The 62,687-nt window shown below is 41.6% G+C and overlaps 1 protein-coding gene across 5 annotated transcripts; it reads left to right on the forward strand.

Annotated features, from left to right (window-relative positions):
• The first annotated feature begins 30,605 nt into the window (after nucleotides 1-30,605).
• Mab21l3 (mab-21-like 3 (C. elegans)) lies at nucleotides 30,606-51,200 on the forward strand. 5 transcript variants are annotated; one of them, XM_005389038.2, is made up of 7 exons: nucleotides 30,606-30,686; nucleotides 31,551-31,797; nucleotides 39,900-40,040; nucleotides 43,881-44,172; nucleotides 46,556-46,734; nucleotides 47,163-47,357; nucleotides 50,042-51,200. In XM_005389038.2, exons 2-7 carry the CDS (start codon nucleotides 31,558-31,560, stop codon nucleotides 50,273-50,275), a joined length of 1,281 nt encoding a protein of 426 aa, XP_005389095.1. In that variant the 5' UTR covers nucleotides 30,606-30,686; nucleotides 31,551-31,557; the 3' UTR covers nucleotides 50,276-51,200. The 5 variants fall into 5 exon arrangements, with proteins under 5 accessions (XP_005389095.1, XP_005389094.1, XP_005389096.1 ...); XM_005389037.2 differs by lacking the exon at nucleotides 30,606-30,686 and adding an exon at nucleotides 30,693-31,014; XM_005389039.2 differs by lacking the exon at nucleotides 30,606-30,686 and adding an exon at nucleotides 31,306-31,327.
• The last annotated feature ends 11,487 nt before the right edge of the window (nucleotides 51,201-62,687 follow it).

Raw genomic sequence — 62,687 nt, forward strand, 5'->3', positions numbered from 1 at the left:
AACTCATGACGATCCTCCCGCCTCAGCCTCCTGAGTCCTGGGATTACAGGTTTGTGCCACCACACGTGGCTAGAAAGGAAATTATTTTACATGTTATAGACAAGACCCTCAGGGTGATGGACAGATCTCTTCGGTTTAGACTAAAAAATGGGAACAGACTCCCTTACATCCCATTAGTTGTCCATCTATGCATTCTATCCTTTGCCGTCTTTCTTTCCACTTTATATATTTTGCCTGAGCAAGCTTGACACCATTGACTTGAAATACTGTTTTGTTGTTTGTATATTATTTCTTTGTTATTGTAAAAGTGATATATTGGCTATAGAAAGCAAAGCTGCACAATGTAAGAAAGGCCACCAAGGAAATGAAAATTTAAATGCAATACTGTCACCCGGACATAGCCACTCCTAACCTTTCTCTGTGCATGGTTGATATTTCGGAACTTTGCCCCCCTATGTCAGTACATCAGGAAGTTTTCTGATATTAAATTATATATTTGGGGGGGTCGGTACTGGACTTGAACCCAAGGCCTTCACACAGAGTTCCATCTCCAGCACTGTTTGTTTCTTATTTGAAACACAGTCTGGCTAAATTGCCCATGTTGGACTCAAATTTGCTATCCTCCTGCCTCAGCCTCCTAGAATGCCAGCATTACAAGTGTGTGCCACCAAGCCTGATTATTATTTTTTTTGGAATTTTTAAAGGCTCAAAGCCTTGTGTTACATAGCTACATTATAATTATCCAGCCAATACCTAATTGTTACATATTTAGTGTATGTTTTCCTTGTTGTAAATAAGGCATACAAAGAGTTGGCATCCCTTCCACATTTTCGGTAGATAAAAATATTAAATACAGACCCATTGGGTCAATGGGCATAATTTTTTAAAATTTTGGTTAAAATCTTTATATCAGATTACAGTGTCATTATGAGTATATAAGGGCCTAATACCCAACAGTCTTTGAACACTGGGACCTTTTTCTGATCTTTGACAAAACTATGGGGGGGGTCGGTTGGATAGATGAGAGTAATTCTCAGTGTTAGGTCTTAATTTGCATAATGTTGGTAACTAGGGATGTGATCATTTTTTGTTATTTATTAACCATTTGCAAGCCAGGCTTGGTGGAGCACTCCTGTAATCCCAGCACTAGAAGGCTGAGGCAGCAGGATCACTTCCAGTTCAAGGCCAGCCTGGGCTACATAGTGAACTCAAGGTCAGCCTGAACTACACAGTGGGACCTTGTTTCAAAAACAAACAAGCAATTTGCATTTTGGGTGACTTGCAATTTGATTTCTCTACTCATTCTATATTTTGAAATTATATTTTCTAATTTTGAAGTTTGACGTTTTCAGTACCTTCAGCGTAAATTTGTCCTGCACACAAGTTCAGATAAATGTTCATTTCCTTTTCCTTCAAGTTCCTTCTGAGATTTGTTTTAATATTTAACTCCTTAATTTACTTGGAATTTATGTTAGTGTATGGTGTGATATAGAAACCTGACTTTACTTTTTTCTGAGCATTTTCCTTTCTTCCATTTGCTCATCACTCGCCTTGTCTCCACACATTAAACATGTACCCAATTTCATAGTCCTAAGGATCTAGAGCTCTTGGCTGGTTATTATTGTTTAGGTATAAGAAGAGCTGGGGTGGAAGGCAATAGACCAGTGGGTAAGGAGACTTCAGCTTTATAGGTGGCATTTTGTCTGTTATACTTTTTAAATAAAAAGATCAGCAACAAAAATGGCAAATGTTCTTATTTATAAAGTCTGGATGTATGCCCGTATTTTCTGTGCTTCTCTTGTGTGCTATAAAAACATTATAGGAATTGTATATTTCCAGGAAATTTAGAAGAATCATCAGTCTACTGACCCCAGCATCTTCTTTTTTTGTTTGTTTGGTTTTTTTGTACAGGGGATCAAACTCGGGACCTTGAGCTTGCCAGGCAGGTGCTTGTGCTGCTGAGCTATATTCCTGGCCAGCATCTTCTAAAGTGACATAACTTTAATAATTTTTAAATTTTCTGTATAGTATTTTCCCTTAAAATACTGTGACTTGACTTGAGTCAATTTTCCTAATTATCTTGTAGGATATCACCAATCTTATTAATATTTTAAATTGATTGGCATAAGTTTTACCTGGGTAACTGCTTCATAACTGAGGCTTTATCTTCCTGATTTTTATTTGTATGTTCTTTTATTCTTCTTACTTGATTACATTAGCTAAAGTATCTTTGAATGTCTCTGTTGTTTGTAAAATTTTTTAAATGCCCCACTAGTTGGAATTATATATATTTCTTTCTTTTTTCCTCTGTGATCAAAGAATACGGCCAGCAGTTTCTTTTTATAATATTTAAGGCTGCCTTTGCCATGATTTCCCCACATTTTTTATGAGCACTTAATGAGATTTTCTGTGTCTCCATTGTAATAATTTTTTGTCTACTTGGTCTGTCAGCAACTGAAAGAATTGTGTCAAAACCTCCAAAGCCACTTGTGTCTTGCCAACTTCTTTTTGTACTTCTGATAGTTTTTTTTTTTTGTCTTTTTGAGGCAGGGTCTCGCTGTACAGTTCAAGCTGGCTTGAGCTCACTTTGTAGCCCAGGCTGGTCTTGAACTCGCAATGATCCTCCTGCCTCAGCCTCCCGAGTGCTAGGATTACAAGCATGAGCCACCATGCCCAGCAGTTACTTCTGATAGTTTATATCATTATTCATAATGTCAGCAACGGCATATCAAAATTCTTGTTTGACTACTACATCTTTATCCTCTAGAGGGCAAAAAGTCAAAATCATTGTATTTCATCTGAGCTTTTACAAGGAAGTTTAATCCATTGACATTTATTGTCATGATTGATATTTTGGTTTTCTGTCGTCCTGGGTTTTCTGGCTTGTATGTTTCTTTGCTATAGTCTATGTTATCTTTTTCTATTTAGGTTTTATTGTAAGTATGTTATTGTAATAAAGTATACATAGTATAAAATTTATCATTTTATTCATTTTAAGTGTAAAATTCTGTGGCATTCATACACTTCCACAACAATCACCACCATCCATCTCCGGAAAAATTTACATTTTCCAAAACTGCAACTGTGTACCCCTCTTAACTACTGGATCCCAACTTCCCCAACACAGCCCTTAGAAACCCCATCCTAATTTTTAACTCTGAATTCCACTACTGTAAATAGGTCATATAGGTAAAGACATACCATGTTTGTTCTTTGATGACTGGCTTATTTCATTTGTTATAATGTCTGAGGTTCACTCATGATGTAGCAGGTTATTGGGATTTCCATCCTTTTGGACTGAATATTTTTCACTGTAAGTATACATCATATTTTGTTTAATCTTCTGTTGGTGGACAAGGTTGTTTCCACATTTTGACTATTATGCTGTTATAAATATGGCTGTGCAAATATCTATTTGAGTACCTTTTTTGAATTCTTTTGGATATACACCCAGAAGTGGAATTGTTGGATCATACAATGATTATTTTTAATTTTTTGGAAGAATTGTCATACCAGCTTCCACAATGGTTGCCAGTGTACATTCTCACCAGCAGTGTACAAGTGTTCCACTTCTTCCAGATCCTTACTAGCAATCATCAATTTCTCATCTTTTTAATTATAGCCATTCATATAGATGTAAAGTAGTAACTTATTGTGGTTTTGACTTGCGTTTACCTAATGATCATTTCAGCATCTTCTCATGTACTTATTATTGGCCATTTGTAAATCTTTTTTGGAGAAATTCCAGTAGTCCTTTGCCTATTTTTAAACTGGGTTTGGTTGTTATTGTTGCGTTGTAAGTTTTTTATACTGTATATCCTGTGTTAATCCTCCATCAGATACTATATGATTTGCAAATATTTTCCCTCATTCTTTAGTGAATTGTCATTTCATTTTTTTACAATATCATTTCATGTACAAGATTTTAATTTTGATGTAGTCCAATTCATCTATTTGGGCTTTTTTTTCCCCTTGTGCTTTTGGTGCCATATCCAAGATGTCATTTCCAAATCCAATGCCTTTAAGTTTTCCCTTATGTTCTCTGCTAAGTGTTTTACGCTTTTAGCACTAATGTTCAGGTCCTTCATCCATTTGGAATTAATTTATATATATGGCATATATAAATATCCAATTTTCACAGCATGAATTTGAACATTTTCAAGACAGATATATGAATTCTTATATATCAGAGTATTTCACACACTATGAAACCACTTCCCTCCCAAATTTTGAAATTTTGTCAGTGTGCTTGATTATAGTTCATCATGCATTACTGTAGAGAAGTCTGAAGCTAGCCCAGTTTTTGCTTGTTTGTTTGGTTTTTTCAGTAATGGGATTCAAACCCAGGGCACATGCTGGACACATGCTGGACAAGTGCTCTACCATTGAGCTACATCCCTGCCCTTTTAAAATTTTATTTTGAGATATTTCACTAAGTTGCACAGGCTGGCCTCAAACTTGTGATCCTGTCTCACCTTCCCAAGTAGCTGAGATCACTGGCTGGCACCACCACACTTGGTTTTGTTCCTCTGTATTTATTTAGTTTTTCTGCATGTTTAGAAACTCTTTGATTATTCTTTGAGTGTGTGTCTTTTTTTTTTGAGACAAGGTCTCCCTGTGCAATTCAGGCCGGCCTTGAGCTCACTTCGTAGCCCAGGCTGGTCTTGAACTCACAACGATCCTCCTGCCTCAGCCTCCCAGGTGCTGGGATTACAGGTGTGCGCTACCACGCCCGGCTTGATTATTCTTTGAATTTTAAAGAATTAGATGGACAGTAGATCCTATTGACTCTTCATTTATTTCAGATGGAAGTTAGAGTCCTTCATTCTATGCATTCTGGTCTCCTTTCATCTTTCATCTGAGGAAAGCTTTTTTCTATTATTTATTTTATTACTAATTCTGTCATATTGTTGCATCAGTTTCCTATACATTAGGTCTCCATTTTTTTATTCTTCACAGCAATTGTTTCTCAAAATTTTAATATTTTTGTCCTCTCCTTTTATTAAAGGAATCTTCTCAATATCTTCTACATGATTTCATAATGCAGATTCTTCTCCATTTTCAATTTTAAGTTCATTTTTTATTATTGCTAATTTTCTCTTAGTTTTTCTTCAACTCACTTCAGCCAAGCTCTCTCTTTATCTTTTGCTTCAGAGAGTCTTCATTCACCTTTCACCAGCTCCATGTTGTTTTGAAGTTTATATACTCCATCAAGCAGGAGATGCCTAATACTCTTTTTTAGAGCGAACCTTTTAAAAGTATCCACATATCCCACCTCTTGAATGATGCTTTTCTCTTCTTTTTAAATTATAAATATTTCACTATACCTGTTAACTGTCCACTGATTTGTGAACTAAAAGGATATGCCCAGCTCTAATGATTGCCAGAAAATTTGTTAGATTCTCGTTGATTATTTTGCAATACTAGGGATCAAACTCAGTGCCTTGCACATAGTAGGTTAGTGCTCTACCACTGAGCTACATCCCTAGCCTGGATTCTTGTCTGATGCCCTCACTTGGACGTTTAGAATTTTATTTCTTGTATTTTAACTTGGGTAGGTGATTAATAAAGGCTCATCTGGCCACCTCAATGTTCCAGGACCTGAAAGGAGATATACTGAGCCAGAGTTGCTGGCCATATCACCTTGGAAACACTGTCTCCTCTATGATTGAATCAGGGTTTGCTCTGCTGAATTTCTGTTGGCCTTGCTGCCATCCCAGGTGTTCATGTGGCTGTATCTGGATTCTTTATAGTTTATTCTCTGCAACTCTAGAACGATCACTGGTTGGTGAGGCTTTCTTCCATGTAGGCCTTTCCAGTGTGGCAGCTTCTGATTTGGTTGATGCCCCCAACATGAACTATTAATCAAGAGATGTAAGGTGCTTCTCCTCTGGCTGGATCCTACCCTTTCTTTCCAAATTCAGGAATAGTAGGTCTAGGGGTGTTGCTCAGCGGTAGAACACTGACCTCAAATGCTTAAGGCCCTGGGTTTAATCCCCAGCATTGAAAAAAAAACATAAAACTGTGTTAACCACAAATTAAGGAATACTAACAGATTTCAGAACTCATACTTAACCTACTGTAACACATATCCAATCCTCACTTTTTCATTACAGCAAGTTGCCTGTCTTCAATTTGCATATATCTGTGTGTTGTGACATCTCTATGGTATCACTTTGTTTTTTCTTTAAGTACATGTTTGCAGTACATACTGTTTACATTCCTTGTGAAGGGGTTGATATGCACACAACATAAATCTTTTTTTATCTCCTCCCCCTCTGCTCACCCCTTCTTCCATCTCTTGATCCCCTCCCCATTTGAGAAAGCTCTGTCTCCTTACTTCCTATGATCTAACTTTTATTTTGTTCTTTTTTTTACATATATATTGAGTTTCTCGTATCAGACAAACCATGTGATACTTAAGCTGTGTGTGAAAAAATTGCTCATTTCCATTGACTGGAGGGTGGGAATGGAAGAGACTTTGATGCCTAGACTTACTTTGTTATTTAAAGTCTGCTGTCATTCAATGAAGTCCCACCTTAATATAGCTATTCTTTTAACATCTTTTTTTGTTCTGCCATCGGAAGGGTTTGTTTTGAGGTGTAAATATTATTTTATTCTCCAGCTTTAAATCTCTCAGTGGGTCCCCTTACTCAAATCTTTCCACTTTCCACTGTTCACCAGCAGCAACAAACTCCTTCCAGTCTCTGGTTTTTGTTTTTTTTTGGTCTTTTGTGAGACAGGGTCTCACTATGCAGTTCAGGCTGGCCTTGAGCTCACTTTGAAGCCCAGGCTGGTCTCGAACTTGCAACAATCCTCCTGCCTCAGCCTCCTGAATGCTGGGATTTTCAGGCATGCGTCACCATGCCCGGCCCTCCTTCCAGTTTCTGAACTATCTCATGTTGTCTGCATTATTTTCTTTTCCACCACTGCATGGTGGACGTCATGCTGAGCTCAAAGAGAACAAGTCTTTCTGCTAAGTTTTAACTTCATAGATCTAATACTTGAAGAGATAGGCAACTATATCAGCAATTACAACACAGTTTTGGTAAGACTCTAGTATAGGTAATCTTTAAAACTGAGACAATTTTCATGCCATGAAATTCACTCTTTTAAAGTATATGATTCCATGATTTTTAGTTTATTCACAAAGTTGAGCTTCTATCACCACTGTCTAATTCCAGAATATTTTAATGGCCACCATGAAAACAAAAACAAAACAAAACAAAAAATTCCATACCTGCTAGCTGTCACTCTCTATTCCCACGTTTCTCCAGGCTATGGCAATTACTGATTTATTTTCTGTATGTACTAATTTGCTTAGTATATACATTTCACATAAGCAGAATCATATAATATGTACCTTTTGTGTCTGGTTTCTCTCACGTCACATAATGTTCTCAGGTTTCATCCATATTGTAGATTGTATCAGCACTTCATTCTTTCTTATTGCCAAATGATATTCCATTTGATGCATATACCACATTTTATGTATTTATTCAAAATCAAAGTATATTTGGGTTGTTTCCACTTTGGACTATTATGAATAATGTTGCTATGAACATTTATACGCAGATTTTTGCATGAACATATGCATGAGGATGGGAATGGTCTGAAAGTTTATGTATCCCTCAAATTCAATTGTTGAAATCTATTTTAAGATAAGATGATGGGATCAGGAGGTGGGACATCGAAGAGCAACTAGGTCAGAGAGCAGAACCTTCGTGAAGGAGACCCATGCCCTTATTTTATTTTATTTTATTTTATTTTATTTTTTTGGTTTTTTTCCGGTACCGGGAACCGAACTCACGACCTTGCGCTTGCCAGGCAGGCGCTTTGCGGCTGAGCTAAATCTCCAGCCCCCCATGCCCTTATTTTAAAAAGGTCGGAAAGAGTGCCCTTGTCTCTGCCACCATGTGAGGACACAGTGGCAAGATACCCTTCTGTGAACGAGGAAGTCGACCCTACCAGAAATCACGTCTTCCAGGCCCCTCATCTTGGGTTTTCCCTCCTTTGAAACTGTGAGAAATAAGTGTCTGCTATTTGCAAACATACCCAGTCTGTGGTGTTTGTTTCAGCAGCTCAGACTGACTGAGACAAGTATGTTTTCATTTCTTTTGAGTATGTGTCTAAGAGTGTTGTTGCTAAGTCATATGAGAACCCTTTAACTTTCAGTGATACAGAGTTCTACTTTTTCTGCAGGCTCTCCCACCTTTGTTAGTGACCGTCTTAGATTACAGCCAGCTTGGTGAATGGGAAGTGGTATCTCATTGTGGTTCAGATGCGCATTTCCCAAATGACTAATACTGTTTTGTTTCTTTTCAGGTGTTTCTTGACACATGTGTGTGTCTTCTCTGTTGAGATGAATATTCAGTTTTATGCTTTTTGAGATACTTGTGTTTTTCATTGTCGACTGTTAAGAATTCTTTACACATTCTGGATATCAGACCCTGTAAAAAATATAATTTGCAAATATTTTTGCCTACTATGCCAGTTTTTTATATATTGCTAATTATTTGCATCACAATAGTTTGTTACTTTTTGAAGCCTACTTTATTTTTCTTTGGTTTCTTATCCTTTAAGTGTCATATCTAAGAAGTCATTGCTATTCCAAGGTCATGAAGTTTTATACCTATATTTTCTTCAAAGAGCTGTATAATTTTAGTTCTTAGATGTTCATCTTTGCTATACTTCTAATTTTCTATATATTGTATGAGATAAGGACCCAAGTTCATTCTTTCAATATGTGGAAATTCATTGTTCAGAAACCATTTTTAAGAGGACTATTATTTCACACTAAATTATCTCGATAATCTTTGTTGAAAATCTGTTGGTTGTAGAATAGGGGCTTTTTCCTGAACTTCAATTCTGTTCCATTGTTCCATGTCTGTAATTATGCCAGTACCAACTAGTCATGATTACATTTGCTTTGTTAAGTTTTACTCAGGAAGTAGGAGTCCTTCAACTTTTTTACTTTTCCAAGGTTACTTTGGTTATTCTTTGCTCCTTGTATTTCCTGTGAATTTTAGAATAAGCTTGTCAAATTCTACACTAATAAAGTAAAAAGATATTTTCACAGAGACTTTTTTACCAGTAGACTAATTTGAGGAATATTGCCACCTTCATAATAATAAGTCAATCTTCCTTTCCATAAACATAGAATAGATTTATTCTTACTTGCCTCCCAATTTCTCTCAGTTGTTTTATCATTTTCATTATGCAAGTCTTGCAATTCTTTTGTAAAGTTATTTCCAAATATTTATTCTTTTCAATGCCACCATAAATGGAATTGTTTCCTTAACCTCGTTTTCAAATTGTTCATTGCTAGTGTGTGGTAATCAAACTGATTTTACTGACTTTTATATATTGACTTTGTGTTTATATCCACCAACTTTGCTAACCTCATTTGTTAGTACAATAGAGATTTTTGTGTATGGATTTCTTACGATTTTCAATCTATAAGGTCATGTAAATAGAGATAATGTTACTTCTTCCTTTTCAATCCAGGTCGCTTTTATTTATTTTCTTAACTACTCTGAGTATAATCTGTAGAAAAATTTTGAATAGAAATATTAGAATGACCACTCTTATCTTGTTCCTGAAAACACAGAGAAAGCTTTGAGTTTTTCACTATCAAGTATGTATTAGCTGAGGTGTTTTCAAAGTTGGCCTAAAAAAAAAGTTGGCCTAACACAGACGCTGTTCATTTGCTGATTATTCTTTTAGCCATAAAAAGGTGTTGTCAAGTGCTTTTTCTGCATTTTCTGAGATGCTTATGTGGGTGTTGTTTTTTACCAGTATAATGTGTTACATTTACTGATTTTCATGTATTGAAGCAAACCTATATTCCTGGGATAAGTTCTATTTGATGACAGTATATGATTCTCATGTCTTACTAAATTTGTTTGGCTATTATTTATTTTGTTTTGTTTTTTTTTTGTTGTTTTTCTCCGGTACCAGGAACCGAACTCACGACCTTGCGCTTGCCAGGCAGGCGCTTTGCTGCTGAGCTAAATCCCCAGCCCTGTTTGGCTATTATTTAAAGGATTTTTTTATTTTTATTTTTTGCAGTGCTACTAGTCAAATCTAGAACCTTGCATGTGCTAGTCAAGAACTTACCACTGAACTACATTCCCAGCCCTATTTTAAGGAAGTTATAATAATAAAGGATATTACTTTGTAGTTTGCTTGTAACAATTTTGTCTGACATTGGTATTATGTTAATACTGACCTCACAAAATATATTGGGAAATGTTCCCTCTTTTACTTTTTTGGAAAGGGTTTAATGTTTTGTGTTTTTTAAATCACTTCATAGAATTAATCTGAGAAGTCATCTGACCTTGCAAGAACTTGTCTTTTTAGGAAGATTTTTTATTATTACTAATTTAATTTTGTTATATTCTTGTTTCTTTGTAAGTCACTTTTGACAGTTTGTATCTTTCTGAAATTTACCCACATAATTTAGGCTATCTAATTTGTTGGCATATATTTGTTCACAGTATTCCTTTAATATTTTGAGTCTTTTCTCTTTTTTTGTTTGGGAATTCTAGCTAAAGATTTGTCAATTTTGCTGTTGTTTTCAATGAGGTTTTCTTTTCTTTCAGGTATATATCTAGATTGATATATATATCTAGATACAGATCTAGATCTATCTATCTATCTGTCTATCTATCTATCTATTTATCTATCATCTATATCTACCTACCTACCTACTTATCTGTCATCCTGCTATCTCTTTCCTCCATAGCTGCTGAAAACTGTTGTTAAGTTTATTAAAAACTACTTGTTCACAATGAGTTAGGTCTTTCTTGAGGTTATCAAGCTTACCTTTGTATTTCAACAGTTTTATTTGTGTCTAGGTGTGAATTTTTTTTTTTTTTTTGAGTTTTTCCTACTTGGAGTACCCCAAATTTATTGGATGTCTAGATTAATGTTTTTCATCAAATTTAGGAATTTTTTCAATATTTTTGCTCCACTTTTTCCTCCCTCCCCTCCTTTGGAGATTCCCGGTATGTGTTTTTGAAATGCTAGACTGTGTCCCATAGATCTCTAAAGTTCTGTTAATTTTAAAAATTCTTTTCTTCATTCCATTTGTCAGACTAGATAAACCCAGTTGCCCTATCATAAAGTCTGTTGTTTCTTCCTGCTCAGTTCCGATGTTGACCCCCCAGTGAGTTTTGCATTTTAACTATTATACATTTAACTCCAGAATTTTTATTTAGCTCATTTACTTAAATTCTATTTACTGATTATTTGATGAATCATTGTTTTTATTTTTTCCTTGGTTCTTTAAACACGGTTTCTTTAGTTCTTTGAATATATTTAAAATAGCAGATTTAGTTTAATATAGTCTTGAGCTAAGAAATTCAATCTTTGGGGTTCTTGAAGAGGAATTTATACTGATTACTTTTTCTTGTATATGGGTCATCATTTTGTTGGTTTTTTTTGTATGTCTCATATTTTTTTTTTATTTTAAAGAGAAAAAACAATAAAAATAATACAGAATTTTCAAAACAACATAATAGGAGATTAACAATGGTTACTATAATGCATATTGTTATCTTCAAAGTAGCTGCTTAGATTACAAAATATAGGTATGAAAAATTGATCAAACAATATAACCACAAACTGTTCTTTTCAATGAACTAATATAAATTAGTAGTATAATTATCCGAGCTATTTTGTGTGTGTGTGTGTGTGTGTGTGTGTGTATTCTTTTCCCTTCTTTTCTCATAAGTTTTGGTTGAGAACTGGACACTTAAAATACTGTTACATGGCAACTCTAGAAATCAAATTCCTCCCTCTCCACTGTTATGGCTATTTAGTATGGTTCTTGTTGATTGTTTAGTTACTTTCTGAACTAATTCTGTAAAATTGAGCATTGCTGTGTGTGACCAATTAGGTCCTTGCTCACTTAGCTTAGTTGTCGGCTAATATTGGAGATTTTCTTAGCTATCTAGAATTAGTTAATTTCCTAGCCTTTGTCAAGGGATTCTGTTGTGTATTGGGGCATGTTATAACAAACAGCCAAGCAGGTGGCACTTTTGTTTAGCCTTCACTTCCCATTTGTGTGGACCTTTGGGCAGCAGAAGTGAGAACCTGGGGCCTTCTCAGGTCTTTTCCATATAGGCATGGTCTCCTGTATTTGGGTCTTCTATGCTTGTCAAAAAGTCCCTGTGGACATCCTCCCTAACTTCCTTTCCGGCTCTTTGGTTAATGTATTATTTGCCCTATTGTCCATTTGTTCAGGCATCCATGAAGTTAAATAATTGCTTATAATTGTCCAGAAAATGCCCTTGTGGGGAGGCTGTTTGCTCAGGAAATGAGTCAGGTGAAACATGAACCAGTGAGGTCTCCCGGGATCCACTGGACAAGTCAACAATGGTGACTCCGAGCAGGAAGCTTTCAAGGGACTCAGACTCTGTTTTACTTTCCTAGTGGCTGCCAAGGGGCTGGTTTTCACCCTATGTGTGGGCTATTAATTTTCAAGGCTGCTCCAGAGCTGGAGTGTAAAATATGGGACAAGTTAAAATGCCACAGCTCATTCTTCTTACCATGATTAAACTGTTTTTATTGGATAAATTATTCCCAGATTTCTTTAAGTCTCTAATTTCCTGATTCCTGAAAAAAATTGATCCTGTTCATTTTTGTCAGTGTTTGTGTTATTTTTATGCATTGGGGAAATTCTGAAGGTTTTTACTCTGCCATTATCATCAACATCACTGCTCCCCCACCTTGCTTTTGAACCTAAGATTCTCTTCCTGGAGCATTCTTCCCTTCTGAAATTCTCTCACAAATTCACTTGTGTTTCACTACTCAGCCTAAATGTCCCTTCTTTGGCGAAGTTTAAGTTCATACCCTAGGTGATACTTTATTATAATTACTATCATTGTATATTACAATTTAGTGTCTGTGTCTTTCTTATCACTTGTCCCTGTTTCGTGAGTTTGCAACTTCTGTGTGATGTCAAGCTGAACTTAAGGATTTTATCAGAGTTCCACAGCCTCACTTAAATGCACACAGCCATCTTGAAAGACTTGACCTAAGGTTTAAAGGGGAAATGTAAAATCCACTTACAAGGAGAATAAAACCATGCTACTGTGTTGTTAAGCCCCCAAAGGGCAGAGAGCTATGTCAGTTGTGTAGTCTTCTGTTTTCCTTGCCTACCAGTCTTTCTGGGAGTAGTTGACTCTTACCCAACTCCATGTTATTAACTATATGATGAAAAATTACTGTGTCTCTAGCTTGAGGAGAAAAGCTATTAAATTTCCATAGTAATTTTAGCCATTCTAAAATTGGTATATCATTAACTTGGTCATCTCTATTGAAGGGTAGTAGTTACAAGATAGTTGGTTTGTGGGAACTTCTATAAGTAATTATTCAAAAGGACTTATGTGAACTGTGCTGAGCACCCAAGCTAAGGCACAAAGAATTGCAGATGTGGTTGACCTGTATGCTATTTCTCTCATCTCCTTTTTGATAGGGTCTTTATATGATTAATTTCCTGTCCACTGTCATTCAACATTGGTTTTCATCTTAGGTCATTTTAATCCCATTTAATGATTGAGTCAGGAACTGAGCTGGGAAGCTGAGGATTTATGTAATTTTTTGGATTTATGCAATCTTGCTCTTAATTGGATGTTAGAGAGGAAACCAGACACTAAGCAGTCCTGGCGCCCTTTATCCCTCCAGTGCTAATGATCAGCTATCAAGTGTTATAATATAGCAAGAACTCACCAAGACACAGGATCCTTATTTCAAATGAAGCCACATGAGCTAGGGATAAAGATTTTCTTTTTACTTCTGATTGATAGTACCCAGCTGCTTGTGATTCCTGGAGGTCGTTATAGTGATAGGGGAGAATTAATTCAGGGTGGCTGTGGTAGGTAGTGCATTATGGCAGAAGAGAATTCACCCTACACACATTTGCTAGTAAGTCTTTGTTAATGGCTTTTCTTTAAATAGGGCTTGAGATTATGTTGTCCTTTCTGATGCTAGAGCATTGGGAACCACAAATTCACAATGGCTAGTTTTACTTCCTTTCCTAATAGATGAACAGAGCCTGGAGATTTTTGTATCACGCACTTGAGATTTCCCATTGTCCCGTTAGGGGTGGGCCATCCTCTCCCACCTACTAAGATTAAAACTGAGGATGTGCCAAGGCAAGTTTCTTCTCAGTGTAAGACCACTGCCACACCATCCAGTAATCCCCTCCTCAAATTCCCTCCTCAGTCCATACATGCCAGGTTCTGGCTGCGTCCTGTTTTTTTTCCGTGAACAACTGGTCATCCCAGAACCCTGCTGTGCTCCCATTTTGTCTCTTGCTCTCTCTCTCTTTCTTCCTCTCTTGCCGTGCACTTTAGCGCCTCACAAGAGATTGGAGGCTCACTGCATACGTCCCCAATAACTGGCACCAAACATGGGCTGAACCCAGGGCATCCTTGCCTGCCTGGTGGATTTACTAGGAGTGTTTCCACGGTGTTGGGATCTCACGAGGATTTGGAGGTCAGTTGTTATAGTGATAAGGGAGAATGGAGTGAATGAGAACCTCCACTCTAAGGTTTGTGCTTTAGAGGAGAGTAAGATATTCACTGGGATTAAAATATGGGGCAGTTTCACTCTTTAAAGTCTCTCTTTAAAATCTCTTTTTGTTGAAGAAAAGCAATATATTCAATGGCTAAAATCTCCTTTAAAAAGGGCAAAATGCCCCTGGGAGGGAGAGGGTCAGAATCTCCACACTGCCCAGCATTGGGGTGACTTCATCTCCTGACATGTTTACAATGCGGAGACTTCTGTGCTCTTGTCTCTGCAATCCGCATATAAGACCGCACACTCAAACTTCACAGAAAAGCCTCATTTGGCAAAAAGAATAGTTTCATTTTCACAGTGTCCACCCAAGAATTCAGAAGATGATAAAAACAAGACTTCCAACACTCTCACGGTGCCTACTGCACTTGCTGTAGGATGAGGAAATCTTGTCTCCTCCTGAAGAGCACTCACCACTGTTCGCATTCCTCTACCCCATTCTGTCATAAAATAATAATTCAGGCAGCCACTGTTGGTGAGGATTTAGGCAGTGCCATGTGCTTCCCTGTGGAGAGTATAGAAGAACCAGACCATCTGGTCAAAGGGTAGAGACTCACCATTCTGTTCAAAACAAGGTGCTAAAAGAAATTTGTAGTTAATAATAGTGTCCAACGTCCATCTAAGGTAGGACTATTAGAAAAATTTTTGCAGTCTGCCTGCCTTGTTGATTCCATCTGATCTTCACCATCTTGCTAAAACGTGTCTTTCAGCTGCTCAATATTTACATTTTGATGTTCAGTTGAGATCACTTATTAGAGAACAGGCTGAGAAAAATGAAAATGAGGCTGAAGACAATGACCCACAGATTACTATGTTGATGAACACCAGCAAATACCTGGTTTAGGTGAACAGGCTCACTGCCCTGTGGACTATTTTGGCAAACTGCTAGTTTGCTGCACAGGGCCTGGGTTTCTATCCCAGAAGAGGGAGCCTGGGTACAGGCCTTCACTCAGGTGCCTCAGGGCCCAACCAAGCCTCGTACTCAATTTGCGCCTCATTTATAGGGAGCTGTGAAATGTCAGATTGCCAATCCTAAAGAGGCTAATATTCTGATTCTTAAGTTGGTTTTGGAAAATTCTGATCATGATTGTAAATAAGGCCTTTTGTCTGTTAGTGGATACAGTGAGCTTGGAGCTTATATAAGAGCCTACCAAAATATAGGCTCCCTTTTTATAATTCAGCCCTAATGACCCAAGCCATATCCAACAATTTAAAGTGGGCAAAAACTGAGATCAGCTGTTTTAGATGTGGAAAAGTGGGTGTTATGGTTTGTGTCTAGATGTCCCCCCAAAGCCTCATGCAATCGTGGAGTGGGCTTCTAGAGTTTTTGAGTGATTCATGGTCCAATGCTGGGATTATGACAAGGAGAGAAAGAGCCTTCCTCTTTCCGCTCCTCCGTTTTTGTTCTTGCTGCTTTTGCTGTTTTCTCCTGCCCTGAACTGTTGCCCTCTGCCACATGTGCCACTCTGCCCTGGAGCCAGCTGAGTATGGAATGAAACCTTCACAAACTGTGAGCTAAATAAACCTTTCTTTCCTTAAAATTCTGGGCATTGGGTATTTTGTCTTAGAAAAGAAAGAAAAGTAACTAAGACAGTGGGACACCTTAGGAGAAATTATAAATGGTCCAAGGACAAAAAAGTTGATGCCACTGCTCCTACCACCACTAAAAAAAAATCGAGTTTCAGCTATCTTGTGCCCTTGATGTAATAAAGACTATCATTGGACTAAGGATTGCAATTTCAAATATAAGAAAGATGGATCCCTCTTGCAGGGAAACAAGAAGTGGGCCTGATCCTTTTGGGCCCTTCAAACAATGAGGGGGACTTTGGGGGCCCCCAGCCAGCCCTAAGCCAAGTACACCCTGTTCATACACAGGCCCAAGTATAAAATGAGATGTTCTCAACTTGGGTGCCAGGAAGAACATATCCTCCAGCAGACAAGAGCACAGGGTTAGATCTGCCTGCAGCCAGCAAAATATACCTTTTAGGAGGCAGAATACCCACCTTAATACTAACAGGTATATTTGGGCCTCCACCTCCTGGCACTATTGAACTGTTAATAGGAAATCTCAAAAGAGTGATACCAAAAATCTCAAGCTTCCATTTCTCCCTTGGAGAAATATATAAAACTAGCCATTGTGAATTTGTGGTCCCCAACACTAGGGTGAAGACAGTAACAGTATGCCCTGATTGTTATGAGTCAGAGTTGTTCCTTTCTCTACTTCATTTTCCCATGACCCAAAGAAGACTTAGGTACTAGGCAGAGACTTGACAGCAAGAAAAAACTTCTAGTGTTTTTATGATAAGTTTAGAAATGAAAGCCAAATGTAAAACAGCTATTTTAATTGGTACTGGTTTTTACCCACTATGTTCCACCAGTTTTTTTTATGAAATATTGAATGATTAAGACTATTTAGTGTTTAGGTATGAAACATTATTCATTTCTTGTCTACCCTTTCCTGTCATTATTATTTTGGCTGGATAAGTTGACCATGATCGTTTTTATTGAAGAAATATTTGCTCAAAAGGGATATTTGCCAAATTTTAGTTTCACAACATTGATTGTAGATTGTAAACTCCCATAAGTTTATGGTAAAAAGCCATGCCTTCCTTGGAATTTTATTTCCTCAGTCATGTTTTAAGAACAAACATTGTGGTTTCTGAGTGGTAAAATCAAAACTAGTGTCTGAGTGTTCCTTTTGGTGCTGATGCTTCTGATTTTCCCTTTTAGAGGTTTTGCTTTTCTCAGGAAGGGAAGTATTTCCTTGTAGGCTATGGGCTTTCTTGGTTCTCAAAGTCCAAGAAAGCTTGGAAGAAAGCTTTCACTTTAGTAGATTCTTAACTTGGACACTGCATTAGTTCAATTTTAATTAATAGAACAAAATATCTGAGATTGGGCAATTTGTACAGAAAGGGGTTCATGTATTTAGCTCATAATTCTGGAGGTCTAAGACCATAGCATTTTCAATTCTGTTAAGAGTCTCATGGCAGATGACATCATGACAAGAATGCAATAAGAGGGATAACTCATACGGTGAGACAGAAAGTCAAAACGTGAGGATCCAGGCTTGATTTTTTTAAAAAAAAAAATAATCCTCTCATAAGAACTAACTCATGATCCATGAGAACTAATTCAGTTCCTTTCAAGGGTTATTGCTTTCAATGACCTAAACACCTCCCAGTAGGCCCTGCCTCTTAAAGGATCCACACCTGTCAGCCTCACCACAGTGGGGACCATGCTTCCAACACAGGCCTCCTGGGAAAAATAAAGAGTGGAGAATTGAGATACTGGTGGTGATAGCATCCCACAATCCTAAACTTAAAATTCCTGAGGGGAGAGGGAATATGAAACTGTCTTCAACTTCTGGTGGAGATAAGAAGAACAGCAGAAACATGTCCCAGAAAGTAAGAAACTCACTTTTCCGAAAACGCTGGGTTAGGTTTTTCCTGAATGGGTCAGTGGACTAACTTCTGGCAGAGAGATCAACAAAAGGCAGAGCTACTAAGCTGTCTCTCAGTCTAGCTCTAGGAAACCAAGTCAGTTCTTCCACAAGGAAGTAGTAGTCTGCTTAGGCTACCATCACAGGCCAGGTAGATTAAACAATAGAAATTAATTTTTTTTACAGTTCTGGAGACCAGAAGTATAAAATAGAGATGCTGTCAGAGCTGGTTTCTCCTGAGGCTTCTTTTCCTGGCTCGTAGGTGCATATGTCTGTTAGCTGCATCCTTCTGTGGCCTTTCCTCTGTCACACACCTGTCTGATGTCTGCTTCTCTTCTTGTAAAGTCACCAGTAATGCTGGATTGGGAATTTCCTCTTGTGACCTCATTTAACCTTAATTACCTCTCTGAAGTCCTTACCACCAAGTCCAGTCACCTTCCGAGATGAGGTACTGGGAGTTAGGACTGCAACATATGAATTTGGGAGGATATAAGTCAATCTATAATGAAGGGGACAGTAAACCCCATCATTGGGAGGAGGAGGCAGGGAGCACACAAGAAGGCACGTAATTTGCTCAGGTACTAATGACCATCTAAGCATATTTACAAGAGCCAACATGTAGTGAGAACTGAAATCTGGGCTAGGCTTATGGTAAGGCTTTTATCCCAGTGTAGCTTTCTCCCACTGCAGCAAGAGACGGTGAGGGCACCTAGGAGAACATGGTAGAAGGAGAAGGGTCGGGAAAGTGGAAATGCCAGGAGTTCTCAGTATACCCAATCCGTTGGGGATCTGTGAGGCACTCAAGGGTCCTGACAGGTGGAAGACATGGTCTCAGATACCAAGGATTGTATGTCTCATTGAAACCCAAAGTAAGAATACATGAAAGGTTATTCAATACAGAGAAATGAGCCGAGAAGGCACTAAGGTTTCGTGGAGACATCCATGTGCTTAACACTGGGTCAGGCTAAGACAAACAGGCCAAGTCACAGACCCCTGGCTTCCACTCTGGAGCAGGGTGCATGTGTGTGTGTTCTGGGGGGAGTGGCCAGTTTTAATAGCTGCACACACCACTTCAAACTGTGAGATGTGTTCTGAAAACAAAGGACAGCCTGGAAACATTGACAGTGATTAAGAGTGAGTTCTGATCCAGTTTCAAAGGAATTCTGAGGAACTGAACTGGGGGTCAAGGCCTCAAGAAGAAGGGAGAGTTAGACAGGTAAGGAATCAAAGGAGGGTGTTGTGTGTGCTAAAGGCTCAAGAGAAAAGTAAGATTTAAAACAAGAAAACCGGGCTGGGGATGTAGCTCAGTGGTAGCGCTCTTACCTTGCATGCACAAAGCCAGGTTCAATCCCAGCACCACCAAAAAAAAAAAAAAAAAAAAAAGAAAAGAAAGAAAAAGGGAAAAACACCCCTCAATAATAAGGAAGTTTTTTCTGATTGTATTAAATGATGCAGGCATATAGAAAAAATATTTTACACAGAAATACATTTTAAAATTACCTGAAATTAGACTTTCTTAAGATAACTACTATGAAAACAAATGCTGTTCTTTTATAGTAAATATCTTTAAGTGTTTTTTTGTTTTCTTCCAATTCTCTTCACCTTCTCTGTCCCCTAGTTATGAGCCATTTACACTTTATTTCATAATATTAACCATATGTTCATATTTTTATACTTTTTACATGTTGTACATAATGCATAACACATTTATAAATTCTCAAATTGTTTAATATAAACATGTTTTATATATAATAATTTATAAACATATAAAATATTTGGGGAGCCTGAGGGTGCAGCTCAGTGGCAGAGCAATTGCCTAGCATGCATGAGGCCCTGGGATTATTTTTCAGCACTGCAAATATTTCTTTTATATAAATGTAAGGACATATTACATGTGCTATAGAATTATACAAAATATTTATATAATATAAATAATATATGATATATAGGATATGTATCATATATAGTGTATATGTAAATATACACAGATACTGAGCTTTTTATATCTCATTGTTTTAAAAGAATGAGATTATATTATATACCCTTGTCATCTTTAACAATTCATTATGGACAGCTTTAGTTGCCAAATATCTCACTCAGTGACTAGTGCACCAGCTAACCCTCAAACACTAATTTAGTTGTTTGCTCTGGGGCCTAAGCATTGTGTTTGGAAAGCTTCCTAGATGATTCTGTGTATCTCCTGAGTCGAGACCTACTATGTGATATGGATGGTCACATTTTATAAACTATTCCACCATTGATAGGCAACTCTTTGTCTCCATGGTCAATAATGCTGTAATAAACATGGTATATGTATAGCTATATACATACAATTTATAGCTGAGGTATAAAATGAAAATAATACTAGGATTGTCTTACTGTATTGACATATAGATAAAGTAGCTTAGGACTTGTAAAATGTGTAAAAATAATATCTGGCATATCAAATGTCTTTAATCTAGATTAGCTATTATCAATGGAAGATATTATTTTGAGCTGATAATTTATTACTTTGAGTTAGCTTCACAAGGGTGATGTTAATGAAATATTATATATTATTGGAATATATATGAAATTTTATAATATGAGAATATTATATATATTCATGGATAAATATTACCAGATTAGTTTCCAAAAAGGTAATAATGAGACACATTATTATGCCAGCAATCTTTCAGAAGTACCATTTCCCATACATTCTTGCCAGCAACCAGGTTTTCTACTCTTTAATATTTATAGGTGAGAAGCAATATTATTTGTTTGTTTTTCTTAAGTTTATGTTTCCCACACTTGAGGTGAATATGAGCTGAACTTTTTTCCTACTTTATTGGCTATTTTGAGGTGTATGTATATGAGAGTGTGACAGAGACAGAGCAGAGAGATTCTGTTTGTCTTATTTTTTTGTCTATGTATTCTGTTGGATATTTATCTTTGTCTTCTTATTTGCAAGAGCTCTTTATTTATAGGTAGTGACCTTTTAATCCAGTTTGTGACCTTTTAATCCAGTTTGGAAATATTTTATCCCAATCGTTTATCTTTTCATGTGGTATCATTTATTCATTTCTTATGCCATCAGTTTCAATGTTTACATTATCAAATATTTTACCTTTTCTTGTCTAGCTTCTGAGCTTTTTATTAAAATATTCTTCCCAATCCCCAGATCATGCATATGTTATTTCAAGATTAATAGTTTTCAATTTATTTTACATTCAAAATATGGTGTGAAGTAGGGATTTTAATAATTTTCTTCAAGATGGAGAGCTATTTTTTATATACCATTTATTTAAAAACTCTTCTTTTTAGCCTGGTGCTTTTAGCGAGAAAAAAGGAAATAAAAGATCATAAGGCTGCAATTTTGTAGGTGGGAGAACAAAAGTTGAAACACAGACAGGAACCAAATCATTCAGGGTCATGCAGGCCTGAAAGAAGATTTGGGAATTTATTTTGGCACTGTAATTCTGTCTGAGATATTTTCAGCAGCACGATGCCGTGACCCAACAGATATGGCATAGAGACAGGCAAGAGAGGAAGTAGAGGAACAACTCAGAAGGAGCTGCACTGATTCACGAAAGTTGCAGGGATGGTGCAGAAGAGCAGCAGCAATGGTACTTACGAGGAATAGATGAACTGACCTAAGAGCAGTTTAGAGACAGACAGGCTCAGATAGCAGACTGAATGTGGAGGAGAGGGCTAGAGTCACAGATGGTTTTAATTCGATGATGATCATGGTTCCTTTTCCTGATCCTCAGAAAACTGGAAGAAAAGTAGATTTGAGGGAAAGATCAAGAGTTTAGTGTGGAACAGATGAAAAGAATCACAAAGGAACATTGCATGAAAATATGTGGCAAAGAATTTGAAAATTTAGAGGAAATGACTTTTTGAATCAAACATAAACTGCCAACATTAACCTAAAACGGCAGAAAAGTTAAACATACCAATACCCTTGGAGATACTCAGAAATACTTGAGATTTTTAAAAAATACTTTAGCAATTCCTTTGTATCGAATCTATAAGAAAAAGACAGCTACTATGTTATTCAAGGTTTTCTTTTTTTCTTTTTCCAATACTGGGAATTGAACTCACCACCTCGTGCTTGCCAGGCAGGCGCTGTGCCGCTGAGCTAAGTCCCCAGCCCCCTTTCTTTCTTTTTTTCTTTTTCCAATACTGGGAATTGAACTCACCACCTCGTGCTTGCCAGGCAGGCGCTGTGCCGCTGAGCTAAGTCCCCAGCACCCTCCCCCTTTTTTTCATTCAAGGTATTTTATACTACTGAAAAAAGTCAAAGAATGACAGCATTGTTTATTTCCAAGCAGAAACTTTGAAATAAAGAGAATGACCATCAGAAGAGGAGTAATTGGGGATATTTATATGGTGACTACTATATAGTTATTTAAAGAATGAATTTTATCTGTAACAATAAACACAGCAAGTTAAAGGGATGGGAATTCCACATTACTTTGGTATGCAGAGAAAGTATATCACTCCATTTTTCTAAAAGGAAACAACAAATTTGTGCATAAAACCTAAACGCTAAGTGCTGATAAAGTCTTAATTTCTCTTTTTATACATTTGAGTGGTTTCACTTTTTATTCTGAAAATGTATTAACTTTTATGATAAAAAAATGAAAATGAATCAGTTAGATTTTAGACATGTTGATTTTGAGAAATCTTCAAGCTGTCACAGTGGAGATGACAAATGATCCAGCTGTTGTGAGGTCTGATGCTTAGGAGAGAGGTGTAGGCTCAAGGTCATCCATGGAAACCATAGTAGCTGGGGCACTTAAAGTCATGAGAGTGGATAGAGCTGCTAGAAGGTGCTTAAAAAATAAACCTGAGGACCAAACCAGGAGGAGCTATGGCAAAGAGATGCTTAGTGAAAGAGAAAGAGCTAGTAGAAGTGAAAGAGATGGAGCCAGAAATGCCATGGAGAAGCAAGTGTTTCTGAGAGAGTAGATGCTGAGTGGTCTAGGGTTAAGATGAACTTGAGTTGAGGACAAGTGGTTTTCATGGATACCCCAGAGATCTTTAAGAGAAATAAATACCCCTCCCCCACCATTTTCTTTCTACCACAAAGGAAAATCATTGCTAACAGCACATTCCAGGTTCTTTCTTGGACAACAGGGAATGGATACTTATAAGTGCTATCACCTTTCAGTCTTACGCATTATCAAGTGGAAGTAGGGGAAACTGAGGTCAATCTGTAGATGTCAATGCCTTACAACAAGATGTTGAGAATAGGATTTTCTAGCAGAGGCATTATGAGGAACTGGCTAGAGTAGAGCTGTTAGAGAAGCCTGTGCGTGGGGAGAAGATGCACAGGGTCTCTTAGAGCACATATGCCAGGTTACTTGAGGAGAATATGTCTTAGACCTCTCCTCTCCTCTCCTCTCCTGTCCAGGCCCACTGCCGCCACCCTTGTTTACTGCATAACCTGATCACCTCTGAGCCAGAACCTTACATGTGGTTTGACCGCTGTTCCTGAGCACATTTCTAATCTGTTATCTCTGTGCACAACAGCTGTCTCTGCCTTAGGACACCCCTCCCACCTACCTCTCTTAGCACTCACCTCCAGTGAGCTCAGCCTTCTTTCCGTGCTTCCCTGCGGCAGTTACTGTCTGGGACAGTTAGGGCTTTACCTTTAAGACAAAGCTGAGATACCCCTCTTTGTGCTTTGGCCTTGACTCTAATTTTACCCAACGGAGGAACATAACAGGATTGTTGCATGTTCAGTGCCTAGCATAAAACTTGTACCAGGCAAACTATAATGAGTTTAGTTGTACAGTCTGAAGATTATTTTAAAAATTTCCAGTGTGCTGTCAAATTTCTGCTAAATGCTTGCCCTTGAAATTGTGTAGCAACCTTGAAAAGAGCAACATGTACTGAGAAATGATTTATGAGGGTTCTATTACTGCCTCTGACCTACATATATTTTTGTTTCCTTATTATTTATATCTTTCTTTCCTCAGCATGATACATCTTAATAAAGAAAACTAACACAGAAATGCATATTTTGCTGTCATGCTAGTACTGTTTTCCTACTTTCCAACAATTATATATTGATTGAGTTTGTTTTCTAATTATGCAAACTAATGTTGATAAAACTGGGGAAATAAGGAAATATCAAGAACTAAGTTCATTTTATTTTATTCAATAGCATTTTTAGTGTTTATACTTTTTTCTGATTATAGCATAGTCTTATAAAAATGTATAAAAAGCCCTAATTATTAAATCATCTAAAACTATTGATGTTCCTCCCACCACCTTTTCTCTTTATATTCTTGAAAATTTCTATAGTATTTGTTTACTAAAGTCTGTCATTCAGAAGAGGCACTGCTCAAGGCAGTGACAGAACACTGTCCAGAGTGGTCCTTTAGGGCTGGGGATTTAGCTCAGTGGCAAAGCACCTGCCTGGCAAGCTCAAGGTCGTGAGTTCGGTTCCCGGTACCAGAGAAAAACCAAAAAAAAAACAAAAACAAAAACAAAACAGAGTGGTCCTTCTGATTTCTCACTTCTACATTAGACTCATTTATCTAAATGTGTTATCTGTTTGATTTTAAAGTTTAAAATCATCATTTGCATTTTAATAATTAGCAACATTTGAGATCTAATAGTAAGTGTTCAAAATAGACACTTTGATTATTTTACACAGTACCTATATTTCCCTGTAAAATAACAGAGAAAAGTATTGTCTATGAAGAAACTGGTACTTGACTACATTTTCACTATAAACAATATCCCTAGATAACTTTATTTAAAAAGTATGATGAAACTGACTTTTTAAAAACTTTGGTACAAAAAAAAAAAAACAAACTTTGGTGCAAAGTTCTATGAATGCCGGCACATGTATAGACTCATGAGTATCACTAAACTTAGGATACAGAAGGCCTCCCCATCCAGGCCTTGCAGTCACACCTCAGCCTGCCATCCCCTTGCAACCTCTGCTCTGCTCCCCATCCTTTCAAGATTTGTCCAACTCATACATATTAGCATTTCATTTGTCTTTACTGTTGAGCAGTGTTCTGTGGTATGGATGTATCACAGCTTATTCATTTGGCTTTTGAGGAACACTGGGGTGTACCTAGCTTATGCCTGTCATAGATAATACTGCCACGAACATCATTTACAGGTTTTGGTGTAAATAAAGCTTTCAGTTTTCCCAGGGTGTACGTTTAGGAATCTGCAATCTTAAAATTGTATGATAAGTTTATACTTAATTTTATACAAAATTACCAAACCATTCTCTAAAGTGGTTATACCATTTTGTAGTCCTATGAGAAATATACGGAAGCTGCAGTTGTTCTTTGTGTTTGTCAGTACTTGGTATTGACAATATTATTTATTTTAATGATTCAAAAAGGTGTGTAAGTAATGGTGTCTTATTGTTTTTCATTTTTTATTTATTTATTTTTTCTGGTAACAGGAATTGAACTCACGACCTCAAGCTCGCCAGGCAGGCATGTGCCGCTGAGCTAAATCCCCAGCCCTTTGTTTTTTAAATTTACATTTTCCTAATGTTCACCAGTGTTGACCACATTTTCCTGTGTTTCTTACCCTAATTTCTTCTTTGGAGAAGAGTCTGTTCAAGTCCTTCTGCCATTTTTAATTGTGGTGTTTCTCTCCTTACTGTTAAGTCTGAGACTACTTTTTATATTTTGGAGATAAATCTTTCATTTGTAGTTCTTAAACATATTCTTCTAGTCTGTGTGGTCTCCTCATTCTTATGACAGTGTCTTGGGAAGAATAGAAGTGTTTTGATGAAGTCCTATTTCTCAATTTCTTTCCTTTTATGGATTATCTGTTTAATTCCTAATAACTCTTTGCCCAACTCTAGATCACAAAGATTTACTGTATATTTTATAGATTTACACTTTTCATTGGGATCTATGATCTATTTTGAGTTGATTTTTATGTAAGATGTGAGCTCCATAACAAAGCTTACTTCTTTTCCTGTGGGTGATCATGGTTAGCCAATTGTCCCAACACCATTAGTTGAAAAGATCATTCCTCCACTGAATTGTGCTTATACTTTGTTGAAGATCAAATGGTGATGTTTACTGAGAAGTACTATTGGACTTTCTATTTTGGTCCGCTGATCTCTTTTTTTATGTCTTCACTCTGGGTCTCTTTTGACTAGAAATTTATCATGAGGAATAGCGGACAGGGCTTGGGAGAGGGAGTGTCCCTTGTGAGCCTAAGAACTAGTGATAATTAATTCTTCCAATCAGCAATCTCTTGCCACTTTCTAACTCAGCCAGATCAGCAACTGAGGTAAAAGGTTAAGTTTCCAGTTCACTTCACAGTATAACAAATTAACAAACCAAGTGTTTGCTTCATTAAATGCCTTCCTCACCCTTAAGTTTCTCTGGTGGTATAGAAATAGGCTGCTTCAAGCCAGGAGTGGTGGCACATGCCTGTAAACCCAGCACTTGGGAGGCTGAGGCAGGAGGATCGTTGTGAGTTCGAGGCCAGCCTGGGCTACAAAGTGAGCTCAAGCCTGAACTGCATAGGGAGACCCTGTCTCAAAAAGACAAAACAAACAAACAAACAAACAAAAAAAAAACAGAAATAGGCTGCCTCACAGGCCAGGCAGAGGGGAGGGGTTTGCACCCTGACTTCAGACAAAGTTTCAGATGAAAATACTTTTTAAAAACCAGACAAGGAAATAGAAAATGGAAGCACCTCTTACTATTTGATTTGAAAATAAAGTGTCATCCAAGCCAAAACAGAAGCTTAATTACCTTGACAAATAGTCTCTTTTAAAAATAATTTTTTGGGCTGCTTCTGGACTGGGCAAACTGAATGAAGCAGCCTCAGAATACTATTCTACTGCATAAAATATAGATAAAGAGACACAGGGACAGATGGAAACAGATGGACCCAAACTAGGGTCATTTCTTATGTATGGTTTTTTGGTAATGAACCCAGGTCATCTTTGCGGAGTAGAAAGCTGGAGTTCATAGCACTTGTTCCTTCCCATGAGCTATATAAATGGCAGATCTGCTGGGGTTGAGTAATCATTGGTTTTCTTCCTTCAGACTGATATTGGAAGGCTGCTCCTCTTTCTGAAAGTATAAGGATAATAATTGCAGCTAGGAAATAATACACATTTTTGTTGAAACGGTCAGATGGAGCCATGACTTTTACAAAGTGGGATTTCAGCTTCTAGGATGCACATGGCTTGTGCTCATCATTGGGTAGTTTTTCAGCATTCTTGACATATTTGGGGTGTGAATAGTGGCTTCTTTCTGGAGCAAACACTTCTACCCCGTAGCTTTGCTCTTTCTGAGTCAAAGTTAGCTTTTCCAAGGGGCATTTCCCTTTCTACTGTTGTTAATTATATTTCAAGATGAGCCAGTGAGTGCTTACTCATTATTCAACTTTTACTGTTTTTATTTTATCTCATGCCTATAAGTAGGAAAGGATTAGACTACAGAATGAGAAAAGGGACCACCCTCACTTATTCACTTGTTCATGCATTCTTTCATTTATTGAGCATCTGCTACATGCCAAATACTGTTTCCAATAAGGTAAATATTTTCCTTCAATAAGTTGTGATATACCAGAGGATAGATGCAAGTAAATCAACAAAATGTTGTATGATAAAACCTAAAGTAGGAGTTTCACATCCAGTAACTGTCTTAGTTACTTTTCTCATTGCTGAGACAAAATACCTGACATCCAAAATTAAAGGAGGAAAGGTTTATTTTGGCTCACAGTTTGTAGAGATTTCAGTCCATAATCGGCTGGCTCCAAAGCAGGGTGGTGTGGCAGAGACACATCACAGAGGAGAAACAGTTCATGGCAGGCAGAAGGCAACAAAAGCAGCAAGCAGCAAATGACCATAGCAGCCTTCCTTCTGTCTCTTATATTCTTTCCAGGCTACACACCCTCACTATGAGTAGCACTCAAACCCATAGTGGGCCTTCCCATTGTCTCACCCACTATCTACATTCTGTCAAACCAACAAGTGGACTGATTTAATAATCACACACCCTTGATCCCAGTATCACACACTCTAGATCCAGCCATCTCTGAAAAGCTCCACCTATATCTGCATGAGGCTTTGGGGGAACAGCTAGACATAAGCCACAGCAGTAGCTTGGGAACATCAGGTGGAGGTTCCTTCTCTGCCTTGAAAATCAGAGAGGTTCCTGAAGCAGGTGGTAGCTAAGACGCATTTTGGAAGAGTTGGCCTAGCAAGAGGGTGGGAGGAGGGGAGGGTGGCAGAGCTGAGAGTATTGCCTGGATAAGGGCCCAAAGAAGACATCAGGGGCTCTCTCAGTAAACTGCTACTATTTCAGGTTCACAGGGGTGTAAAGTGCTGGGGAGGGTCTTATGGACAGTTGTGCTTGTTTAATGAAACAAAAGACAAACAAGGAAATGAAAACCTCAATAACTTAGAATATCCAAGGTAGAACTTTTATTCTTCAAATCATCATAGGCTCCACTTCTTTTCCCAGCTCCCCTCTCCCCTGATTTATTCTGTAATCTCCATGGGCCATGTAGGAATGTGTTTGGATCCCTAATATCTGAACCTAGGCAACAGACCAAGTTCTAGCTATCTACTTTGCCATTTCTGGTACAAGGGGAAAGAAGACCAGCCTTTTGGTGGAGCTGTGATGAGCAGCCCATCAAAAGATTTTGTCCGGCAAATAAGACCGGAATTACTCACATACATTAAAAGAGGGTCATTTTCCTCCATGTATAAAGAAGATCAGGAAGACAGATACTTACTGAGTCCTGTCCTGTGCCAAGCAGTGTGCTAATGCTTTTATACCAGGACTTTCTATAGAAGAGGGTAATTTAAGTGGTCACGGGTTCATGTATATAATTTAAATTATAATTTATAAAATAATTTTATGTATCTTCGAATATCACTTTTATATTTAACACAATCAAATAAATATTCCATGATATTTGTTGAGGGGCAGTTATATATTAGGTACTGAAGTTTCAGTATGGACATGGTTTCTGTCTCAAATTGTTGCTCCTGTGGGTTTTTGTGTGGCATAGATGATTATCTCTGTCTGGTCTTCTGAGCTGTCAGCTTTGAGTCACTCCAAGATTAGAGGAAATTTTTGAAACAGTAAGTCAGAGAGTCAGGGTTTGTAACCCTGGTGAACTTTAACAAACTTACGTGTGTAAGACTGACACTGGGTACTGTGGCCTGTACCCACAGTCTCAGCTGATCAGGAGGCGGAGCCAGGGAGGTCACTTGAGTCCAGGAGTTTAAGACCAGCCCAGACGATATATTAAGAAGCTACCCTCCATACCTACACATATCTTGTCTCTATGTCTCCAAACAAAATAGATTAATTTGGGTGAAGCCAACCTATTTCTTTATTGGCACAAAATCGTAAGCAATAGGATTCAATAATGAGGTTAAAAAAAAACAAACAAAAAACATTTGTGCTAGTAAGCCAGGACAGGCCCAGTCTTCCCAGGACTTCTTACACTGAAGGTTTAGATTCAGTATAAAATTTTTAAGACCTTGTTAAACTGAATTTAAAAGATAAGTTATTGGTCTTCACAATAGAAATTGACCCAAAGCTGGTTTGCATTTTTATACTTGGTTTTCATATTAGTTCATGACAAATAAGGGTCCTTATCTGCCAAGGAAGGAGGAGAATCTAGGTTAATTTTGAATCCCCCTCAGGGACCTGGCACAGTGCCTTAGGCACACTGTTACTCAATCAATTGTGTGTCCATTATTCAGCAACAAGAGATCTAAATCTATCAAGAAAGCTTGCCTTCACTAACCTGTCAGATAGGATCTGTAGCTGAGAGAGTCTGGATTTGTGAGACTGCCCTAAATTGCTCATGAAGAGTAAGGGCCTAGGCTGTGTTCATACAGCACCCCTATTTCCAGGATGTGGGCAGCTGCCCCAACACATACGTCCTTCTCCCAGACGCTTCAGGTGGCCCAGCTCACACGTGACCAGTGTCTCTGCTTCTTAGGGCAAGAGACAATTTCAGATGTAACCATTTTGGCCAGCTGTGGCACTGAAGCAACTGAAGCAGAGAAGCCTCAGATGCAAAAATGGCGAAAGTTTGCACATGTAATGACAGGAACCTGGGGTACCCTTGGTTTCTTGGGAAAGACCTGCCAGAAGAAAGGGACTCCCAAGTTGATGGTTCCGGTGAGACCAGAGCTGAGGATGAAAAAAAGAACCAAGGGAGAGTAGGGTGCAATGGGACTTGGAGGAGCTGAAAGTTGGACTTGAGTTGGAGGGAGAGTTTTGAATGGTAGGCTCAGAGGGAGAGGCTCTTGCTTCATCTGTGAAAAGCTGGTATGATAGTGTGACAGGATGATCAGTGACGACAGAAGCCAATGGAATAAAATTTGGAATAGTTGGGAGCATTTGGTCCTTTTTAAGAAGAGGAAGAGTATGATTACAACCAAGGCAGCCTTGGAATACTTGGAAGCTCAGTGGAGAAGCTGTAGCTTCCCAAGGTTCATATCAGACTATGGATCAGTGGAAGGGATCTGTAGAAACAAGGTTGTAAAGCAGGACTAAGGAGGTGGGTGGAGCACCCAGCCGCCAGGGAGCTCTGATGTGGCTTTCACAGGGCAGAGTCTGGGAGGTTATGCAAATGTGAAGCCACAGAAAGCCAGTGGAGGAGGCACTACAGTCGCTGAGTCTTGGAGGCAGGCTTAGAGGTAAGTTTGGGAAGACACTGGCTGGCCAGGGAAGCATTTGCTCAGAAGTGAGCCGGACTGTCACTTCTTTAGATCACCTGATAGCAAGCTTTGATGTATACCAGCTTCAGAGAAATCAAACCTTTGTGATATTTTTTTTTTAATAGTAAAACTAGTCCTAGCAAGTCAGACTAGGAATCTACTGCCTGAACTGTTTTTTAGCACGCCTTTTTACTGGCAAAACCAGATCTGTTTCCTCAACTTTCAAGGAGCCTGTTTATACTGATTTTATTTTCAACACAGCTTTCAAGTGGAAAGAGAGAAATTACTCTCAACAATAAGTCAGCAGGTGAGCAGCAGGATTCCTGCCCTGCCATTCTCTGTGGTGTGCCTGTGTGTCAGCATGCCTGTCTGTGTGTACGTGCACGTGTACCACTGTGTGTGTGCTTTTCCAAATGCCAACTGTTGTGCCCTGATCTGATTGACAAGTCCTGATCCCTTGTTTGTAGGTGTCATGACGAGTGCCAGGTTGTTGAGCAATTTCTTATTTGTTTATTGTAAAGAAGGTAAATCAGTCTGTGGGATTTCTTGGATTGGAGGGCAAAGGATATTTACTGTCAACAGGATAAGGACGAAGATATAGGAAGATACTGAGCTCCCAGGTACAAAAAGAGGATAAAACAGAAGGGAGACACCAATTACGGGGCTTTCTGCCTTGAACAGAACTTTTAAGCATTTGAGTGAGAAACACAATTTAGAAAATTGCCTTCTGGCTATAGAAGTAGGTAGGGTAAAATAAATAAATAAAAATTAAAATGCAGGTTGGTTTCCAAGTCAGTTTCACCAACTCTCATTTTTATTTATTTATTTTTAATTTCTCAATAGATTACAGATGGATTCTCCATTGCAATTGGGAAATGAGAACTTGAGTGAAGAAGTAAAAAGACAAGTTCCAAGCCCGCTTACACAGTTCCAGAGAAATTTCATCCAGACGGTAACGTTGCTGCGAAAGCTGCCCGCGAGGGTCCTCCACTGCAAAAAACCCCGCGCAGCTGTTACTCTACTCAGGATTGACCAAGAAGCCGTGAAATCCCTCACAGAGGAAGACGCAGAAGATTTCCTGCTAAGCAAAGTAAGGACAAATTCTAGCCTTTCCCACACATTCCTCCATCCCCTCTCTCCTCATCCCCAGTAACAGTGATGCAGAAAGGGTTTCACTGCCTGTAGATATATGAAAAATGCTCAGGAGCCAAAGACCACCCCCACAAGTGTATTTAGGGACTAGACATAATTCATTCCTGTCTTTGTGCCTCTGATGCCCAGACGCATGGTGGATATTAACTACGGAACAGAACTCTAGCTCTGTCGCTCAAACTTGGTGGCCAGGAGCAAGTCACTTAACCCACCTGAGCCTCAGCCTTCTTCTCCATAAACTGGGAATGATAGTAACAGTGTCATAGTGGGATCACAGAAAAAAAGCAAAAGAAATTAAAGTTTTTCAAAACTACGAAAGCTAGTTTTAAAAAAAAAAAGCACTATTTTTCAATATACATTAATTAAGAACTAATTTAATTTCTTCTGTGCACAGCCATAGGTTCTTAGACTATTAGAATTTGGAAGGACATTAGTTATTATCTAATTTAAGCCTTTGCATTACAGATGAAGCTACTAAAGTACAATATTAATGTTTAAACTAAACAATTAAATTAAGAGGTAGGGACTAGTCTCCAGCAGAGATCATTACCACAGTAATAAGTAAAGTGTATTTCTTAGGCAAAACCGCTAAGTGAGATAGATAAGGAACATCTATGGTGATAACAAATTAAAGTGATTTTCTTTACTTCTCCTCTTGGGGGGTCTAGTTGGAAAGGGTGTTGTCTGACATCTTCCCATGAGTCCCGTAGTTTCTGTCAGAAAAAAAAAACTAATTTTTTTTAGCCTGGCATTCAAGTAATTTCAACTGGCCTATCCTCCCACCCTCTGCTTCCCCTGCATTTTCAACAGTGAAAGTTCTGGACAGTGAATCCCATGTTGAATCTAACCCATGTACATGTTTGATTTGACCCACAAAGCATTTTTCAAATTTTCCAAAATTTTTACAAACATTTCAAAATAGATTTTGCATGGAAATCCAGATTTTGCCTTTTCTGGGGAGAAAAAAATCAGGAGCAGGCAACCACATGTTCAAATTTGTTGCCTAGAAACCGTGGGCTGGAGCTAAGTGCCAGACTGTAGATGTGCTGGTCAGTTCCCAAGGGGTACACGCCTCTGGGCTCTGACACTGTCCCCTGTCCCCTTCCCATACATGCCCCCTACTCCTTCCCTGTAGAGGGCTGAGTCTCCCATGAAAACACTGGCCTGAGCAGGTCTCAGGCCCCAGTTCTCCACTCCACTTTTCTAGTTCATAGGCATTCTTCAAACTCAGCTCAGAACGCACCTTCTCAAGAAAGATCCTCTGACACCCAGCACTAAATGTCTTTGGCCTCTTAAGAACTCCCGTCATGATCATGCCTGATGTTGTTTTGTGGGCAATCTCCTGTGTATTGACTCCTGAAACTTTTGATATTAGTGCTTTGGTTGATGAGCTAAATATCAAGTTTCTGGAGGCAAGAATAGTGTTTTAGATGTCCTTCTTCCCTTTAACCATCACAGAATATCTTGTACTTTAGTGGTTAGAATATCTTCAGGATTCACTGATGCTAGGGCAAGAGTAGGAGGTGAGGCACATATAGCATCTTATTTACTCTAACCAACAACCATGTGATGTGCATATTGCCTCCCTTTTTATAAAAGAGGAAACAGCCTCCTGGAGATGGGATAACTTATCCAAAGTCCCACAGCTATATGTGAAGGTGCTGAGGTCTCACCCTAGTCTCTTTACTCCAAAAGCCAGTTTCCTCTGCTGAACTCCTGTGACCCTCGGCAGACACCCCTGAATACCCATTGGGTGCCAAACCTGTGCTGTGGTTTGTAGAGCTCCAGGCCTGAGATGTGTCCTGCTCACTGAGGGAGAAATCTTGGATTTGTCTCAAGGGTGGCCCTGTCTTGCCTGCAGGTTTGGCACACAGCTCCAAAGGAAAGAGGAGGAAATTCCCAGTGCAGACAGGTAGATGCTTCCAATACCACCTAGCAGATCCAAGGCTGTGGAGAACCCACAAGAGTGCCGGAGAAAAGAGGTGTTAGCGCTGATGGGAGAAGGGCTCCAAAGACACTTTGGGGGCAAAACGGGGTAGGTGGGGTTTTAGAGAGAGGAGAAGTACAGAAAGATCTAGGCCAAAGGATTCCCATTCAAAACCTGAGATGATTTCCTTCTCAGCCACTGCCTTTTCTTTGGGGAGGCAGAACAGGGCAGCAGTCACGGATACAGGCTTCAGAATGATATTTCCAGGGTGCAAATCCTTGTTGTGTAACAACCAAACAACTCTGGGACCTTTGATAGAAACTTTCTGAGCATCAGTTTCCTCATTATAAAATGGGAACCATCATAGTATCTGCCATAAAGGATTACCGAAAGGCTCAAGTGACCTACTCTGATAAAGTGCCCTGCACCCAGGCAGGACCCAGTCATCTCAGCTCCATGGTTCTGCTGCTGTACAGCTTCTGCTGCAAACACCCTGAGTGGCCTAAGAATTCAGCTCATAAAGAAATTATTCCGGAAAGACAGGATATGATGGTGGAAAGCCCACTGCTTCCTCTGCAGCTATATCTGAGTCTAAGTATCCATCCTTTTAAACTATTAGTCGCTGGAGGACAGTGAAAGTGCCTTCTTGTTTGTTGTTGTCTTTCTGATTATTGAGTTTAAAGGCAATTCTGGAATTAAATGCTTGACTTCCTGTTTTGTGGAAGGAAATGCTCAGCAGTCTTTCCCAGCACTCGTCCTGGATGGGTTTCACACTGCCCACCTGCCCTAGGCATGCCCAGGCCGGTGTGACGTTCCTGGCATTCTGCTTAGCACCCCTCCACCTCCCTCAAGGAAGCATGTTCCAACGGGAGCAGGTCAGAGTTGTGTTGTTACAGGGAACAATCCTGAATTCCCAGTAATTTATATTTGAAACAGTGAATTACTCCAGAATTTGAGCTATTAATAGTAACAAATGACTTGTGGGAACAACAGTAGGCCAGAGGCTGCGGCTGAGAAGCAAGGGAGGGCAGCCACAGAGGACGTGTGGACACACGTGCAGACATGTAGACTTGAGCAGACAGAGCGAAGCCCACGCAGGGTGGATGGCACCGTGGCCTAACTTGCTGGGTTAGTGCAGCAGCGAGCTGGGCAGGATGATCTCAGAGCAGCTAACCTCGCGGGCCTGGCTAGTTTAATACCGTCCATTTTGCCTTCCCCTGTCACGTCTGCAAATGCAATCTTTTAAAAAGAAAAATGTGCCATACTTCATTGATTTAATCGCAGAGCAGGGGAGTAAAGCTTGAACAGACACCCGAGGTCAAGTTTGGATTGAATATGCTTGAGTTCATTTCTTACATTCTCTTTCCATTTAAAGTTTCTTTTTAAAAGCTTTTTTCTGAAAAATTGGTGAGGAGGTTGCCTCAAGGCTGCACCTGGTGTCCTGCGTCCTGAAGTGTGAGAGGCAATAGGCTCTGGGGCTGGGCTTGGAGGGGTCTCTGTGGCCGAGCACCCTTCTTTTATAGAGATAATTCTTTTGTTTGTTTGTTTTTTTGTTTTTTTTTTTTTTTTTTGGTTTTTTTCTCCGGTACCGGGAACCGAACTCACGACCTTGCGCTTGCCAGGCAGGCGCTTTTGCCGCTGAGCTAAATCCCCAGCCTCAGGCTAGCATCTTCTTGTGCTGTCTCTCTGGCCTGTGGTCAAAATAAGTGAGGGGCAACAGAAGGTGGGGTTCTCTGTTGGGGTTTCTATGGTGAGGATGATAAGAGGTACACGAGACGGAGCTTGGGGTCCCGAGCAGAAAGCACTTCCAGGGCTGCTGATTGCTCAGTGAACCTATGAAGGTCAGAGCTCAGGGCAGGAGTTGTGGTCAGAGACGCAGAGGAGCAAGACCGGCTGCACCTAGCAGAAAGGAGACTGCAGCCCAGCTCCTGCGGGGACAGATGTGTCCAGGGCAGGTCTGGGCCTCCCCGCCCACCTGGCCTCACTCCAGTCCATACCTGGCATCACTGTCTACCCACTGCTAGTGTGCTTGTGGGAATGACTGGTGACATCCAAATACATGGAGACTTTGGGTTCATTATTTCGTAAGCCTAGACTCCAAATTAAGGGCACTTTTTGGATTTAGGAAGAAAATAACATGTAGGTTTTACTTCCAGTACTTGCGTTCTTACAGCACAGCATAGCGTGGTGGAAGGAGGAGTGAGGGAGCCTGGGAGGTGCAGGAGGCTATCTCACCGCTGAACCCACTCGCGTCCCACAGTCTGCTGGGCCCTGCTGCAGCCAGTCTTCCTACTGCCTGGCCGCGTTTACTCATACACCTAACTAGTCCTTCGTTCCTTGCAAAGCTCTTTCAATAGTCCGTCACCTGAAGTCCCCTACCTGCTACCTCCCCACTTTACTCACCACATTGCCTTGTCCCCACTCCACAAAGAGAACAAATGACAGGCGGGAAATCTCGGCAGTTCCCACCGTTCCCTACCCTTTCCCCTGCACCTGCACCCGCACCATTTCCTTTTTCCTTCCAGTACATCCGTTGAATTCAACACCAAGGCTCTCGGATTTGCATGACTTCTTCCACCTGGGAAATTCCTACTCCATGGTTTTGCCCTCTGCTGCCTCTTCCTTCTCGCCTGGCCTTTTTCTCTGAGTGTTTAAACATGCCCAACTTGTGTGTCATTTTGAAAACAAACAAACAAACAAACAATCATCCGTTGGTGCCCCTGCGTTTTCATTCTGCTTGCTTCCACTGTCAAGCTTCTTGCAGGAGTTGCTTACCTTTGTCCTCTTGTGCTTGTCTCCCAGCCTCTCTTAATCCACTTCTTAATGCCCACCCCTCTGCCAGATGTAGCAATCCTACTCCTAGAGGCAAAACTTTGAGATGTTTGTGGAGCACTTGTGAAAACAGTCTTCTTTTGTTTTTAAGAACTCTCGCTGTTTAATCTCCCACCTTACCAAGGAAGTCTCTGCTCCCACCATAACCTAGGAATAATTGTGATTCTCTTTGTTGTTTTCTTCATCCCTAGATACCTACCATATTCTCTTTCTGGAAAAATCTTCATGTCTTTCTTCCTCGTTAACTCTGACTAATTTTTCAAGATGCTATTCCAACATCCTCTGCCTCCAGGAAGCTGCCCCGCTTCCAACTAGAGGTGCTGTTCATTTTGTGTGTATCCACAGCATCCTGTGCAAACCTCTCCTCAGAGCACAATTGTGGCAATGTTGACTTCGAGTTTATTAGTCTTGCTTTGTCAGCTCACCTGCAAATCTCTAGATGTGCACCATGGAGCCCAACAGGAAGTGGATGGTCAGCAAAAATTAGTGAAATGAAGGTGAATCACAACACCTAGGGTAAGCCCCACACTGGAGAGGGCCTTTAATTATAAGCTTCTAATAGTGTCCACTCTATTTTTGGCAGAGAAAATGACTTGCTCCTCTGTGATCATCTTCTCTCTTCTGCTAGTACAATCTGGAAGATTCGGAGCCTCCATAGTTTAAAAATCTTTGAGGAGGGCACCCTTGATCCCTTCTCCCATGATAAATATAGTGAGGTGGACATTAAAGGCATGTAGAGGGGTGAGTGGCTGCTCGAGGAGGGCAAAAATGTTAGAAGATGATGTGGACACAATTACCATATTTGAGATAAGGCAAGACATACACTTTGGAAAATATCACTCCATGTATATGGTATATTTCCAATGAGACTGCAAGCTCCTTAAAATAGGGGGCTTCGTCTTACATTTCTGCTCTTTGCAGTGTTAGGTGTCTGGAAGGTATTAGCTTATTTTTCAGAGACAGTCTTCTGCTTGGAGATATGTTCATATCAGCCTGCAGATTGGATCAACTGTCTCTGCTGGACTCAGTGGGACACCACAGTTCTACATGATGGTCCCCCCACACTTATATTCTCTACTGACATCTGTCGACTCCAAGTGGGAAGGGCGTGGTTATGAGTGTTGTATTTCTGTGACCCAGTATGTAATGTGCCCAGCATATAACAGGTGTTAATATTTATAGATGAACTGATTCTATATGGGATATATAACACGGGTATCAATTGATGTACCCTCACTTATGTAGTCTGCATATGTGTGGAATAGTTTATTGGTCTTGGGAAGTATAAGATCTCAGTGGCTGGATGTCATTGATGATTTAAGAAACACAAATCTCTCTCAGGTGGACTTCTTTTCTTGATATTTTGACCAGTGTATAGACGTCTCAAAACTACTGTAGAATACGTAGAAATAGCTATTAAGCCAAACTCACAAGAAATGAAAAATTCATGTATAGGTACTGCATTTCATTATACCATATTTTACTTAAATCAGCCCCTGCCTGAAGGAGACCCGACAGCCACAGGTGCCTCCCGAGGAATGTAACAAAGAGCCCCCTGCACTCAGAAGAAATGTGAAGACTCCGCACTTCTTCTTTCATTTGGATTTTGGGGTGCCTCCTGCAGCTTCCTAAAAGTTCTTTTGTGTTTCCCACAAACATCTATTTCCTTAAACTTCAGTTATCTTACCAATGTTCAGTTTTCTGCAGGAATTTTCCAGTACTTGGTGACTCATAGCAGCCCGAAGAAACATAAATACATGCTTATCCTTCAGGATCTAACCCAGTGGTGGCAAACCTATGACATGCATGCTACAGTGGGCTGTTTGCTATTATTGAAAGCTCTAAAAGTTTCACCATCTCAGGTCTAGCAACAGAAGGAGGAGTGAATCCGGAGCTGAAGGGAACCATTGCCCCGTGATGACATAAGAGAGAAGCAATCTGCTGGGTGTTTACATACACTAAACCATTTAATATTTACCAACCTGAAGAGCTAGCATTATTATTCTGCTGTGGTCTCAGAACGGTTCCCAGAGCCTTTCGCGATCATTTCGCCCCCAAATGAATCTCTTCTCACGTTTCCTCATCTTGCCCAGCTCCGACCACTGTGGCCTCCTCACTGGGCCTTAAGCCTTGTCATGCTGCTCCTGGTTCAGAGCTCTTGGAATCTGCTTTCTAAAGCTGCCTGCTTGTCTCAGCCAAATGTCTCTTGTTTACAGAAGCTCTCCCTGAGTAGTCCATGTGAAATAGTAGTCCCTTTATTCACTACTTCTTTGTCCTAATTTATTTTTCTTCATGCCAGTTATCAAGCCTAATACTACATTACATGCACACCTGTGCACACACACCCTGTATCATCAAGAGAAGGGCAAGTGTCTCTATCTTGTTTACTGCTGTCTTGGTCACTGTTGTGTCCCAGCACCTGGGCTGGTGGCTACTGCATTGTAGATACTTGGAAAATATTGAAAGAATGCACCCATTTCTGAAAAGAACACTGAGGCACTGACATGTGTCATTTCAGTTGGCATCAAGTCCATCTCCCCTGCAGTCTTAGGTAGTCAAGATTGTTATTCAGAACTTGTCTGGTCATTCACCACTATGTCCTTGTCATGTCACTTACGCCAGTGCCTTGGGGCTCCCACAGGAAATAACCATCTTGCTGAGACCCTCATGATGGAGACCACTACAAAGTGGATTTGAGCAGAATTTAATATTAACCAGTTGGCTTTCCATGTGTACTTGTCAGTTGTCCAAAGCTTAGGTACCTTGTCTGGAGATGGGCAGAGGACTCATAGTAAGTGAATCTCTATGAGTCACTGGTCAGCACTGAGGCCAGTATTGGCCTGTGAAGCTGTGATACTGCAAAGGACAAGATAAGGCCACAGCTGAAGATGTTTGGCTCCAACCCCAATTAACTAAAAGGAGACTGCAGCTGCAGGCTCCACACTCCTACAATAAATGCCAACCTAAAGATAAGGTAGTTCTCCTGACTGACATAATTTACTACTTGGGAAAATATTTCCCAAGATCCTGCTCAGATTCTTGTGTTTTCTTGAGTATCCCCCTCCTTTGTTTGAAAACCAAATAAATACGGGCCACCCAGAGAAATCTTGGTCTTAACCAGAGAATCTTGAGTTCAGTAAGAGAGTTGGACCCTCCTGGAGCCCTAAAATCATCTCAGTTGTCTCATTTATTTAAGCCTTTGCCATCCACTCTTTTGGGAGATTGCGGGCCTGATCAGCCCACAATAACTAGGGTTATTAACCCAATACTCTCACATCCAGGTGGACTTGAGGCGCCAGCAGATTTCCCACACTCTGGATGAAGTACAGGAAGTTATTCACCAGTTGACCACAGAAGTCAGCCGTCAAGATTTAAGATTTCAAGCTGTACCTTATTCTGACACATACAACGGGAACATTAAGGTAAGCAAATCTCACTTGTGTCTAAGTGTTCACCAACAGAGTCAGAATGTTCGGGTGGGTGGAATTTGGTGTGTGGCAGGTACTCTAGCACTAATAACATATCATGTTCCCATGAGTGCTGCTAGGTTAACCATTTACAGTCTCATTTCACAGATGCTATCTCATTTGGGCATTCTCATCCCTAGATGATGGTAGTAGTCATTTTCCCATTCTTGAGACAAAATACCTGACACTCACAACTTAAAGGAGAAGAGGTTTATTTGGGTCATAGTTTCTGATGGGTTCAATTCATGACTGGATAGTTCCAAGGCAGAAATAGCATGGTGGCTGGGCCTGGTGGCATATGCCTATAATCCCAGCACTCGGGAGGCTGAGGTAGGAAGACCACTGTAAGCTGGAGGTCAACATGGGCTACATAGTGAGTTCAAGGAAGCCTGAACTGTATAGTGAGACCTGGTCTCAAAAAAAAAATGGCATGGTGGAAGGGCAAGGCAGAAAAATCCTGTTCATCCCATGGCTGCAAGGAAGCAGAGAACAAAGGGAGGCACCAGAGATAAGAATATTCCCTCTAGGTCATTTCTCCAGTGATCTGCCCTCTACAAGCAGGACCCACCTCTGAACACAAGTCTTTAGGGAGACATCTTTATATTTAACCATAACATTCTGACCCTGCCCACCAAAAGGCTCATGTCCATCTCACTATGCAAAACACATTCATTCCATTTCTGAGTCATCAAAGTCTTAATAGTTTCAGCATTGTTGAAAAGTCCAGGTACAAAATCTCCTCTGAGAGTCAAAGTAAACTCTTAGTTGTCATTGCTTCAGACTTTATATATATTGTTCTTAAGAATTAGGAAAGAATTTCATGTGTTTTATGTTTTAAATTTGTCACTTCTATTCTTTACAGAACCTTGTAGTGCAAAAATCTTTTTAAAAAGTAAAAAAATAAAATGCAACTCTTAGCTGTCAGATCCTGGAAAAAAATTAAACAGAAAGTGAAACATTTCCAGCATACACTGGTACAGGGTTAACATTCCCATTCTAAGAAGAAATAGGAACATACTACAAAACCTGACCAAAGCAGGATTGAAAAGCAGCAGAACAAATATTAAATCCTGTAATTCCATATTCATCACCCAGGGCAGGTTGTAGTGTGATGTGAGCTCCAAAAGGCTTGGGCAGCCTCCCTCCTATACCATTGCCAGTTGCAGTTCACATGGCCTCTCTCTTGGGCTGGCTTTGCTCACTGCCTGTATCCTTTCTCAGAAGACATTCCATGTCCTCCCAGTATCTCTTACTTCCTGGCATCTCCAATGCTCCTTTTGCATCACTCTTCACAGCTTTATGCATTTCCTGTCTGGAACTCCTGGTAGGGCATACGACCCAGTCACAAATTTTTACCTGGCCTCCTGGGCCTTCTGAAATCTGGGTGAAAGCATCCATGACCCCCTTAACTTTTGCATGCAGCATGCTTGAAAAACCAGCAACATGTGGATGATGCCAAAGTTTGCTGTTTTTTTGAGCAGGAAACTGACCCCCTTGAGTCAGGGATGTAGCTGCTTCTGAGCGCTTGGATGGCTGAACTCGAGGAAATACTTCCCTTGGTAGCCTTTAATGAGCAGGGTGCCCAGTTAATTCTTTCAAAAGTGTTACTTTTTGCACTCTTGAGCCTAAAATGAGTGAGGTCTAGCCATTTCCTGAGATACCCACAAGACATCTTTCCTGTTGTCCTCATGCAAGTTACATACCTTTTCAGCAACCAAGGTCTCTTTTGCCTCAACTTTACAGGGACTTCTTTCTGGCCAAGTTGTATAATTTTCACATTCTTCAGGTTTTTTTCCTGATTTCAGTATAAATCTGGCTAAAAGCAGCCAACAGTACCCCTGCCAGAGCCTGAATATTGGGCTGTCTTGAAATTTCCTCTGACTGCCCTTAATCTGAGCCTCTTGCAAAATTCCAGAATATGGATGAAATGCAGATAAATCCCTTGCCAGAATGCAATACCCATGGTTTCTAGTTGAGTTTCCAATAGAGTTTTTGTTCCAACTGACACTTCCTGAGCCGGGTTTTTATTGTGAGCATTCCTGTCAACATCCCAGCCTTCTGAGCTCCCATCAGGATCACCCATTGAATGCTATTTATAGCGTTCTATGGCTTCTCTACACTGCATCTTCAAACCTTTCCAAACTCTTCCCACAAACCAGTTCCAATTGCTTTTGAACTACATGATCAGCAGCAGCTGGTTCTAATCTCATTCCAGGTACTAACTTTCTGAATTATTCAATTTCTCATCATAGAGACAAAATAACTGACACCTGAAACCTAAAGGAAGTGAGGTTTATTTTTGGTCCTGGTTTTAGAGGATTCATTCCATGGTTGGCTGGCTCCAAGGCAAAAGCATAGGAAGAAGGGTGGAACCAGAGAAAAGAATACAGGTCACACTCCCAGTGACCTACCTTTCCCGACCAGGCCCTACCTTCAAACAAAAGACTTTTGGGGGACATTTTAGATATAAATTAAAAGCCCCCAACACTTTTGAAACCAGGGACCAATATCCTGGAAGAAATTTTTTCACAGACTTGGGTGCAAAGAGATGGGGAAATGGTTTTGGGATGATTCGAATCAGTGTGCAACCTAGATTGCGCATATGTACGATTCCCTGTAGGATTTGTGCTTCTCTAAAAATCTAATGCCACTGCTGATCTGTCAGGAGACAGAAGTCAGGCAGTAATGTGAGTGATGGAGAATGGCTGTAAATACTGTTGAAATTTTTACTAACTTGCCCATGGCTTACCTTGATTTTGGTGTTCACTCCCTGACTGATCAGTGGCTGAGTCCTGGGCAAATTCCACTGTCAGAACTTTCTGTGAAGAGGAGGTAGCTGACCTACGGGGAAGGTTCAGGGTTGAGTGGGCTGCTGTGCATTACAGCCAAAGTTCAAGTTCCCTTTGGCAATACTGCAATGTTGACCGACTTGTTCTAGCCTTTGAACTGTTGACCTGGCTCTTTTCTCCCTGACCGCTGTTTACCTGGTTCCTGGAAAAAGGGAGTGGGTAGACTATGCTTGCTTTTCTCCATGATACTTACAATCATCTCAATAGCTCACATTGTCTAAGCAAACAGGCTTTCATTTCACCTTTGATTTTGCAACAGTCATTAATTCTGGCCATGGGTCATCCGGACAGATGAAAGAAAGGAAGGCATTCTGCAAACTTCATTCACTGCTTTTCCCATCCCCTCCCACCCTTTATTCTTGCCAGAACTTCTACACATTCCAGGTCATTCATTCTACATTGAGAACTAGCCCAGGATAGGAAAATAATCACTGAATGAACTATCAAAAGACTTAAACTCAAATTCTGGTTCTTACGCTTACTAACGATTTGTCCCTGTGATGTTCAGGTCCCTTTAGCTGCAGGTCCTCCATTGCCCACCTCAGTGAGCCACTGTGAAGGCCCGATGGACAAATGGAGGAGATTACCATCTTCGTACACGTAGAACTCAGTGAATATCACTTCCCTCTCCTCTCTTTTCTTAAGTTTCCTCCCCAAACTTAAGTCCCCTCTGGAGTTCCAGGTTTCCTTCACTCCTTTTCACTTGTGGATCCAGGAAACCCAGATCTCAGTGAGTTAATTTGCCTGCCACAGCATTACCTTGGATTAGTGGCAGAGCAAAGATGTAATCATCTTGCAACACCCAGGCCTGCTTTTGCGTCTACCTGGGCACATTGCTGAGGGCTGAGTGGTTACCTGAGCTGCCTGGCTCATCATGTCGGCTCCCAGAGGGCTTCTGTTCCCCTACAGTCAGTGAGCTCATGCACATCCTCTTTCCTGACCCCAGGTTTTGGCGCCCAGTCAGTTCCTCATCACAGTGCCCATGAGGGGCCTGGCTGGGTACAGAGAAGCCAGGGAGCAGCACTGGCGGTACTACAGCTTGAAGGGCACCCGGCTCTCCTGCCCCTTGCGGGCCCCCGAGGGCCTACAGCAGTGGCTGCAGGTGGAGCAGTTCATGAAGAGCATCTGGCAGTGGCACGAGGCCGACGTGAACATTGAGGGGGACATTGTGCCCGCCAAGGTCCTCCAAGTGTTCCGGCAGCTGGTGGAAAAAGCGATTACAACCTGTCACCTCTCAGGTGAGCTGATCAAGGACAGGCGTAAGGGATGTTGTGCTGTTTCCCTTTGACTCTAAAAACCTTGCTCGGATGTTACCTGAGGCAGGAATCATGTGCTTGTTACATCCTTGAATGATGTGGGACATTCCTCTTTCTTCTGGCTGACAAAGAGGTGGGAGCTAGGCATGGTGGTGCATGCCTGTAATCCCAGCACTCAGGAGACTGAGGTAGGAGGATCTTTGTGAGTTCGAGGCCATCCTGGGCTACAAAATATCTCAAGGACAGCCTGAACCACATAGCAAAACCCAGTTTCAAAAAGAACCCCCCCCAAAAAAAGAGAGAGACAGAGAGAGAAGGTAGGAATTTGTACTCACTGAACACTCCTGAGGATTTAAGCAGATTACTTTCCTGGCACAGACATGACATGCTGTGAATTATGCACCTTTTCCAGAACCTACATGCACTTGTCTAAAAGAGCAAATTATTTACAAACCCTAGATATTTATTAGCAATTTCTTGTGCAACAGCCTCCATCTGACTACAGCGCCCCAGTGCACGGAGATACTACCTTTGTGATGTGCAATTCCATTTGTTTGAAGGAAAGGATACATTTGAATATTCTCATAGTACTCATAGCTCATGGATAATGGATTCTCATAGAAAACGCTTTCATGGATGATTTAATCTCCACAACCCTAGGGAGTACTTTTGTGCCAGTTTTACAGATGAGAAAACCAAGGCTCAGATTAAGACTGGGACAAGTACCTAGCTAAAGGTTTGCACATCAAGTGCAATAGTGAGCAGAGCGAGCTCCAGAGGCAGGGGAGGGACCAGACAGGCCGGCTCCCATTTGCTCACCCCTTTTAATTTGCAGCATTATTGCTAGTGAAAGTGCAAGTAAGCAACTCAGCCTGGGCCAGGATTGTGAGGTGATTTAGTAAATGATGCTGAAATGCCAGACAGGCTCAAGTTCCTGTCCGGGTAGCTCTGATGAGAGGCAGACGCTCAGCCCTTTCTCACACCTGGCCAAGGAAAGTAATGTTTTCCTTCTCGGCAGCCTAACACAGTTAATGAGCTTCCATTTACTTCCCTGAGCAAGGAAAAACAAAAGAATAGGTCTTGATTCAGGACTCATCCTTATCTGTAACAAAGGCAAACAAACAAAACACACCATAGTGAAAGAAGGGGAAGCAAATTAAAAATGAGGACAGTCTAGTGTGTAAGTTGGAAAACTTTGCCAGGATCATTTTCCTTTCTTTCCTCCATGTTTCTCTGTCTCTGTGTCTCTGTTCTCTGTCTCTGTCTCTGTCTGACTGTCTGTCTCTCTGCCTGGTTGGTAGAGAAAGTAGTGACCCCCTAAAACAGTGACTATGACATCCTTTGAAAGGCCTTATGATTGTGGGATGATAAGTATACCTAGGGCCTGAGTGGCTCATGGCTGGATGGTAGAAATACCATATAAGAGACTTTGACTCCGATAGAACTCCACCAAAGTGACTGTTATTGAGCAATGTCAGAACTTCTGGGTGAAGAATGAAGAAATGGCACTGTCTTTCCTTATGTTTGCGTTCTGTGGAAAATTGATGTCTGGGTGCTTGGGTGAAATGAAGAAAGATACAAAGGATTTACTTTTCTCTCATTGCTGGGACAAAACACCTGACCCTCAAAGTTAAAAGGGGAAAGGTTTATTCAGCTCACTGTTTGAGAGGTTTCAGTCCATAATCAACTGGCTTCAAGGCAGCATGGAACACAGTAGAGTGGTAACAGTGCAAGCCCAGAAGACAGCAAAAGCAACAAGAGAAAGTGAGACAAGACTCCTTTTGTCTCTTATATTGTATGCAGGCTACCCGCCCTAGGGCAGGTGTAGCTCTCACACTCTTAATCCCAGCATTGGACCATGAATCAATCATAAACTCTAGAAGCCTACCCGATGACTGCATAAGGCTTTTGGGGGGACATCTAGACACAAACCCTAACAGGGTAACCTATTCTTTTATTTTGTGGCTTCTTCAGTTGAACCTTCTGAAAATAATCTATTAATTTAAATGGTTTGGGGGTATAGCTCAGCGAGAGCACATGCTTGACATATGTGAGGGTCAGGGTTCAAGCTCCAGTACCACATACGTAAAATAAAATAAACTAAGTACCATAAAATTTTTTAAAGGAATGGGAATTTTCTAGCAATGTTGTAGCAAAGACAGGCTGGCTAACAGTGAGGTTTGGCTGTGGATGCCCCCGCTTGAGTGCTGTAGACACTGTGGGAAAGCTGCCCCGGCAGTGACCAGGAGCCCTCACAGGCACTGCTCACAGACAGCTTCCTTCTCTGAACGTTTGTGTGGTCCGTGGCCCCTGGCCTGTGGCCTGTGGCTCTCTTTTCATTGTCGGTCTGATCATCTCCCTTCAGGTAAAGTGAGCATGCTGACAAACAGCCCCGCAGTCTGGGTTGCCGTGGAAACATCTGTCTGTCAGGTGGAAATCGAGCTGGCCCCCACAGTGGAGATCCCCACTGCCTGGTCTGAGAAAGCCCAGTGGCCTCGATGTAGGAAGTGCTGGCCTTCCCCAGAGAAAGTGGAGTGCATCAAGGTATCCGTGACTGGGGCCCTGGCTCCCCACGGCAGAGACGCTAGCAGCCTAATGGTCTCAGCGTTGTGCCACTCAGCTCCCGAAGCAGAGCTGAGGGTTCCCTGGATCTGCGGTTCTGGAAGTGAAGCATGGGGCCTGCAGACCTGATGGAGAGGCCCCACCCTGGACCTGCTACATTAGAATTGGTGGGCAGGCCCTGAAGTCTGTGTGTTTAGGAGCCCTGGAGGGGGTTGGGGTCTCTGTTGCAGGCTGAATCCTTCTCCTGCCTGCCATCCACACTCAAGATGGCTGTATCTTCCCCAGGTCCCGTTCTGGTCCCATGGGGGATGTACTCAACCCTCCACAGGTTCCACAGGCCAGCCAGTGGCTTTCTACCTCAGCAAGCATCATCCTTCTCATTTTCTAAATCCTGGATTTTTCTCTTTCAGTCCTTTGGGTTCAACCTGTTGGCCCGTTCTAACTATCACTGGCAGCTGAGCTTCTCCCAGGCCGAGCAGGTGCTGCTGGAGCAGCTGGATGAGGATGGGGGCTGCCGCAGACAGTGCTTTCAGGCCCTGAGGCAGCTGATGGAGGATGTCTGGTGTCCCGGGAAGAGGCCTGTTATCACCTCCCACCATCTGCAGGTGAGCTGGAACTGGGGTACGGTGCAGTACAGCTCCAGCAGCTGTGGTTAGGTGGGGACCCATAGCCTTTGTGGGCTCAGCAGAAGCAGGAGAAGAGTGTGATGAATATGGGATGGGGCTGTAGTTTCCACAACTGCAGTTCCACTAATTATTACTCGCGTGGAAATATGTAGACCTTAGCGGTAAGTGCATCTGCAGCACTCTGACCGGGGAAGGCAGCCTCTAGCTCCCTCCCTTTCCCTTTCCAGTTCCCTGGTCCCCTGATCTTTTCCCTGTTTTTCTACTCTTCCCCCTCCCTCCCTCGCATTCTCCTCCTCCTTCTCCCCCTCCTTCACCTCCCTTTCTTCCTCCTCAGCCTTCTTCTTCTTCTTTGGTATGATGTCAGTGATAATTCAGTGATTTTTTTTTAGATTAGCACATAATAAGTGCATACATTTATGGGGTACACTATGATATCATGATATATTACACAATGTGTGGTGATCAAATCAGGGCAGTTAGCATTTCTTTCTTGTCAAACATTTATCACCTCTGTGTTTTGGGAAGCTTTGAACTCTTGTAGTTATTTTGAAACATAGCATCATTATAAACTGTGGTCACCCTAATGTGCTCCAGAGCGCTGCTCTGACTCCAGTAAGCTGCTCTTCAGGCTTCTTAATTTGACATAAATAATCCTGTTTCTCTATTTTTACTTTCTTTACATGTGCTGTTGCGCCTTTCGCAAAAACCTTTGCCAACACCAGTGTCTTCAGAGTTGCCCGGCTTTATTTTGGTGGTTCCATCGTTTCGGGTCTTACACTCAGGTGGATCCACTTTGAGTGCATTTGTGTGTATCTGGAGAAAGGTACACATGAATTTCCAGTTCTCCCAGAACCATTTAAAGGAGACATTATTTTTCACTGCATGTTCATTTTTTAAAAATGCATATAATTTTTGAAGTGTATTAACTGAACATGTGAAAAGGGCTCATTGTGATATTTGCACACATGTATATAACATGTATTGGCCAAAACCAACTTTTCTGTACCCACCTCCCCACTTACATGCCATGCCTTTCCTAATCCTAGTGATCACTATTCCACATTTGGGTCAGTGTTTTCCTTAGCTCCCACCCAGGAGAGAACAGGTGGCATTGTTTTTATGTGTCTGGTTTCACTTAACAGGATTTCCTCTAGTTCTATCCATTTTGCTCCAAATGGCAGCTTTTATTCTTTTTTAATGACTGAATAGTATTCCACAGTGTATTTGTATCACATTTTCTTCGTTCACTCATCTACGGATGGACACCTAGGCTGATTCCACATATTTCTTGATGCCCTTTTTGGAAAGCTGGAAAGGGAGGGGCCAAACCTCATAGACCAAATCATATTAAAAATTGTATTTTTTTAGCGCTCTGGGAAATTTGAGCCCAGCCTGGGCAACTTAACAAGACCCTGTCTCAAAATAATGAACAAATACAAAGGCCTGGAGATATATAGCTCTGTGCAAAGGCCTTGGGTTCAAACCCCAGAACCCAGGCCTGAAAAAAAACAGCAGGAAGTTAAACAGTGGAAAATTTGAAGTGCTTAGACAAAAAGGAGCAAGGTTTTATATTTCAAAACGTTCTTGCAGACTGTAGCATGGATGGTGACAGGTTGGGTGATACTGAGGAACCAGTAGCAGCTGCTGCAGAGGCCGGTGAGCTGTGGTGGCAACATGGAAGAATATCATTGGCAAGGAAGGCAGTGGACAGATCTGAGAAATCCTTGGGCAGGAGGCTTGGCAGGGTTCAGTGTGGGTGGTGAGGGAGAAGGGTGACACTAGGCTCGTGGCTTGCAGGTTTGTGGTGCAAGGTCGTTGGTTCGGTTTGGACATATTCAGACTGAGGACTTTCATATAACCAAGCACTGCAGGGAAGGAGGTCAGAGGAGATCTGAGCTGGAGAACATGATTTGCAAATCACTCATTACTCGGAATGAAGCCTTTCAGGAGGGAGGGTGTGGATGGGAGAAGCTGGCCAGCTGAAAGGTCAGATGAAGTGAAGTCTGGAAAAGCCTCTTGGGTTAGGAAACATGGAGGTCATTGGGCTTAAAGGGAGCAGCTTTCAGGGTTAATGCAGGAAACCTGATGGAGTGAAAGGAGGCGGGGACTGAATGAGAGAAGAGGAAATGATGCCCAGCAGTGGCACTAACTCTGGAAGCCCAGGGTTGCAGAGGTCAGAGTGAGGGCAGGGGAGCTGAGGGATTAGGGGAGTGGGAGAACAGGGACAGGCTGAAAGGCCATGGAGGAAGAGGGCAGTAGGTCATACACAGCTCCTGGGAAGCAGGACCCAGAGTCCTGGGAGGGGAGAGAGGATGGTGCCCTGTGGGGAGAACTGTCTGGTTTGAGGGAATGAGATTTTCTGAGTTCCCTGTAGAGAAGGAGGTGGGGGCATCTGCCTGGAGTGGGGTATTATAGATTTAAGGAGAGTAGTGACTTTGGAAATGTCAGAGGACACTAAGAGAATAAGGTAATGAAGAGGCTTAGGAGACCAGTTGGGTTAGAGTGAGCACGTACCTGAGGTTAGGATCATGAATTCGTGGAGGATGCAGCTTCCCTGAGTGACTCCTCCCTCCTTCCAAGGCCAGGAAAACTCAGCACTTGTTTCTGAAGATCTTCTCCCCAGCTGCCTGAGCCCTGTCTGACAGCCCCTCCTCCCTCCTCAGATGGTGCTCTTCTGGACTTGTGAGAAGCATCCCCACCTGAAGGACTGGCAGGATTTCGAGAACGCCTTCCCGCGCCTGGTGCGGAAACTGCACAAGTGTGTGAGCCAGCACTTCCTCAAGCACTACTTCGTCCCCAGAAGCAATCTGCTCCAGTCCACCAATTCCAGTGAACTGGACTCCCTGGCCCAAAAGCTGGCCTTCTTCCTCAAGAACCCCCGCATCAGCCTGCCCTGAGGCTGGCCCTGCCCAGGTGTCCACGACCATTTCATTGTGACTTGACCTTGTTCTTTCGGGATGGGCCTCTACCAGGTGCTGGCGTCCTACCCAGGAGAGGCACAACACATGGCAGAGGGGATCACCCCAACCCAGTGGCACTGCACAGCAGGAAAGCTGCCCACGCATCGGAGCCAGGCTTCCTGAAAGCCGAGCAAGTGTTCCACCCTCACTACCAACCTTGGCCACAGCACTCATCAAGCTTGCCGCGCCACTGGTTCCGAACTGACACCACTGTGATGAGTTTAGTTTCCCCCATGCAGGCTCAGACAGTCTGTTGAGAAAACCGAGACAGAGACCCCGGAAGGCCAGAAAGTAGTGTGCTTTCCAGGAATGTTCTTTAACTGACCGAGCATGGGCTCCTTTTCATTCCTTTTGTAAAGCAGAGCGTTAATATGCATTCCTCAGAGCAGGGTGGAGCTTCCCACACTGTGCAGGGGCCTTCATAAGAGGAGGACATTGGAGCAACAGGAAGCCTATTAGCTGGCCTACTAGTTGGTGCTTGCAGCTACTGGACCACGACTATGCGCAGCTGAAATGGTAGCAGCTGATGATCTAGTGTGCTCGTGCCATCTGTGCTGCACTCCGGCTCTCCCGAGCAGAGGCTCAGTGGTTCAGTGGTCTGCTCCTCCGCTGCTCTCCCAGTAAGGAGGGAGTGATCTCAATGGCTGCATGAGTCCACAGTGAAAATGCAGCTCTGGCTGCTGCCAGCCACAGCCCTCTCTTTGTTCCCAAGCTGTGGGTCACGGAGGGGACTTCCTTCTATCTATGGAATGAACTTGTATGGATTGCCCTTGGTGTCATTCACCTCTCAGTACATTTCTGTCGTCATTCATTCACTCATTCATTGATAAATAAATATGCTTTAGGCATTAGGCACTGAGAATACAGCAGGATGGACTGATGGATGGGGTAGCACCTAATGGAGAAGATAAGATGCACACAGTTATTACAGATGAAGTGAGTGTGCTGAAGGAAATAAATAGAATGTTGAAATAGAGTCATGGGAAGACCCCTGAAGGGTAGAAATGCAAACAGCTAAAGGGGGAGGAAGGGTGACCAAGTCAGGTTTGGGGGGTCATGAGCCAGGTCACCTGAACTGGCAAAGCTAGTGAGGAATCCGTGTTGTGTTCTAAGATCCAAGCTGTGACATTCGGCCTCTCCCAAAGCAGAGGGACAGAGTGAACTGACCTGAATGTGACTGCATCGGGAGGTCCGGGGGCTCACAAGAGTCAGGGGCACTGAAAACCCAAGGGCTCACCCATTTTCAAGGGCACTGAGGGCCACGTGGCAACACATCCTGTATGGCACAACTGACCAGCCATTAGGCGTTCTTGGGGAGATCAATGGCTTCTTCCAGCACTCAGTGCTTCTCAACCAATGGGGTTCCTTTATTATTTTTAAGGAAACACACATACACTTGGAACAAAGTAAAATTTCTAAAAGCATAAACTACTCATTTTTCTTATGAAAATGAAAATACATGGAAATTAAATATTGAATAATCAATGGATCCGGGAAAAACTTTTAAAAGGTTTTAGAGTCAAATGACCATGGGAACACAACATGCCAAAACCTAAGGGACACAATGAAAGAATTCCTAACAGAATTTTATAGCTGTGAATGCACTAATTAAAAGAATACAGAAATAACAAATAAACAACCCAGTCGTGCATGTAAAGGTCCCAGGAAAACAAGAACAATCCAAATCCAAAATGAGTGGAAGGAAAGAAATGACAAAGGCCAGAGTGGAAATTAATGAAATCAAAACTGAAAAATCAATACAAAGCATCAATGAATCAAAGAGTTGGTTCTCTGAAAGAATAAACCCTTAGCCAAATTTACCAAAAAGAAGGAAAGGAAACAATGCAACAAATCATTAACAAAACCATTATTCAACCAACTTGGTTTTATCCCAGGGATGCAAGGATGGTTCAGCATATACAAGTCAATAAATTCTTCACATAGAAGCAAGGACAAAAGTCACACAATCATCTCAATAGACACAGGAAAAAACCTTTGATAGAAAGCCAAATCCATTTATAATAAAAATCCAGACAGAAATAGGTGTAGAAGGACCTTATCTGTCATTTATGACAAACCCACTGTAACATTACTTTAAATGGGGAAATACTGAAAGCTGTTTAAAATTGGGAATGAGATGGAGGTATCCACTCTTACCACTACTGTTCAATATAGTACTCAAAACTTTAGCTAGAGTAATCAGGAGAATAAATAAAAGGGATAGATATAGAAAAGGAAGACATCAAACTATCCTTATCTGCAGATGACATGATCTGTTACATTAAATACCAAAAAAGTTCCACCAAAAGACTCTCAGAACTAATAAACAAATTCAGCAGAGTAGCAAGGTATAAAATCAACACAAATCAACAGCCTTACAGTATTCCAACAATGAAAGAAATCAGGAAAACAATCCCATTCACAGTAGTTTAAAAAATTAAATACTTAAGAATTAACCAAGGAAGTGAAAGATCTCTATAACAAAAACTAGTACTTTGAAACAAGAAGGAAAAAAATTGAAGAAGACATCAGAAAATGGACAGATGTCCCTGATCCCATATAGGCAAAACTAGTATTGTCAAAATGGATGTATTACCAAAAATGGCACATAAAATTTAACGTAATCCCAATAAAAATATCCACAGCATTCTTCACACAATTAAAAATAATCATAAAATTTATATGGGACCAGAGGAGATCCAGAAGAGCCAAAGCACCAAGAGCAAACCAAGAGGCTTCACAATCCCAGGTTTCAAGTTTTATTATAAAGCTGCAGTGATAAAAACATGGTACTAACACAAAAACAGACATGCAGATCATTAGAACATAATCGAGGGTGTAGAAACAACCTTAGGCACATTCAGCTCCTAACCTTCAACAAAGAGGCAAAGAGCTAGAGAAAAGATGCCTCTTTAACAAATGGTGCTGAGAACTGGTTATCCACATACAGAGGAATGAATGTAGATCTCTCACCCTCTACTAAAGTCAAGTCAAAATGGATCAAAGGCCTACATATAAAAAACAGAAACCCTGAATCTGCTGCGAGATAAAGTAAGTTAAACTCTTGAAGACATAGGCAAGGACTTTCTCAACAGAACCCCAACTGTGTATGAAATAACACTAGCAATCAACAAATTAGATCATATCAAATTTAAAAGCTTCTACAGAGCAAAGGAAACAAACAACAGAATGAAGAGACAACCTACAGAGTGGGAAAAAAATTTTGCCAAATACTCCTCAAAAAACCCACATCTGGAATATATAGAGAACTTGAAAAAAATTAGATTCCTCAAAATAAAAGGCCCAGTCAAAAGTATGGACAAGTGAAGTGAACAGACACTTTTTAGAAGAAGTACAAATGACCCATAGGTACACGAAAAAATGTTCAACATCTCTGGTTATTAGACAAATTCAAATAAAAATATCCTTGGGATTCCATCGTACTCCAGAAAGAACGGCTATTACCAAGAATGCAAAAGTCAACAAAGGCTGATGAGGCTGTGGGCAAAAGGAACCCTACTACATTATTGTGGGAATGTAAACTAGTAAAATCAATATGGGAATCAGTATGGAGATTCCTCAAAAAGACTAAAAATAGAAATTCTCTTTGACCCAGCTATACTTCTCCTGGGTATCTTTAGGAAAGTTAAAGACAACATATTAGAGCAATACACACATACCCATGTCTACAACAACACAACTGATAATAGCTAAATCTTGAAAACAGACCGTATACCCATCATCACATGAGTACATAAAGAAAGCATGGTATTTATCCACAACTCTGCCATAAAGAAGGATAAACTTGAGTCACTTGTGGGAAAATAAATGCACCTTGAGACCATCATGCTACATGACATGGAAGATTAAATATCACATAGCTTCTCTTAGATAAGAAACCCAAAGTTTAAATAATTTAAAGAGTGAAATAAAAGGCAGATGATGAGAAATAGGGAGATGGACTTTGTGGTGATGGAAGGTAATCAGGGAATGGGGCACACAGGAGGGAAAGGAGAGGAAGGGCAAATAAAAAGATCAAGATGTGATATGTGTGTGATATACATTCCCCACAGCGGATGTATTTTTTATGTCTTTTCCTGTAGATTTAGTGTTTTTTTTTTTTTGTTTGTGTTTTTTGTTTTTTTTTTTTCCAGTACCAGGATCCGAACTCACAACCTTGCACTTGCCAGGCAGGTGCTGTGCTGCTAAACTAAATCCCCAGCCCAGATTTAGTGTTTTTGTTTTAATATTTAGATCTTTGTTACATTTTGACTTTAGTTTAGTGCATAGTGATAAACGTGGGTCTAGTTTTAGTCTTCAGCATTTGGAAAGCCAGTTTTTCCAGCACCATTTGTTAAAGAGGCTATCTATCTTCCGGTGAACATTCTCAAAGATAAGGCGGCTGAGTGCATTTGTAGTTGTGTCTCCATCTTCTGATCTGTTCCATTGGTACTCAGGTCTCTTTTATTGTCAATAACATGCTGATTTTATTGCAGTAGCTTTGAAGTATAACTTCAAATCAGGATTTGTGATGTCCCTTGCCTTTGTTGCCCAGGATTTCCTTTGCAATTTTGGTCTCTTCTGTTTCCAAATGAATTTTAGGAATGTTTTCTCTAGCATTAGCATACCTATGAGGTATGCTAATGTCTATTGATCAGGATTGCATTAAATCTGTGTAGCAGTTTTGGGAGTATGGCCGTTTTCCCAATATTGGTTCTTCCTACCCATTTCCATAGCATCGGGTATGTTTCCATTTTCTGATATCCTCTTTGATCTCTTTCTTCAGAGTGCTGTAATTTTCAGTGTATAGCTCTTTTACTTCTTTTGTTAAATTGATTCCTAAGTATTTCATTTTTTTTTTAATGCTATTATGAAAGGTTTGGTTGCCCTAATTTCTGTCTCAGTAAGTTTGTTATTTTTTTTTTTTCGATGCCGGGAATCGAACACACAACCTTGCCCTTGCTGGGCAGGTGCTGTGCTGCCGAGCTAAATCCCCAGCCCAAATGACAGATCACTTCACAGCACCTTTTTCTTTTCTTTTTTCTTTTTTTTTTCTTTTTTTTTTTTTTTTGTGTGTGTGTATGTGTGTGGTACTGGGGATTGAACTTATGACCTTGCAGTTGCCAGGCAGGCACTTATGCCACTGAGCTATTTCCCCAGCTCCCCAGTTTGTTCTTTGTGTACAGGAATGGTATTGATTTTTTTCAGTTTTGTCGATTTAATGTGATGCTGGCTCTTGGTTTGTCATAGATGGCTTTGATTAGCTTGAGGTAAAGACCATCTATTCCTATTTTCTGTAGGGTTTTTATCATGCATGAGTGTTGGACTTTATCAAAGGCTTTTGCTGCATCATCTGAGATGATCGTGTGATTTTTGTCTTTGTCTCTATTGATATGGTGTATTACATTGATTGATTTGCATATGTTGAACCATCCCTGCATTCCTGGGATGAATCTCACTTAGTAATGGTATATAATCTTCTTGACAATTTGTTGCATTCTGTTTGCTAGTATTTCATTAAGGATTTTTGCATCTATGTTTATTAGGGAGACTGGCCTATAGTTCTATTTTTTGGTTGGGTCTTTCCCAGGTTTTGGTATCAGAGTAATACTTGCCTCCAGGAATGAGTTAGGAAGAATTGCTTCCCTTTCAATGTTATTAAAGAATTTGAAGAGTATTGGCATTAAATCTTCTCTAAATTTCTTGTGAAATTCAGCTGTGTACCCCTCAGAACCTGGGCTTTTCTTTGTTGGTAAGTTTTTTTTATTATGTTTGCAATTTCATTGACTGATACTGGGTTATTGGGAATTTTTATATCTTCTTGATTTAGCTTTGGTAATTCATATGTTTCTAGGAATCTGTCCATTTCTTCTGTTTTCCAAACTCTGCTAGTAAAGACTTTCAAAGTAGGTATTGATGATCTTCTGTGTGTAGGAGATTCTTGGTTCATGTCTGTCACAAGAGCCTATCTTCCCAATTAATTAAGGGTGGACACTGGTGTTTGTTTGGCTCAGTCCCCAGTCCTTTGTTGTAGGGCTGCAATTAGGGTATCACCCCAGAGCTTCCCGTGTTGTTACAGAAGGGAGAACCACTAAAGACAACAGGTATGACATCTAGCTAAAGTAATAAAATTAGCAATAACAATAGTATCAAGCATTATGTAGAAACTGACAAACTGTGGTAACGATTTTGTACTTTAGTCCATAGGAGCAGAGTCTATAGTATATAATAGAACCAATCATAAATTAGGAGTTTGTGTCCAAAGTGTTTCCCTTTGTACAGTGGTTTTACCTTGAGGTGGGAAAATTTAGGGAGGATAGTGTATAAAACAAAGAAACTGAAAAGGAAGTAGAGGCAAGGCTGGAAGACAAAGGATGATCACACAAGGTTTGGGAAACTAGAGAACAGGGTAGAGAAGAATGAAGCAGCTGGGCATGGTGGCACACGCCTGTAATCCCAGCACTTGGGAGATTGAGGGAGGAGGATTGTCTCAAGTTCGAGACCAGCCTGGGCTACAAAGTGAGCTCAGGGCCAACCAAGACTGCATAGTGAGACCCTGCCTCAAAAAGGCAAAAAAGAAAAGAGCGGAGGAGTATTCAAGGGATTATGTGCACTTGGTCTCTGGGTTTGGGGGATGAGATTAGTTTTCTGTGGCTGGTGTTCTCCCCAGCCATTTAGAAGACAGAGAAAAAAAGAAAAAGAAAGAAAAAGAACAAGAAAAGAAAAAAGACAAAAAGAAAGGAAGAAGAAGAAAAGGGAAGTGAAAGAAAGAGAAAAACTAAAAAATATTTTTAAATAAAAAATAAATTGAGAGTAAAAGGCTGATTATGGAGTCCTGGGTTCTTCCCAAGTAGGTTGCAGGTCTCATGGGGGCCTTAGTCATTTGTTGGCTTGAATTGTTATTGTTGCTTCAAACTTTTCACTCCACTAGTCTCGAATGTCCATCCTGTGTGCCCAGGTTGAGACCCGACCATGTTGCTGGCATTCCCTTTGGTCTCTGGGCCACCCGTGTAGTTCACCTGGGTTGCTGTGGCTGAGAGGCGGTGGGAGGGGCTGCTGTCCTCTGCAGTGTTCACCTGGGTTCCTGGAAGGGGAGTAGTCTCTGCTGATTTCTGAATGTGCCCATATCTGGTCAGCAGATGGCAGCACAAGATCATATATGAAAAAGCCAGATTGGCCAATGCATTCCAGCTCAGCAGATGTCACACCTCTGGGCCCTTCCATATCCTACGTCTGGCTCCTCCACAGAAGGAGCTAGGGACAGTGGCTTCTGGCTGGCACTATATTGTTTCTCTTTCCTGCCATTATAGCAAAAGTGCCAGTCTTTCTGCTTAAAGCTGGGATCTGAAAGGGAAGCCTGCATGAGCGTGGTCCGTCCTGCAGTGTGTTCCCCTCCATTTTCTTTCCGGGGACACACTGCATAGTTCAGAATGTATTACTCTGGTCTGTTTCTTTCGTTTTTGTTTTTAATTCTGCAGAAGACCTTTCCCATCTCTCTCTAGTTTTTAGGCACAGGACTGTGTTCATCACGGACGGGCTGCTTTTCAGCGACTGCAGCTCCCCAGCTGTATTTGCATCTCAGCTCCGATGCTGTGTGACTGCGTACCCTCGGTGAGATCTACGACGTCTTAAACCCCCACTTCCCTCTCTGCAAAGAGGGCGGGGTATGGTCTGAAGTGAGCCGCCCACTCATACGCTAAAGGCCTAAGCACCACCCCATCTCAAAATGTGACTGTTTTAAGAGGTGATTAAGTTAAAATGCTGCCTTTAGGATGGGCCCTGCTCCCATGAGACTGGCGTCTGTGAAAGAGCAGGTAGTAGCACACAGGCCCGCCAGAGAAGCGCCTGCACGGAGGGAAGTCAGCCATCCACAAGCCAGGGAGGAGACTGTCGAGGACCCTACCCTGCTGCACCCGGGACCTTAGAGTGGTGGCCCCTAGGCCTGGGGAAAATGAAATGTCTCTGGTGAAACCACCAGATGGGCTTTCTTGTTACAGCAGCCCTAGCAAACTCATGCGGGCATTGTGAGAAAGAACATACTCTTCACTGTCAGGGCGAGAAAGGGAATACCTCGATGTAAAAGCAAACACATTTTTGGTGGCATCCAGCTTTGGGAAAAACCTCTGAGTCAATGGTCATCATTCTCGGTGCCTCCTGCTTGTGGTCATTCACCCACTTGTGCCCTGCTGACAGCTGTGCCTTGCCACACATCCACTCTTCCTACAGAAAGTAGAAGCCACCAGGAAAGCATGCAGGAAACCCCACTGCATGTTTCATAGTCCCACTTTTCCTGTCCCTCCTGCTAAAAGGGAAGAATCTCCCCGGGAAGCCTGGCTGCTCTTCGGGCTGTGGCTCTGACCTCCAACCTCTAGTCCTCTCGTTCAGTTTTTGAAACCTCCTCGTCTGCCTGCCCCAATACCTGACTCCTCGCCAGCTGTTCCCTGATTAGACTTAGACCTGCATCTCTCCTTCCCCACAGCCACACACACACCCCTTGTGAACTGTGAAAAGTATTCCTACATGGGAAAGCCCAATGTGAAGGAGAATATAAAAGGAACTACTCTACACAGGTGAGAAACAGCACATCGCCAGAACTTTAGAATTCTCCTGGTGCCGCTCCCTTCCCTGCCTCCATTCCAGACAAGGAGTAGCAGATATCCCAGGCCTTGCTTTAATCATTCTGTTGTTTTTCTTGATAGTTTCCCTACTTATCATACTTCACTGAATTTAAGCTTCCAGCACCATGAGATGCAATGTTATTTTATGCCAAATAAAGGAAGGTATTGCTAAATCTGCTGGCCACAAGGTACATCTCCATCTGAGACTTTAAAATGTGGGGGGAAAGTATAAACCAACAAACATCCCAAACAGTGTGGTTTTTGTTTTGCCTCTTTTGGAGCTTTACATAAATGGAATCATACTGGATTAAAGTCTTCCATTACCTCTTGGGTTCCACAGTCTGTCTGCTTGTCCGTCTGTCTCTTTCTGTCCTGGGTATTGAACCCAAGGTCTTTGCACTAAGCTGCATCCCTAGCCCTTTTTTATTCTTATTTTGAAACAAGGTCTCGCTAAGTTGCCCAGACTGGGCTCAAACTTATGATCCTCCTGTCTCAGCATCTCAGAGCAGTACAATTACAAGTGTGTGCTCCCATACCCAGCCCAAAGTATGCTTTTTAGATTCTGTGTGTGTGCATGTGGCAGTGGTTTGCTCCTTTGCACTGCTTTGTAATATTCCACTGTAGGAATTGGCCATATGTTATATACTTGTGTTATTGTCCTTGGACATTAGCCTGTTTCTAGTTTTAGTCATCTAAACTGTTTTATATATAAACTTATACATGTTTTCTGATGCACATACTCTTTTAAGGGTACATAAAAGTAAAACTCAGGTTCACAGAATATATGTATGCTTAAATACAAAAGTGTATCAGAATATTTTCCAAAGTGATTATACAAGTGAATTTTCTCTTTATATGGAATACAATTAGCATCCATGTAAGAAATACCCTTTTCAAGGTCTTAGGGATGTACTCCTGTATTTATTGTTCCCTAGAATTGTACAGTCATTCCTTTCAGTAATTTTAGAAAATCCCTCATCTCCCACACTACGCCTTTCTCCCTCTCTTTCTGTACTCAAGATCGAGTCTATTCTATTTTATTACTGCTCTAGGATATTGTTTCTATTCCATTTCAATAATTTTGCTTGAAAGTTTGGTAAAACTCACCCCAAAGGATGACTGGGCCTTGTGTTTTGTCAGAACATTTTAAACAATTAATATGTTTACTTTTAGAGGTAAAAGATACTGAGGTTTTCTGTTTCTTCCTGAGTATGTTGTCAATTTGTATTTTACTAGGCATTTATTCATTTCATCTACATTTTCAAATTAACTAGCATTACATTATTCAAAACATTTTATTTAATTTTGAATGCATCTATATTCATCTTTGTTGATAAACTTGTCAGATTTATCCAGGAATCATTTTAGTTTTGTTGATCTTTTCTATTGTAAGTTTTCTCTGTCATTAACTTCTGCTCTATTATTTCTTTCCCTCCACTTCCCTTATGTTTACTCCGATGATCTTCTTAATAACTTATTAAATTAGACGCAAATCACCTCCGGCTCCCGGAGCCCCTTTTCCAGGAGGGCCTGGCTCTTCCGCCTGGCACACGCAGCCTGCAGTGGCGGGCTGAGAAACGGCACAGTCATGCTGCAGGGGGCCAGCCTGCTGTGCTAGTGCCACCGGGCTCCAGCGTGTGCAACACGGGCTGAGTGTGCAACACACGCCTTACACTTAAACAGAGCACAGCCCGAGGGGAGTTCGGGTCTCACCCTGCCTGCATCCTTCCTGCCTAGCACGGGCACAAAGAGTGCTGGTGTTGGCGGACGCTCTCTGTCCAGTTCTCTTTGTGTCTGAGTCTAGACCACGCATTTCCTCTCATTCAACCAGCTTTGCTTTTGGCTATGGACTTTCTTTTGCGAGCTGCTGTCTTACGTTCCCACACTTTGAAACTTACGAACCTCCCCCAGGACCCAACCACGAGTGATACCAAGGACCCAGTGCTCAAGGGCCCATGGGGAAGGACGGCGCTGGAAACGAACGAAAACCCCTCGCTGCCCGGGCGAGCTCGTGTGTCCCGTGTGCAAGGCAGCCTTCCTCTGCCGCGCACGGAGGGCTAGCAGAGCACCCACCCGTGGAGGCGCCCAAAGGACCCCGGCCTGCCGCTCCAGGCCTGGGAGAGAGGTGAGCACGGCGGGCAGCCTCGGGGGGCGGGGCGCAGTTTGGGCACGGCGGGCGGGTGCAAGGCCGCTGGCTCTGGGGTCCTTTTCCTTCCCCTCCTGCTGTCCCGGCCCTAGGAGGGGCCTCTCCTCCTCTTCCCTCTGGCCTCCCCTGCCCCCTGCCATGATGCTTTGCCCCTTTCCCGAGAGACGTGAGGCGTATCAATAAAGCCCCGCCCTCGACAGTCGCGGGGGGAGGGGGGCGCGTGATCGCGCCCTCTGTGATCCCCGCGGACCGCGGCTGTGGGCGGCGCTCCCGGTCCGCGCCGCGGCGTGTTGGCAGCAGGGGGCGCCCGCGGCCCCTCTCCGGGCCCAGCCTCCGCGCGAGCCGCGGGGAAATTCCACCCGCGGAAGGGACAGCGGGCGCGGTCTGCGGCCGTCCCAACCCGCAGGGCGGCTTTGCGGTGACCCTGCGGCCCTCCCAGCGGCCAGAGGGCTGTCCCGACCCCGGTTCCCGCGCTCCCGGGTCCCTCTTCTCAGCGGGGAGCATTACTGTCGGAGGGGCCCACTCCTGGCCAGATAGTGGCTCGTGCCCACCGAAGGGCGCTGCGGCCGGGTGCCAGCCTCCTTCTCTGCAGGAAGAGCTGGGCTGTAGGGGCGGGAAGGAAGCTGTGCTGGGCTTAGGGACTCCCTCTCCTTGGCAATACCAGTCTGGAAGCAAAGCGAGGAGGAGAAGGCCCCGCAGGCGCCACGGTGGATGGGGCGGGAAAGCTCCAGGCGCAGACAGGACGCCAAGATTCCAGATCCTCCCTAAGCCCCGGCACATGTGGACGCGCTTTATGCTTTATCTCCTTGAATCCTCAGTGATTCTTTGAGGTAGGTAGGCATCGTAAACCCATTTGCCCATCAGCGTTTGGAGACTCACAGAGAAAAAAGCACTGACCCAAGGTCACTATCTGGATTGCAGCGCCGTGTCCTTCGTGCGTTTGGTCGTAATGACTTACAGTCCAGGTGACAGAACAGACTCGCAGAAACAACGCAGACCAGGACGTGGCCCTAGGTAGAAGCCCTGCAGCTGAATGAACCCTGCAGGAGCCACGGGACAGGCGCAGGGCAGGGAGAGCCCCACACGTGCCATTTGCTGCCCTTGGCGTGGTGGACACTCCCCACCTGGACGGAGGTCAGTGTCCTAGGGGAGGCAGGACGGGCAGAGCTCATGCGGTGAGGGACAGGAGAGGAAGACGCCCCTAGAATTTTCTCCAGGCTAAAATGTTCTACTTATACCTTTGAACGCTGTAAAAAAAATCCCCAAAAATCACTTTCACAAAAGTTAATCGTTAACTTTCCCCACAGACCAGATGACCTTTGCGATGTAGTTGAGGTTTTGTTTGCCTTTCTTAAAAGTTCTGGAGTCTGTAGTTGGACCATTGGCCTTTAGGTGAAAAAGAAAGGAATTTGGGGGTCCAGTAAAAGACTTGGTTTGCTTCCTGTCCTCTGTCTGCCAGAGTCTGGCAACATTTCCTTGGTGCAAGTTTATGAACTGAGAATTGAAAAAAAGTTGATCTTCTCTGGGCCTCAGGGAGCGCTAAGTACAGAGCTGAGCAGAAAACCAACTTCCCACCCCCACCCCC

The sequence above is a fragment of the Chinchilla lanigera genome, unplaced genomic scaffold (genome assembly GCF_000276665.1).
Source record: "Chinchilla lanigera isolate Chin_1 unplaced genomic scaffold, ChiLan1.0 scaffold00034, whole genome shotgun sequence".
Taxonomy (NCBI): Eukaryota; Metazoa; Chordata; class Mammalia; order Rodentia; family Chinchillidae; genus Chinchilla; species Chinchilla lanigera.

Excerpts from the sequence above, each read along its gene's own strand:
- Mab21l3 (XM_005389038.2), top strand. The coding sequence starts at position 31,558 with ATGGATTCTCCATTGCAATTGGGAAATGAGAACTTGAGTGAAGAAGTA. Across the intron at positions 40,041-43,880 it reads CATACAACGGGAACATTAAG|GTTTTGGCGCCCAGTCAGTT; the intron begins GTAAGCAAATCT and ends TCCTGACCCCAG. Across the intron at positions 47,358-50,041 it reads TCACCTCCCACCATCTGCAG|ATGGTGCTCTTCTGGACTTG; the intron begins GTGAGCTGGAAC and ends CTCCCTCCTCAG.